Source organism: Microchirus variegatus, assembly GCF_963457635.1.
Source record: "Microchirus variegatus genome assembly, chromosome: 1".
NCBI classification, from domain to species: domain Eukaryota; kingdom Metazoa; phylum Chordata; class Actinopteri; order Pleuronectiformes; family Soleidae; genus Microchirus; species Microchirus variegatus.
In genome coordinates this window covers 31,723,747-31,795,835 of record NC_139802.1, presented here as the reverse complement: position 1 = coordinate 31,795,835, position 72,089 = coordinate 31,723,747, and the positions used below count along the sequence as shown (strand labels likewise).

The 72,089-nt window shown below is 41.5% G+C and overlaps 4 protein-coding genes across 5 annotated transcripts; all 4 read right to left on the bottom strand.

Moving 5' to 3' along the window:
* Nucleotides 1-14,600: 14,600 nt before the first annotated feature.
* anos1a (anosmin 1a) lies at nt 14,601-31,172 on the bottom strand (the record flags this gene model as incomplete). Its single annotated transcript, XM_083900415.1, has 14 exons — nt 14,601-14,653; nt 14,928-15,069; nt 15,766-16,001; nt 16,077-16,248; nt 16,319-16,407; nt 16,608-16,715; nt 17,262-17,388; nt 18,447-18,652; nt 19,281-19,410; nt 19,513-19,697; nt 20,241-20,463; nt 21,246-21,314; nt 28,521-28,568; nt 30,954-31,172. The coding sequence occupies 14 exons, from the start codon at nt 31,170-31,172 to the stop codon at nt 14,601-14,603; spliced, it is 2,007 nt and encodes a 668-aa protein (XP_083756541.1).
* Nucleotides 31,173-42,426: 11,254 nt separating this feature from the next.
* donson (DNA replication fork stabilization factor DONSON) lies at nt 42,427-46,732 on the bottom strand (the record flags this gene model as incomplete). The annotated part of the gene is made up of 12 exons (XM_083896050.1): nt 42,427-42,567; nt 43,328-43,458; nt 43,683-43,752; nt 43,839-44,037; nt 44,142-44,288; nt 44,375-44,471; nt 44,690-44,792; nt 44,893-44,968; nt 45,256-45,434; nt 45,527-45,727; nt 45,840-45,914; nt 46,301-46,732. The coding sequence occupies 12 exons, from the start codon at nt 46,730-46,732 to the stop codon at nt 42,427-42,429; spliced, it is 1,851 nt and encodes a 616-aa protein (XP_083752176.1).
* An 837-nt stretch (nt 46,733-47,569) lies between these two features.
* Nucleotides 47,570-51,498, bottom strand: cUnh19orf44 (chromosome Un C19orf44 homolog; the record flags this gene model as incomplete). Its single annotated transcript, XM_083900299.1, has 10 exons — nt 47,570-47,656; nt 47,806-47,972; nt 48,081-48,170; nt 48,266-48,698; nt 49,136-49,218; nt 49,373-49,688; nt 49,962-50,436; nt 50,546-50,694; nt 50,796-50,948; nt 51,373-51,498. The coding sequence occupies 10 exons, from the start codon at nt 51,496-51,498 to the stop codon at nt 47,570-47,572; spliced, it is 2,079 nt and encodes a 692-aa protein (XP_083756425.1).
* Nucleotides 51,499-53,410: 1,912 nt separating this feature from the next.
* Nucleotides 53,411-69,513, bottom strand: runx1 (RUNX family transcription factor 1). 2 transcript variants are annotated; one of them, XM_083900909.1, is made up of 8 exons: nt 69,035-69,513; nt 67,044-67,195; nt 66,850-66,960; nt 64,259-64,415; nt 60,335-60,439; nt 58,886-59,089; nt 55,542-55,688; nt 53,411-55,368 (listed from the first exon to the last, which is right to left on the bottom strand). In XM_083900909.1, the coding sequence occupies exons 1-8, from the start codon at nt 69,060-69,062 to the stop codon at nt 54,821-54,823; spliced, it is 1,452 nt and encodes a 483-aa protein (XP_083757035.1). In that variant the 5' UTR covers nt 69,063-69,513; the 3' UTR covers nt 53,411-54,820. The 2 variants fall into 2 exon arrangements, with proteins under 2 accessions (XP_083757035.1, XP_083757036.1); XM_083900910.1 differs by lacking the exon at nt 58,886-59,089.
* Nucleotides 69,514-72,089: the final 2,576 nt, after the last annotated feature.

Sequence of the window (72,089 nt, the reverse complement as noted above, 5' to 3'; positions counted from 1 at the left end):
CTGAATCATTTTTGGTTTATGGATAAAACAAAGACATTTAAGAATCATCATTTCTAGGTTTGAGAAACAATGATCAACATTTTTCAAACATTTTCTGGACCAAACAAAGAATATAATAACATGAACATTTCCTGGATTCTTTGTCTTTCTGTAACAAACAGAACTTTGTATGTGAAGACAAATGAAATGAAAGGTGTGTGTTTACTGTGGAGCAGTGACGTCACATTAACATTAACATTAGCATTAGCAGCAGCAGGTGTAATCTGAACACCTGTGATCGATCACTCAGGTCGGATATTAACAGCAGGTGTGAACAGAGCGTCAACAGAACATCTAAGAAACGTGTGGATCATTTTTAAGCAGCAGTTACCACATGTTTGTCCTCGCTGCTTCTCGTCCTCCTCCAGGGCCTCCTGCTCCTGGCGTGCATGGAACGTCCCACTGACAAACAGGAAGTGGATGATTCCAATTAGATTTATCAAGAGGGGAGGGTGCAGACCGTACTAACTCAGGAGGAGTCCACTTTTCCCCGTGTTTTGTGATTTGCAGTTGTGTTCACTCTGACTTTTGTTTGTTATTTGTTGGTGTTTTCTTCCTATTTGTGGTGTTGATTTGCACTTCAGGGCCACCTCATAAATGTGTATGTGGAACACTCCATAACAAATAAATATATGTAATTCGAACTAGTAATAAATAAATGGCAAAACCAACCACATTCTCAATTTAATGGTTTGTTTAATTGACGTTGCTATTAGTTTATATGTGTTGTTACAGGAATTATGTTGTTTTTTTGGACGCTTCTATTCACTGATATACTGTATGCTAATACTAAAAAATGGGATTGCACTTAGGGATTTTATATATTATTTTCCAAGAAAATAATGGCAACATTTAGTACTTTTATGATGACTAAAAAAACAATTCCATTGAATATTAACCATGTTTTTGGAGAGTTGGTTTACAAATTAAGCTAGCTGATCGTTATAATTACTATTATGGTTAATATAATGATCATAAAACCTACATCATATTAGAGGCATTATGGGAGTAACACTACTGAGCATGCTCTCAGGTGCCCACAACCTGAAAATAAACCAGGGAGTCAGAAACTTTTTTGGGTAAGAGTGAGCAGCTTCATAAGAATAAAGGGAGCCAAATGGACAATGCTCTATCCAGGTCTTATAATACATCCATGGCACTCCCACTGCTTTTTTTTTTTTTTTAACCTCAGTCCTGGGGAACACTGTCAGCATAGCGACAGCTCAACACTGAAGGCCTGCACTCATGGATCAGTGAGCTCCAGCAGATTCTGCTGCTCTCTGCTCAGTGACCGTAACCACCTCAGGCGAGGCTCAGAAAGAAAATCAACTGGTAAATAGGGAGCTTTTACCTTGTGGCTCACAGACATGTCACATTGTTGAGTGCAGTGTTTTACTGGATGAAGACCATACTGAATAGGATTTCTAAGAAAATGTCTGTCTCAAGTAGTACGTTTTTTTTTTTTTTTGTTTGTTTTTTTAAGTGACTTTGGGGTCCCTAAGGCAACGGAGACCCATGGGGCCCAACATCGAACTGAGGCAAGCTAGTGGCACTTGACCATCTTCCAAGTACATTCTCAGGATATTGTTATCACTGCAAACAGAAGCCTCCCTCGCGTGATTCTCAGCCCGATCATCGTGGCACGTCATTAGCAGTTGCTAAAAGGGCGACATCTTGCTGAAACTTTGATCCAAATGCGCAATTACTTCCAGGCACTCCAGCCAATCAGAGACCAGGATGGAAAAGAGAAATATAACACTGTGTTTACGTCGCCAGTCGCTCATTAACTGGCTTTAATGTAATCAGCCCTTTTCTGGAAAAAGTAAATGAGAATAATGTTCTATTAATTTCAAATTAATTCTGTCATGTCCCCCCCCCCCCCCCCCCCCCCAAGCAGCACTAAGTGACAAGTGTCTGTCTCTGTCAGATCATTCCTTGAATATGCACAAATCAATGTCCTAATCTCTATTAAGATTTGTGTCATGGAAAAGTCAAGTTTCTCTTTCCTGATGTGGAAACATGCGACTGAACAAAGCATTACTCTATATCTACAATGTTAACCCTTTAAAGGTGAAGTAAGTAGTTTATAGTGCCATCTAGAGGAGTGGCTGAAATTTACAACAAAGAACTGCTCCTCTGCTCACCCCCTCCCTTCCCTACGGTTTCCTCAGCTGGTCAAATGTCGTCCTCGTTGTCTTTCTCCGTGTCAGCAGATGAGGTTTGTGAGGCGAGGGAGAGGGCGAGCTACCGCGGCCGTAGCAGACGAAGCGGAGAGAGTGGTAAAGTAAAGAGACGCTTGATTTGTTCTCTCGTGTTTGTCCTTACAGGCTCCGGTAGAAACATGGCGTCTCGCTGCTAACAGTGACAATGCAACCGCGGCGATGTTATTTTACATGACTTTTTGAAACACTACGAAAATGAAACAAAAACTATTATACAGCGACTAGACAATGCAGGAGCACATAATATGTATAAAAAAGTGGATTTTGGGTTATATAAACCCATAAATACTACACATTGTCCCTTTAAGGTACGACTCAACCATTTGGTAGACCACATTTTAAGTCCCTATATCTCATTGAAGAATGCATCAAGCTGAACTCACTAACACTAAATTATTGTGACTTGTTCTGAATGTTGTACTTTATGAATTATGCAAAACCAGGTTTATTATGAACAGACGTCTCAACCGTTTGGTAGAGGCCTGTATCTGTAATACTGTAGGGTCTAATTTCACGTTACTGTTATCATAAGTAAATCAAATAATAAAAAATGATTTGTCTTTGTTTTTCTTGGTGATTACCTTAAAGGGTTAATAACATAAGTATATATTATATATAAGTAATGGTACCAGAAATTGATGTTTTTTTCTGTAAAACATGTCAGCAGAAAACAAATAAATTGAAAAATGTGTTTTTGACAGGGAGGATACAACCACATATAAAGAAAGAGATCTTCATTAGAAAACATGATTTTCCTTTGTTTGTTTTTAGGCTATAAATATAGAATGAAGCACATACCAGCTTATTTTGAGCGGGACTGTCCTTATAATTTGTTGGTCCATAATGGAGTCTGCTGGGGAAAGAACAGTGTGAGTGTATTTTATTGCTTGCTGAATTATTAATTTACTTTGCATCAAAATAATGATTTCTTCATTTATACATATATATATATATATATATATATATATATATATATTTGCTGACAGAATGCAGTAATGAATTTAAAGGGACAGTTCAGGCTTGTTACTGAGGCACTGACTCTCCTGCACCAAATTCCATAGAAAAAATCAGCGATTTCACATCATGGCACACAGGGGTCGTTGAGCCACCGCTGCCTCAATAAGTGAATTCAAATGTGTTATTTTGTGACGTGTGTTTGAAATCATTTGTTTGGATTAACCCAAGTCATAAAAACGTACAGAATAAAGCAGCAGTAGACCTTCAGCTCCCTTGTTCCCACATAATAAAAACAGTGGTTTTCTCTAGGGAATTTGGTGGTCGTTCATAAAGAGACCTTCAGCGAGTGGAGCTTAAGGTCCTGGGAGTGAAATATCAGGGTACTGCAGTGTCACCAGCAGGGAGCAGTGTTGTAAAGCAATACCAAATAGCATTTTGAGCCAGTGAAGACGTCAGGAAGTGTAGAAAAGAAGGACATTAGTACTTTAAATCTATGCCACTGCACTTTTCTCCATGTGTCCACTGTCACAAAATGATGTTTCAGCAGCCCAGTGCTGTTCAGAAGAACCTGCAGAAGTTCCATTAGCCGCGTCAAGCGGGATTTCAGGGTAAAAATGTGTTTACGAGATGTCGGACATTTCCATTTGTGGGAAATGTGGCCATAAAAACCTGCTGCTCGGAATATTTTTCACACAGCGTGAACATTATATAGTTTCAGTGAAGTGCCGGAGCGGGTAATTGTTTTCTGAACGTGAAAATCTAAATGAACCTTTTTATGCAAAAAATGAAGGGTCCAGTGGTTTTTACAATATCACACTGTATTCCTATCAAAGGCCATTTCAATTTTCATTACATCCTTCACAGGGCAAATTAAACAGAAACACTAACATCTTTCATGCAATGGCTGGAACTGCTACCTTTTTCCTGATGTCAGATGGTAATGATGATGATTCTCCCTGCAACACTGCTTTTAAAGGGATAGTCCATAGTTTTGTTTTTTTTAAACAGGCACTTTATGAGGCACACTGACACATAATTAGCACTGACTGCACCATGAACACCTCCTGTGCCAGGGAGCCAGCGTTGCTTTGTAAGCCCTGCCCCAAATTCCACAGAGAAAATCAATAATAGTCTCATCACAGGACTTGTTGATCCACTGCTGCTCCCATCACTGAGTCCAACTGTGTTTGTTTTTGAACTTCAGCGTTTGATATTTGTTGTTCAGAAGTGATACAAACTTACCAAATGAAGCAGCAGTGGACCAAAAACACTGATTTCTGTGAAAGTGAGCTATGGACCCCGTCCCAATACCTCCACTAACCCTACATTTTGCGCGTTCACATGAAGGGTAGCGCAGTCCTCAAAATTGAAAGATGAAATTACCCATGATGCTTTGCAAATTCAGCGAGCGGGCTGATATTTTTCAACAAAAATGGCGGCCACATCTGCCGAGGAACTATTTCGTTGTCATATATTTTGCAAATTAGCACGTTACGATGTCGAAATGTGTTGGAATAGGTTGGTTTGATATACATGCACAGGACCGTTGAGCTATGAACACTAATGTCGGAAAATAACTGACGATTTATGAAAGCAGCTAGTGGACTAGCTAGCTAGCCGCTATTTGCCGAGTGCTTCGAGAGCGTTCGCCCGGGCATACTCTCTCGAAGCACTCTGCAAATAGCCGCTAGCTCGCTCTGCTACATCTGGGTAGTTTTGTCATTGTTTTGGATTTGTGTTCACGTGAACACGGAGAAAAACAAACGTAGCTAGCGCAACAGGCAACACAGCAGCATTTTTCCTGAATGAAAATACTAGCACGCTCCACCGGTAGAATTGTCAACACGTGACGTTGGTTAGCACGTTCGTTACGTTCACAACGCTAATGTGCATGTAGTGGCTTCCCAATACCACTTTAATTGAATTTACGGTTGAGGTGCACTCAAAACCAAGTGGAAATTTTAAGGGGGAGGTATTGGGACGGAGCCATCATCACATACATTAAACCTGATGGATGCAGCCTTACTAACTAAGAGTCTACTGATTGGATTATGCTGATATAAGGTAAGGATTGTGGAGAGGAAGAGGCAAACAGCTTTTGGCCTCTGAGGCGCAGAGAGGAACGAACCGGAGAACCTCGCTTTTTAGCAGAGCAAAGGCCACAAATGCGATGCATGAACTTTGCACTGCAGTTGCGTGTGAACCACAGCAGATGGTCGAGGTTCTTTTGATTTCCCTCGCAGTGAAATCACTCTCACTCTCACTCTCATACACACAGACAAGGTCAGAGCCATGAAAGGCATCCTCAGCCTGCAGCAGTTTGGGAGAAGCGTGCTTTCACCCGACTCTGACAGCAGCAGAATTAGGGCAGAGTGTGCATGTGACAGTGGGGGTGCACTCGACAGGGCTGCAGCAACACATAAACAATACAAAGAATAAATAAGAGACATGATCAAAAAACCCGACGACCCTCTGGGTTTTTAGTCATGTGGAGTTTCAAAATATGTCTTGCGCACAAACTTCAGATTGATAAGACCAAAAATATCTTTCGACTGACTCAGAAATAGAGCAAATCCCCTCATCGGTTTTGCTTTTTTTTTTCAGATTGTGCTTATTTGCATTCAATTCAGTGTCATATCTGCGTGTGTGTGATGATTGCAAAGATCACAGGAGACAGCTAGAATCGCTGTAATTAGACGGCTCTTCGGTTATTTTGACAATAGCTCCTCATGCTGATTTCGTTTGGCATGTGCCGAGGACGTGCAAAGGTTTGGAGAGCTCGTTTAAACTCAGAGGCTTGGCTCGCCGAGGCCAGCGCTGATGGAGTTCAGTGTCTGCAATCAATTTGAACAATCTAACCCCCCGGCTTTACAGCCTGAGTGGTAATCCTGCAACACACATCACTTCCTGTGCAGTCAGCAGCAGCCGTTTTCAAAAAAAAAAAAAACTGCTCGATGAGCCAGTGATGGAGGGGCAGAGGGCCAAGAGAAATGTGTGCGAGTGGCATCACAGATGTGCTGTGGAAAGAGGCGACGTCATTGCGGCATTATAATGTCTGTTTACAGGAAGTGATACAGTAGTAATACAACAAATCCTTGCTTATAGTGAAACCGGTAAGTGGTGGAGGCTAAAAAACACTGCCAAAATGTTTTTAAGTATTTAGAAAAACTTTATTCTATTTAAAATTTTGGCTCATATATTAGGGCTGTCACTTTTTTATCTGTAAATTGGATAGCTCCAAAACTCCAAAAGACCCCGATTTAAGCCAATGACACCAGCTGATTATCACATGGTCCACGGCAGAAGGTGCAGCGAGTGCAGCTTGACCTTTGATCCACTTTGAATCCGTCAGAAGAATAACATGGTGATGCATTTTTGTGTTTGTGCAGGCGGGTATATCGGAATATCTTGGCGGGAAAGCTGTCGTCCAGATGTTGGCGCTACGTTCAGATTTTCAGGCTGAAGTGACTCGGCTGTTTTTTTCTGGGGTTACATGTATGGACACAGAAATGTCAAATTCCAAATTTCAAATCAGGTTTGTGTCACTATCGTACACTACCGTTCAAAAGTTTGGGGTCACCTATACAATTTTTGTTTTGTTTTTCATTAAAAGTCAGACTTTTATTCATCAAAAGAGTTGCAGAATGAATAGAAAATATAGTCAAGACATTGACTAGATCAGAAATAATGATTTGTACACAAAATAATAATTTTGCCCTTTCGTTTTCAGCTGTGCTGACATCATTGCTTAAGGGTTTTCAAGGGTTTTCTAATCATCCAATAGCCTTCTAACGCGATTAGCAAACACAATGTACCATTAGAACACTGGAGAGATGGGCCTCTATACACCTATGTACATATTCCATTAAAAACCAGACGTTTGCAGCTAGAATAGTCGTTTACCACATTAACAATGTATAGAGTGTATTTCTGATTCATTTAATGTTATATTCAATGAAAAAAAGTGCTTTTCCTTCAAAAATAAGGACATTTCTAAGTGACCCCAAACTTTTGAACGGTGTATGTGGACCTAGATCAGATATATATCCAATATGCCATCATGAGACATGAGTTAGAATAGTCACGTCATCGTCCGCCAAAAACAGCAGCAGTAACAAAACTACAAAAATGGAGGACAGTGTCATCCTCTCGTACTATCCAATTCACACACATATTATGCTGTTTTTAATATAAACTAGTTTGCAAAATGGTTTCAGTGTGCTCAGGTGCAAGACACTATCACTATCTATTCAGATCACAGATCATATTATGATCTGTGATCTGAATTGATTCGGATTTGAACAACACGGCTGCCCGTCGCCTACCGTTGTTAGCATTTAATTCTAAGGAGGATTCGGTGGACAACGACTTGTGTGGACAAAAGCAAATTCCCTGACACGTCCTCTGGAAAATGTCTGGGAAAAATTGCATCTGGACACTTTTCCGACGTTCGTGTCGAAAAACACTTTTTCCGTTCCCTCGTGATGAACGCAGTGGGAGGTTGTCTGGGTCAGACGTGTGTTCCCGCGTTCACAGAGGCAACTGGACGAGTCCAGAAATTTGATTACGGGGAGCTGGCGAGAGAACCTGTGTGGACTTTTGTGAATTTTTTTTTAGTGAAAACCTCACAATGACGGTCGCACAGGAACCCAGAATCATGCACACCACAGCAGTCCCTGAGGTGCTTCACAGAGTGCACTGCAGACAGTGGCTCTGCATGTTAATCAGACAAGCCACCTTCTTTTTTTTAGGATGTAAAATATATCTCACACCTCAGTGATCTGCCTTTTCCTGCATTAGCCTGAAGCATCTCTGGGAGAAAAAGTGGGATCTCAGCATTCAGACGCCCACTGGTCACCCTGCGTGTGCAGACTTGAAAATGTGTGTGTGACTAAAGCAGCCTGAGGAGTTGATAAGATCATATTAACACCTAATGGCAGGGGGAAAAAAAACGCCAAAAAAACAACACATTCATCATCACCCTCGAGAGGTGGGAGTGTGAATTGATGGCTTTGTCATTACGGCGCCGCCGCTTTGAATCACTCCACGCCAACTGTAAATAATTCATATTGCACATAATCATTATTATGACGCCACTGATTCCATCTCAAAGACTTTTTGAGTTTCGTTTGTTTGCTGTTGTTGTTGTTGTTTTTTAGCCATTAAGCCTTCAACAGCTCAGACAGCAGTGGCTGCAGGTGATGTCACACGGGTGTGTGAATGGATTTATGATGCATTGGCGAGCTGCTGTATCTATATATATATATACTGTGTACGGAGTGCGTGTACGAGCAGGGGATGCTAAGTAAATAGCCCTGTCTGTGCACATACATCTACACCTACTTGTTTCCAGGTTATTCTTTCCATTGACGTTAATCAAGTGACAGGGTGCAGAGAGGAGTGCGACTACTGTCTGACATTGGCAAATGTTGACATTGGTGTGACCACAGAGGACGGGCAGACGTGTGGTAAAAGCACGTCTATATACAGCTGTGGCAAAATGGTAAATAGTTTGTATTATAGCATGGACCAATTTGAGTACATGTGCAGTACATCCATATTTGTTAATGTGGACATATTATACCCTACTTCTACAAGTTAAAGGTGCATTATGTAATAAATCTAAAGCAACTGGCCATAAAATCCTCCTAATATGTCACAGAGACTCAGAAATAATGTTCATATAACAAACTGAACTCACCAACAACAACAGTACAGACAAAATATTTGCATTGAAAAAATTATTTTGCAGATGCAAATCATGTTTATGTTTTGAAATCATGTTTTGACATGTGGCGCCACCTACCGCCATCTACCAATCATTGCAGTCAGTAGAGTCTCAGCTGCCAAGCAACCACGGGTTGCCAGTTACATCAGAAAACGAAACCTAAAAGACCTCGGTATTTTGAATTTGAATGTAGTAACCGTTTTTTAACAGCAGAAAGTGATCATTTGCTCACTCTAGCCAGCACTGGACATGTAAATCCTCTGAGGCTGGAAGTTTGTGTAGAACTCTGTGCTGCACTGTGCAGCCAAGAATAGAACACTTTGCAGAATTCTGCAGAACTCTTCCGGATAGTATTGCCCTCGCCTGCACTCTCGCTTTTTTTAGCGACAAAACAGAGCTCCACGAGACAACAATTCCAGGAATTTATCAGTCTGACGTCAGCTTGAGTTCGGACGTCAACACTGCGTGTTTTATCCCCTGTACTTAGACTGAGGCGGATCAACATATCTGTGTCATATTTTTTCACACTTTGCCTACTCATAGGGCCTCCAGAGTCCCAAATATAAGCATTAAAATGATTAAAAAGTTGGTTTTGCATAATATGCTCAACCCATACAACTCTATCCTGTCTGGAAACTTAAGTTTGTAACTGCCAAAGAGAAAATACATTGCTAAAATAAAACGATGAACACCTACACCCCCACACACATTAGACTGTTCCTTTACTTGGGACTCCATGTAGAATGTCATAATCCCTGATAGGAACCCTAATGACTGTGTGGAAAGTCAACACAAAAATGCTAACATGTCACCATCATTTTTTCTCCCTTTAGGGGTCACCGCAGTGGATCATCTGCCTCCATCTCATCCTATCCCTTGTGTCCTCTTCTGTTACACCAACTGTGCTCATGTCCTCCTTCACAATCACAGCCACAGGGGCTGACTAACATTTAAAAAAAAACACAACAACAACAACACAACAACCCTGAACTATCACTTTCACAGGATGAGAGCACAGGCTCATTATTAAATTTGAACGTCTTCTCAAGGTCCTCACACTCATGAAGAGCCAAGAATTCATCATCGAACCTCTTTGTCCTGGTTTGTCCTTTGTTGAAGCGTTCACACCATGACAAAATAAGCGCCGAGTGCCTGAGTGCGTCTGTGTTGCACCACATTATCATTAATTACAGCATGCTTGTCTATATCATACTAAAAAGAAGGGATTCTTGCAGGGTGAGTGTCCCCAGCAGATGTGAGCAATCAGATTAGGTTTCGGTCATAACTTAAAAGAATTCATTCCTGACATAAAACATTTCCCAATGGTTCCACGCAGCAGCAGCAGGTCACCGTTTCATTCCAGTTTCTTTAAATGCACATTTCACACGCTCCATTTCAGGGAGAAAATAACACACCGTGTTTGATGTTTAACACATCAAGATTCCTCAGCTTTCTTCCTGAACGAAGTCGCGATGCAGGCCAACTACTCTGAGAGAGAGGACTGTGTGTGTGTGTGTGTGTGTGTGTGTGTGTGTGTGTGTGTGTGTGTGTGTGTGTGCGTGCGTGCGTGCGTGCGTGCGTGTGTGTGTGTAAATCTGAAGGCTCTGTGCTCACGCCATGCAGGAGTTGTGCAACGTCTCTGGTGCACAATCATTTAAGAACAAAGCAGAAAATCAAATGCACATTTTCCACATGTAAGTGACCCGGAACGTTATAACCACAGACACAGCGACGACACACCCACGAGTATCACAGCACCACACAGTCGTCCACTAATTCCTATCTGGAGGCCACGTCCTGAAGTCAGCCAACTGCCATTAGTCGTTAAGAAGGATTTTGAAAAGCTAATGAGAACACGATACTTGTGTTCACGAGTATGTGCTGATATCCACCTGGCCGTAAAGTGAATATTTGTACATTTTCACATATTATTGAAAGTGATAAAGTCCATTAGTAGACGTTTGGGGGTTCCAACACAATGTGAATTTTTAACATTAAAAAAAATGTAATGGTTCCATTAAAATCAATTCTATAGCCTTCTTCTTCTTCTTCTTCTTCTTTCAAAACATTGGGTAAAATGTTGGTTCTTTTTCTACATCTGGCTTCTCTTGCTGATAATTGATTCCAATTATAATTATAATTAAACGCTCGGTTCAGCCACGTGGGGGAAAAAAGAAGGCAAACTCAGGTCATAATTATGACTAATAATACTTATTATTACTAGATTATGACTTAGTATCTCGTAATTGTGATTTAACATCTAATAATTATGGCTTTGCGTCTCATTATTATGACTTAGTTATGCATTAAAGGTGCCATGTGTAAGAATGTTGCCAAAAACTTACTAACCTGTTACTACATTCAAAAAAAAATAAAAATACAGAGGTCTTTTAGGTTTCGTTTTCTGACGTAACTGGCAACCCGTGTTTGCTCGGCAGCTGAGACTCTACTGACTGCAATGATTGGTAGATGGCGGTAGGTAGCGCCACAAACATGATTTCAAAACATAAACATGATTTGCAGTCTGCAAAATATATTTTTAATGCAAATATTTTGTCTGTACTGTTGTTGTTGGTGAGTTAAGTTTGTTATATGAACATTATTCCTGAGTCTCTGTGACATATTAGGAGGATTTTATGGCCAGTTGCTTTAGATTTATTACATAATGCACCTTTAAGATGCAATTAGGAGATACAAAGTCGTAATAATGACTTCGTACCTCATTATTGTGACTTAACTATCACTACGTCATAAATCTGACTCAATAGCTCATAATTAAAGACTTAGTATCTCATTATTATGACTTAATATCTCATAATTAAGATTCCTAATAAGCAATAGTATCTCATTACTATGACTTAGTATCTCATAACCGTGACTTGGGTATGCATTTTTCTTTTTTTTCACATGGCAGAAACAGGCTCAGATATAATTATAACAACATAAATGTACAATGAAAGCTTATTTATCATAATCATAAGGAACACTAATCATAATAAGACCAGCGTTGTAATACTTCACGTATATCTGTACTTTACTTTGTCGTTTATATTTATAGCATAACATTTTACTCCACTACTTTTCCTCTTAACTATAGTTTTGTTATTCGTCCCTACCAAATAAAATATGAAGAAGAAGAGTTGGTAATGGTCTGTGTTTATATATCTGTCTATATATTTCTAGTCTTGATGAGCATGCTTTTCACTGCAGTTTTGCCATTCACTCATTCACACACTTCAACATGGAGTTAAGTCTTTTGCTCAAGGACACATATAGCAGAGTCTATATATATTAAAGGTGCATTATGTAATAGATCTAAAGCAACTGGCCATAAAATCCTCCTAATATGTCACAGAGACTCAGGAATAATGTTCATATAATAAACTGAACTCACCAACAACAACAGTTCAGCCAAAATATTTGCATAAAAAAAAATATTTTGCAGACTGCAAATCATGTTTATATTTTGAAATCATGTTTTGGCATGTGGCGCCACCTACCGCCATCTACCAATCATTGCAGTCAGTAGAGTCTCAGCTGTCGAGCAACCACGGGTTGCCAGTTACGTCATAAAAAGAAACCTAAAAGACCTTGGTATTTTGAATTTGAATGTAGTAACCGTTTTTGGCTACATTCTTACATATGGCACCTTTAAATACACTGAATGTCATATATTTTAAGACTAGTACTGAAGTAATATTATAAAACGTGGCTTCAACTTCTACCAAAGTCATTTTCTTAGTTCCCTGTTTAGGTTTTTTATACAAGACTCTCTGGGGCCCTGTTTGGTGGAATCATCCACAGCGTGTGCGTAAAAAGTGTGCAGGCGCTGATCTCAACACTGTCTGTCTTTCCTAAAGTGTCCCGAGGTCGTTTAGTATAAATGGTTCCCACCTGTTGCTCTTTAGAGGCTGCAGGTCTCACTGCTGCTGCTGTGCTTCTGTCTCTTCTCCACCTCCTGCTGTGAGACTGTGTCTCATCACCATCATCATCATCATCATCTTCTTATCTGTGAACCTGTTGATGAGTTTGTTTCTCATGTTCCTTCAGCATTTCCCTGTCTAATCCACTTTTCTGCTCCTGCTCTGTTTCCCGGTAAATCCGCCTCCACAGGAAGTCAACAAAACACAGCTGTGTTAATTGCGCCATATGTAAGAATGTGGCCAAAAACAGTTACTACATTCAAATTCAAAATACCAAGGTCTTTTAGGTTTCATTTTCTGACGTAACTGGCAACCCGTGGTTGCTCGGCCGCTGAGACTCTACGGACTGCAATGATTGATAGACGGCGGTAGGTGGCGCCACATGACAAAACATGTTGTTGTTGGTGAGTTCAGTTTGTTATATGAACATTATTCCTGAGTCTCTGTGACATTTTATGGCCTAACCCTGAACCCATCACTGGCATGAGCCAACCAATCAACTCGCACACCACAAGATACAATGCACATGATATATAACACAAGAAAAGCACAATTACAAAAAAAGCATATTTAAAAATGTAACTTTAGTCCACACACTTTAGTCCACACATATTGTGTCCTCGAGTCCAAGCGAACATAATTGTGCCAAATGTGAAAGTATTAAAATGGACGGATAGAAAACTTGAAAACTTAATCCCTCCAGTCACGGCTTTCACCTGGAAATCAACTCGCAAATCTTTGCATGTGACACTCTCATCATCAAAAAGGCCAATGCGTGTGTGGATATTCATAGAAATGTGCTGTGGCGCAATCACTGCTGCAGTTTCTCAGACGCGTGTTTGTGTGCAGCACATGTGTTTTGCAATCCCCCCAACTCAAGAATAACGGAGGGAGAATTAAAGTGCAGAGCTTTGTTTTCTCACGGCTTCACTCCACTCTCCTCCCGCAGGAATTACAGCCTCAGTAACGCCGTCATTTTTCATTCTCTCCGCGCATAATAAAGGTCACTGTTGGATACTGAATTTAAAAACAAAATGCTGATGAAGGAGCAAGTAATTAAAAACAGCACATGTGCAAAGTAGGTTGTACACATATCGACATGGAATTTTATCTTCAGTTTTAAAAAAACAACAACAACACAACAGCTTTGTACAGGAGGGGTCTCGTGAGGTTTACAAAAGGCTGAGCGCACACAAAGTACACACATGCATCGTGCTTTACAGGTTTCCAGACACAGAAACGACCACGACTAATAAATACTGACAGACAAGTATATACAGCATTTACAGATCACAGGGAGCTGGACAGAAAAGGAACAACACAGAGACGCTGACAACACTTACAGACATGGTGGTGGGGGCTTGCATGCAGTCCATAGGCTGTGTATAAAAAGTGGATGATCCTAGAGTCTAAGCAGGAAAGAAACTTATTATTGGATAGCCACCAGGGGGAGACTACACAGGTTGCAAAAAAAGTACACCAATTGATGGAAATGGGCTTTTACTTTCACTTGGTGTACATGTGTAAGGATTTTTCTATCGCTATTTGAAGATAAAGCACAAAAACTGACGACCAAATTGTGAGCAGATGGATGGATGGATGGAGGCAAAGTCCACTTTTATAACAGCTAGCGGGCGCAGCTGTAATAATAACAGTCGACGACAGATACTGCGGGCAGAGATGCTGCACTCGTCCTCTCGATCTGTGGAGTCCGCGTTTGGTTCGCTCCACTCAGTGTCTCTCTATGCTCGGCTGTTTGTGATGATGCTTCCTCAGCCTGGATCCTGGATGAGGGCAAATACAAACACATTTAAAAACAGTTGGAGATGTATTTCCGCGCTGTAAGTAATCACATTTAATTTTGCTTTTGTAACTATAAATGTCTGCATCTTGTCTTGTACAACCCTGACAGGAGATTTTCCAGTGGATTAGACTTCTGCTCAGATTTATGCAGGACTAATCTATTCTGGAAATCACGTAATCTAATAATGAATTAATATAAGCAGTGTAAGATATGAAATATTTTATTTCATTTGTTCCTATTTTGTATTTTCTTACTGTGCTTCGTGGCACTTTGGTATCCAGGAGTCTGGAAGTTTCTGCTGGTTGCAGGACTTTCACCCTCTGCTGTAATGGCGTGAACCTCCAGCCTGTACAAACTGGCACGTTTCAAGCCTGACGCCACCACGACTTTACTGTCCTGAACAAGAGGAGACAAAAAGAAAATGCGGTGATGGAGAAAGAGGAAAACGCAGCAGTTTAATGTTTAAAATGCTTAAGGGGTTTAAAGAATTGTTGGGGGTGCTGCAGACTAAACAGATTTTCAAGTTTTTGATGGCCCAGTGAACTGAGAGGGAAAATAGAAACCTCACCTAAACCTGCATAAAAGCAGAAAAAGCAAAGCTGAACTTGCATAAAACGGGAAAATTACAAATCTGGCTCTGCATAAAAGCTGGAAATTCAGATTCAAACGTGTAAAATTGGAATACACAGATCTAAACATGCATAAAGCTGAAAAATACAGATCTAAACCTGCATCCATTTGAAAATAGATAGTCTGAATGTGTATAAAACTGGAAAATATAGATCTAAACATGCATAGAGCTGCAAAATATGGATTTAAACATGCATAAAACTGGAAAATACTAATATGAATCTGCATAAACCTGGAACATACAGATCTAAACATGCCTAAAGCTGCAAAATATAGATTTAAACATGCATACAACTGGAAAATACAGATCTAAACATGCATAAAGCTGCAAAATATAGATTTAAACATGCATACAACTGGAAAATACAGATCTAAACATGCATAAAGCTGCAAAATATAGATTTAAACATGCATAAAACTGGAAAATACAGCTCTAAGCCTGTGTTAAAGTCTCGTACTGACCGGTGGCAGGATCTGGGACTGGGAGATGAGGCTGTGATGCAGCTTGTTGTTGTTGTTTTTGTTGTGGCGGTTCGTGGGGACAAGCTCCGCCCACGTCACCTGGTAACCCGTCAGCTGCTGGTGTGTCAGAGCCTCGGACGAGTCCCAGCTAAAGATGGCCGTCACGTTGTCTCCCTGCAGCTTGAAGGCTGCTGTCAGGTTAGCGGCCTTCACGAGGACCTTCTGAGGAGACACTGCTGAAGCAGAGAAAATGAACTTCATTAAACTGCACCTCATCAAGTTCCTAACACTTGAGCTTCCGGTTGTCTCACATGTCTCTCCAGCACAGGTGATAGGGTTTGGACTCTTGGCCTGGATGCTGGCACAGGAAGGAGTGAAGAAGCTGGTGCTTTCTGCCAGAGGACGACTCTTCCTGCTGAATGGCTGGAGAAGGACTTTATATTTGCAGGAGAAGAGGAGGCCGTGCACGCTGATGAAGTTCTCCTAGACAGAAAAAAAATATCACCTTTGACTCCAAACAAGGCCAGGGATGCACTTTTGCCTGGTGTCATACCTGTGTGCTGGCCTTCTCCATGGGTCTGGTCTGGTTGTGTCCACAGTATTCTGGTCCCCACTGGACTTTGTAGAAGTCAACAGAAGGATCTACACAAACAACAAACAACAACAGCTCATGGCACTGCTCTGGAAAGGCAGACTCTTTGTCTATTGGAGGAATGCGAAAGGGGAGTTGCCGGCCAGCAGAAGTCCTCTATTTCATTCTTCACCAGCAACAGAGAATTTCCACAACAACATTAATCAGCACTGACGTAGAATAAAAGACAATAGAATACAAACAAACATACCAGTGCTGCTCTGCCAGTAAATGTGAACTCGTAGCTGTCCGTCCTGGTAGAACGGTGTTCCCACGTCCAGGACGTCACCTGTGGGTTTGCTTGGAGCAGAACTGATTCCTTTAAAATAAAGAAAGAAGACAATGAGTGTGACATTTATAAATGTAATTAACTTGTTCATACAGTATTTTTTTATTTTTTTTAACCTTTTCATCTTGAACACTACCGGAAAACCATCTTTTTCTGTAAATGACTAATGCAAATCACCTCCATTATTCCATAATGATGCACCCACACAGACAATCATTACTGTAATTGTTGAGAACATTTTCTCTTTTCATCGTAATGTCATTTTGAGAGGGGACCGCCATGTTTTGAATCAAAAGTTCAAGGAGTTTTTTTTTTTTTTTTTCGCAAATTTAAATTACATATCAAGAAGCAGTCCTTTATATCTTTAACTTTCAAATGTCATTCATTCAAATGCCATCAGAAATTCAAAAGGAACTGCAGGGACTCTAATTCTACACGCTGCAATTTTAAAGATACTCCGAGGACCAAGAATTAATCCTCGCAGCAGAAGGGGAGATCTCTTTGAGACATTTTGGCGTGCACATGTTAATTGAATTAACCGATAGAGTTGTCAAGCTGAAGAGGAATAAGACATACTGCGCTGGGTGGTGAAGTGGAGGACGGCTCGACGTCCTTTGAGCTGAGTTTGTCCCCAGTAGGACACAGCCTGGACCTCCACCCTGTAGCTCCTATTAAGCTGCATGCTGTCCAGCTCCACCACGCACTGCACACACACACACACACACACACACACACACACACAATTTCACTGACATTTTCTCATGCCTTTTCCATCAGCTGCCAAAAACATTTGTTCATAAAGTGGAATAATCAACCCCGTGGCAGGAGAAAAAAATGATTTTATCCACTTCATGAAAGGCTCACCTCATGAAACCTCAGCCTACATGAGTCTAAAATATCTTAAGAAAAATGTTTTTTTTCCCTCACATACGGCTTTTACTTTCCGGAAATTGAAGTTACTCTCCCACACCAAAGTCCATTCAGAAAATCAACAATTTTAAATCAAGGCTACACTGAGGTCGTTGATCCTCTGCTGCCTTCATCACTAAGTTCAACTATGTTTATCTTACATCAGTGGTTGAAATACTTTATTTTAGATCGACCTCAGTGGCAGAAATGTACCGAACAAGGCAGCAGCAGACCAGAAACTTGTGTGACCTCATAAGCTAAAAATGCAGGGAAAATCGGCTAATTGCAAAGTTCGTTAACACTTTAGATTAGGGAACACATATTCACCATTAACTAGGTGCTTAATAACATCCATATAAGTACACTCTTAGAAATAAAAGTGCTAAGTAGAAACATAAAGTTCTTCGGCTTGTCATAGGAAAACCCTTTTTGGCAGGGTTCCACCAAGAACCCTTGAAAAACCCTTTATTCAGGAAAGGTTTTTCAGAAGCAAATGGTTCAAAGTAGAACCTCAGCCCTTGTAGAAGGACCCTTTTAGAACCCTTATTTCTAAGAGTGTAGCATACTAGTCCTTTATTAGTAAATATGAAGCATGTATTAACACCTTATGTAGGATAAATCTTAATTCATGTCATAATAGAGGTAGAATAAGGTTATGTAGAATAAGGTGTTAATACGTGCTTAATGATTACTAATAAAGGGTTAGTATGCCACTTATATATGATAGTTAGCACCTAGTTAATGGTGAATATGTGTTCTCTAATCTAAAGTGTTGACCAAAGTTAAATTTATCATAGACTCATGGTGGTTATTATTGTTTAAATGCAGCGTCATGCTAACATCCATCCTTACCCCTCTGACCGTCTTCCTCCTCTTGGTCGAGGATGACGCAGACAAGTGCCCCACGGCCGTCCAGCTCCAGCCGACCTTGTAGTGGTGGACGGGGACGTCGAGGTCAGCGGGCATGCTCCACTGGAGCCTGGCTGACACCATCCTGCTGGGGCCAAAGCTCATATTGGCCACTCTCAGTTCTGTGGGAGCAGCAGGACTGGAGGGGTCTGGAAGGGGAACATAAGGAAACATTATGATGCAGTTGTGATTGTTTAATTTGACCAGTTGTTTTTGTATTCTTTATGTTATTTTTTCAGCTCTTTGACTCATAAAACTTGACAGAAACACAACAAAGAGCAGTATAGGGCTTTTATTTTCTTTGAAGGAAGTGACTTTGAATCCCAACTTCCTCTGTTGTTGTGGGAATATGAGACGTGTTTTGGGTCAAGTGGCCCTTTAAGTGAATCAATCTTGATAAAATCTGGAAGCTATTTTAAGTTACATTATTCATCCAGCCAGAGATGAAAAAAAAGCATATCTATATGTATTTATCATAATTTAATGGTTATTTCAGCCATAAAACTTTCAAAAAGGTTAACAAATAAGCACCAATGTACATCTAAGTACAGTCACTTTAAGTTAAATTGATCAAAAATACATTTAAATATATGTTTTATTATAGAAGTAGGGGCAGAATAACGCTGTAAATAAATATGTTTGTAATTGACAAACAAAAGTTGAGCTTCAACACTCACTGTTATCAGGATATTTTTTGCTGCCTTTCACTTGCTTATTTCCTCATATTGACTCATATTGTGTCGTTTAATGTCTTCGTGCAGGACACGGCGCTCTGACCTCTGCTGGAGTGGATGTGCTTGCTGGGTGTCGTGAAACCTCTGGTGCCGTGAGTGTTGACAGCTGCCACTCTGAACTGGTACCAGCGTCCCGGTCGGATGTCGGTCAGCCTGACTCTCTGCTCCGTGGTCTGCGAGGGTTCAAAGAGAGACAATATGTTCACAAAACAGTCAAAACAAGAATCTAATGTTTTGTCACTGTCGAAGATATGTTTCTCGCGGAGTTAAGAAACCTGTGCAACCCCCTGCCAGGAGGTGGCGGTGTCCTCGCTGGGCTGGATGCCAAAGTTCCACCTCCTCTGCAGGACGTAGACCACCGGCTCAGCGGAGACGTTGAAGCGGGAAGACCAACGCACCTCCAGCTCTCTGGGCAGGAGTTCTCCAAAGCTCAGCTCTTTCCTCGGCTTCAGGGGAGAACCTGAAGGTACATGAAGGTACGTTCATTTCATTTCTGACATTGCGACAGCCATTTACGAACCGTTATTACCAATGTACATGGATCGGTCACGGCTGTGCCGCGTGTGTCTTTTTTCATGCGTAAGCTGCCTTTGTTATTGTCGTGTTATCACATGTATTAGGTTTATAGCAATGTTGGAGCGACATTAGACACATATATTTCACATCAACTTATAGAGGATTTTCCTTTGAGAACCAAAAGATGGGATTTTGAGGACAAGAGATGCTGAAAAGGAAACAGTTTCAGATGCGGCCCTCAGATCAGAGCCACGTGGCTGCCAAAATAATACGTTGTGGCTACTAAATAGGTATAACGTGCGCACACAAAATACTAATTAGTTCCCACAAAATAGGTGTATGTAATGTTATTGCATTATCATGATGGAATATCATGATATAATTCTATTTTTTTCATTTGACCGGCCTCTAATGACCAGACTAGATGCTCAGATTATTTGAGTTTGAGCCTCCAGATTGAGCGCTAATATAACGCTGCGTTACTGACCCTTGTAAAGGTCTTTCGGAGACTGGCAGGTGTGGCCACAGCCGTTGGAGCAGCACTTCCTCTGAGCCGAGCACTCGCCGTCGCGGTCGCAGCTCTCGACGCAGGCGGCGGCGAAACCGCGGGCTCTGTCTGGAGGCGGACAGGTGCCCTGCTTCACCGCCAACGCCGACTGGAGGAACTCGCAGCTGGTCACACACTCCCAGTGCCTCCTGGGAAACGCACGCTGGACAGGGTTGGAGGAGGGACACGGGTTATTATCACTGTGAATGTAGATCTTTATAGTGTTTAGAAAACATTCTCACTATTTATTACCTTAGGTTTTTACTATGTGCGCTGCTGTTTTGCTGCAAATATCCCTGACGTTGGACTAATACAGGCTGAATTCATCATATCTTATGTTGTTTATATCTTATCTTATATTTAGACAAAGCAAAGAATTTCATTTCAGGAAAACTGAACACAAATTCAGATCTGAATTTAGCAGACGTACTAAGTAATTCTGGTGGTTTGAAATATTAAAAAGTGCTTATCAAATCAATTATTGAAACACATATAAAGTCCGATTGAACATAGCTCAATCCGATGTATTCTAAATCACATTAAAGCATGAATAAAATTGTCTGGACAAGAGACATAAAAACTGGATTAATTTTCTTTTTACTCACTGAAGTCGATCAGTTTCTTGTCTGATTCTGTAATTCTCAGTCACTTCCACTCATACGTCATAAATAGAGACTCAAAAAGGCTATTTTGAAAAACCTTCGCAGACAGGAGCTCATCAGGATTGACTGTTCTGTTTATCCATCAATGCTGGGCTGTTTGTCGCGGCCACTGTTGCCTCCTCTTCCACCTCCGCTTTGTGAAAACAAGCTCACGTTTACTCGATCTTACATCAGATCGATAACGCCACTCACACAGAGCGTCTCCGCCCCGGGGTTGTTTTGTCGAAGTCTTCCCGCAAACAGAAAGCATGCAGTGTGACCAGTGTGTTGTGTTGCACTGTACCTCACAAAGGTCTCTGCAGTTACTCCTGTTCTTCTTCATCTGCCAGGAATCTTTGCAGGGCTCCAGGCACTGTGGACGTGAAGAAGAGTCACAGAAGAAGAAGAAGGTTGGAAGCTTTTTTTTCATGATTAAAAAAAGATTTCTGATTGTTTTAACATCTTAAATGTGTGTTTCTTTGCTCCACATGACAAATAAATCACAATTTTGTGGTTCGTGGACAAAACGAGGCATCGAGAACATCGTCATTTCCAGGTTTGACAAACGCTGATCAATGTTTTTTAAACATTTTATTGACCAAACGATTGATCTGTCAATTATTTTCTCGATATAAAAGTGCGAAGTAGAACCATATAAGGTTCTTCAACTTGTCTTCATAGAAGAACCCTTTTTCGAGGGTTCCACCTAGACCCCTTTTAAACCCCTTTAATCAGGAAAGGGGTTTTAAATGGTTCTCTGGATCAAAATGGTTCTAACTGGAACCATTAGTGTTACCAGTGTGTAGTGTTTTTCAGAAGAAAACAGTTCCAGGTAGAACCTCAGCCCTTGTAGAAGAAGGACCCTTTTGGAACCCTTATTACTAAGAGTGTACACTGCTTTAATGCACCATTTAACATCCTACCAGAAAACTTAGTGTCACCTTTGTAAACAGCTCTCTCTCCTGCACCAAAGTCCATTAAGGAAATCAGTGATTTTAGCTAGCAGGGACACAGAAGCTGCAGGTCTACACTCTTAGAAATAAGGGTTCCAAAAGGGTCCTTCTACAAGAGGCTGAGGTTCTACCTGGAACCATTTGCTTCTGAAAAACCCTTTCCAGAAGAAAGGTTCCACCTGGAGCCAAAAAGGGTTCTCCTACGAGGACAAGCCAAAGAACCTTATATGGTTCTTTGCACTGTGGTAAGTTTCTGTCATTAGAAGCTTCTGTAACACTTTAGATTAGAGAACACATATTCACCATTAACTAGGTGCTCACTAACATATATAAGTAACATACTGGCCCTTTATTAGTTATCATAAAGCACGTATCAACACCTTATTCTACATAATCTTATTCTACCTCAATTATGACAATTAATACATAACGTGTTAATACATGCTTCATATTTACTAATAAAGGGCCAGTATATGCATGTTAGAAAGCACCCGAAGTGTTCCTCAAAATCCCAAAGCATTTACCCAAAGATGTGACCTCAGTGTCCTCAGAGGAGGGGGGGAAAAAAACATTTCAACGTGGTCTTATCTTGCCAGTAAGAGAGTGTAAATGTAATGTTTGGTATAGCTGGTGTTCCAGTGTCTGTGAGGACAATGTGGCCTCTGTACAGTAAGCAGAGGCAGCGGAGGGGATGGAGCGTGCACTGGTGTAATTTCATGCTGTAGTGAGAAACAGTGGGGAGGTGAGCAAATGTTACAGAGGCAGCACAAGGACACGCGGAGAGTTGTTGGGAAAGTTTTAGACGAGCGCTGACCAAACCCTGAACACGACTTGTGTTTACGAAGATCTGCAGAGAAGATGTCGCAGGGGTTTGTTTGGATAATTTGATTCTCTTAGAGACGGAAAAAAGTGAGGCTCGACGAATGAGACCTACCTGTCTATTTATCTGGCAAGTTTGCAAACAGATCACTCTAAAACCACAAACCCTCTTGTTTCCAGACCACAACCCTTCCACCCTTCTGTCATGAGTCAGTTTAACATTACAATCTTCGTATGGCAAATCCCACATTTATATTAAATAGACGTGACGCCCGTATGACAGGAGTCCATTAGATCTGTCAGTCTGCGCCATTATTTCACAATAAAATTAACTGAGCCGATAGGAGGAGGCATTTTCTGTAATAGCGCACTGATTATTATTTAATTAAAATCACGATCCAGTTGAATGATAATGCTTAATATAGCCAAGACTGCCCTGTTGAGCGGCAATTATATTTTTACACCACATTTCTTTCTAGACCATTCAGGCAGATCCTCTAAAAGAAGATACTGTATAAACCATTGGTTCTCAAAGTGCGGCCCGCGAGCCAATGGCGGCCCACAGAAACATTTCTGGTGGCCCGCAATGAATTACAGTTGAGTTTTAATCCAGGAGCTACTAAGATTGTTAAATGTTTATTGGACATTACTGGATACAGACCAATAAGTGTAAACTGTAGAACTGCAATCTGGTCATTAAAATTATTATTATTATAATAATAACCCCTGGTATGAGCTGTGGAAAATATCTATAAATATCTACAATATCTATCTGTGAAGTTGCCTGTTCAGACTGGAAATGTTGTTGTTTATCAAAATAGATTTCGTTGCTTGTTCTTTTTCCGCACATTTCACTGCCTATTTATTTCAATAGCTCAGGCCTGCACTGCAATATTCTGAACAGATGAGCACATTTTCTTATTCTAGAGACATTTTGTGCCAATTCTCCTCATATAAGTTGCACTGCTGTTGTGACCCGTCATTACTTTACTGCTTTACTGTCATGTACTACATTTCCAGAGTCTACAGAGCCTCAGACCAGTGATGTCTGAAGAGGCTTACGTTCAAATGCACACAGATACTGTTGTGGAGAGCAACTATCGCCGCGGCGGCACAGTGAAGAAGGTCTTGAAGCATGTCTGATATTCCTGTGGCAGCGCTGCCATCTCTCTGCTCTCTCTCCCCTCCAGAGGACTCGTCACCTAATCCAAACTGACGTTCCCGCTATCGCGCCGTTCCCGTTGAACGCCGGCGTCAGTTTTCCACCCCATTTCGAGCTCAAATCAAGCATTCCTCTCCGCTAAACCGCAAATAAAGCTGACTGGGTCGGACTTTGTGATGTGATGCGGTTGAGAGATTTGAAAACAAACCTCAGTCCGTTATTTGTAGCAAGACAAGAGATTTTTTTTCTTCCACAAACTGAAATTTGTTCAGGGTCCGAGTTGATTTCTTAGGTCGGGTGTACAGGACTTGTGTTTATTTAGTAGCGGTGTGTGTGTGTGTGTGTGTGTGTGTGTGTGTGTGTGTGTGTGTGTTTTGGCAGCAGTTGTGCACCACTCCTCCATGAGCAACAAGAGATAATGTAGGGGACATCTTCTCTGCTGACCATGTGAAATGCTGTTTTTTGCTGCTCGACCTTTTTTGTCTCGCTGCCCAGACAAAGCCCTCGGAGAGGAAATAAACCCTGTAGTGTTTGTCTGCTGCTTCTTGTTTTTCGCAACTTGCATTGTCTTTGTAAAAAGTATATGGTTTAAAAATGTGACTGTGAGTAGAAGACAGACAGAAAGGAAAGAAAAAAATGCCTGGCGTTGAGTCAAACATCACAGGGAGGCCGCTCAGGGAGTATTGAAGTCCACTAATGACTGCTGACCGCTCGTTACACAACGCTCAATGCCAATTGTCGAGGTTGCAAGCTGAGACACCAGCGTCCCTCCGTGTCCCTCCGTGGTTCTCATGCTACAGCGGTGCCATCTTAAACTCTTTTTAAAGAGCTGAAATGAAGTGGACTGTGTGGGAGCCGTGTTGCTAATCAACACTGGCACTCGCAAAAATGGCCGTCTGCCTGGAGAAGATAGCGACAGAAGGATTAACAAGCTCTCGTTACCGCAAGGGGTCCACGAGGAAGACAGTGGGGGGGGGGGGGGGGGGGGGGCAAATGGTCACGAGCCAAAAGCGATGCGTAACAACAAGCTACGACAAGCTTCTCATCAGGCTCGTCTGAACTGAGGAGCTGGACGGCCATGAATCGATATCGTCGCACTGGTGTCTGCAGAAAGGCACCAGGAATATCTTTGGGAAACTTCATTTGTCGGAGTGAGAAAGTAAATCTTTATCACATTAAAAGTTACAAAGTGCACACAATGAAAATCACCCTCTGCAATATCTCAAGAATATGTTTGTCACTTCATCTTGTCACTACATCAACATCCTTTTGTAACTGGAAACTGAAAGTGTGTAATACTCCCACTCTACTCTCACACCAAAGTCCATTGAGGAAATTGTCATTTTTTAGCTCACAGGGACACAGGAGCTGCTGGTCTACTGTCAACTCGCTTGCTGCTCGCCAAAGTTCGTATCACTGCGAATAATCTGAACAAAGGATTTCAAAGACCGACGCCACAAAATAAAATATTTGAAATTGAACCCTCTGAAGGCAAGAGTCGATCAACAACTCCTGTGTGCGCGGTCGAGTAAAATCACTGATTTTAAGTGGTTTACAACATGACACAAAGTTCAGTTTTCAGTCAGAAAAGGTGTGTGAAAGTGTGAAAAAGTGGCAAACATATGCTTAGAACATCGTACATCTATCGACCAGACCCCAATCTGGCAACCAGAGACTGGCAACCCAATATTGTTATGCTATAGCTTACATATCAAGTCTTTAAAAATAACCTTATATAATATATTATACAGATAATTTAAGTTGCACGCTGAAACCAACATGGGGGTATTACGGTAATTATGCCGTAATAACCCCTCTTTGTCTCAATTAAAAATATACCGTAATAAACCCATGTTGGCTTTGATGTGCAACTTGTCAGCTTTCAGAAACTGCTGGATTTTTTTCCGATAGCACAACTGCTGCAGAATTACGGTAACCGAAAATGCACTTGCGGAAACGTGACGTCTGCGATACGATCTCTGTGATAAAGGGTTAAAAAACGAAATCTTAGTCTATGAAATCTCTAATATCTGCTTGTTTTACAGCCTTTTTCTAATAGCAAATTGAAGTTGAAACTTCCTCTGTATCCATAATGTATTTTAGAGCAATTTTAATTTTCACAATAATATCATGAATTAAATTGGAAATTCTTATATTGTCCCATGTCTGATCAAGCTTGCCAAACATGTACCACGTTTATTCACGTCTGGGGAAACCACTATATGATGTATAGCGTGTCTGACAGTAAAGGGCCAAGTCTGGTGATGAATGATAAGAGCTGAGAAATAAGTAATAACCACCAGTGTCCCCCGCATGCATCGGCGCGTACACACATCTACATGTGCGCACACATACAAAGCACGGTGATTTATTACAGGAACAAACACACACGCAAACACGGACATGTTTGCCTGCAGACAGAAGCAGGTACACGTCCACACACCATATGCACGGTGGAGGCAGAGTGATTTATCACAGGCCCACGCTTTTCCCTGTCTTTATTCTGATCAGCTAAATGAAACATTTATAAATGCACAGATGATGTGAAGGGCATGTATAAGTGAAGAGAGACGCTGTAGTGTCTGGGAGGACAAAGTGAGCGATGGGGAACCCCTGCGGTGCTTTAAAGCGCGGCATTTATTTCCATTTTATGACTGAAACCGTTTGTGCGTTTCTTCTTGCTACATTTTCATATTCAGAGTTCAAACATTAAAATGTAGAAATAAGGATCCACAGGAGGGTCACACTGGGGGGGAAGCTGTGCCAATCTCAGCTGACATAGGGCGATAGGCTGGGTACACCCTGGACAGATCGTCAGTCCATTGCAGGGTCACATATAGAGACAAACAACCATTCACTCTCACAGTCAATTTAGAGTGTCCAATTTACCTCATCCCCATATTGCATGTTTTTGGACTGTGGGAGGAAGCCGGAGAACTCGGAGAAAACCCACGCACACACAGGGAGAACATGCAAACTCCATGCAGAAAAACCCTTGTTCCAACCAGGGCTCGAACCCTTTGTAAACCGTTCACTCCCTGTACCAAAGTCCATAGAGGAACTCTCAGATTTTACACAAGCGTGGCTGATTTCATTTTGTGAAATTAGTGTTTGAAATCACTCCATTTCTGGATCTTCAAAAGTGAAGCCCAATTTATACTTCTGCGTAAAGTGCTTTTCATAGGTTACGCAGAGTCCTCTGCGTCGACGCAGAACCTGTTGTAGAGTCTCTGCGTCGTCTCCGGCTGCAGGGAATATTTTGTGTCCGTCACTCTGTCAAGGGACAACAGAGACGGCAAGAGCTGCGATTGGTCCTCAGGACAGGCCGAGCGAAGCTGCTCTGTGCCGGCTCTCAGTGCGCACCGGGCGTCCTGACAGAGGCGGAGCTGAGCACCGCCGACTTCGTCGCTGCCGAACTATAAATACGTCATATCTTTACACACACAGCACATGTTTAGACTCTAAATGGCCAATTTCTCGCCTCAAATTATCTTAAAACTGCGTTCCGGGACACAGAAAATTGACAAACGGCCACTGTTTCAACAACAACAAGTCTTTCTCCCTCGGACGCCATTGCTCACTGTAGCCAAAAGCACAACAACCTTGCGCAGCGACCCCTACTGGGAAATTGCAGCGCATATCCGTCACCACGACGCAGAAGTATAAAGGCTCGAGCGGTCTACGTGGTGACGCAGACGGATAACGCATTACGCAGTCGGAGAAGTATAATGTGGCCTTGACGCCAACTTAACAAATGTGGCAGCAGTCGACCAGCAGCTAATGTTGCAGCTAAAACACAAAGTGAGTCGTTCATAATGACCATTTTGTTCAGAAATGGCCGAGAACATAATCAAAACATACAAAAACAGACTTAGTTATCGATAGATATTAAGGTGTGCAGGTATGTGACTATGTCTAAAGTCTCTTTTCCATTAGTGCGTCACGCCTCGACTCAACTCGCCTCGCATGGTACGTTTATTTTGCCTTTCCATAAGCGATAGTACCTGGCACCTGGTGCTTTTTTTTAAGTACCTGATACTATGCGTGATGTCGTCAGACTTCCGGCCAACGATTGGTCAGAGTGCCGTCACAGGAATGAGGCATGAGCAAGACGTCCGGCACAAGAATCAAACCGAACAATGCCGTTAAATGCAGTTAAAAAGACTTAACATTCCTAAAAAATGTGTGTTAATCTCCAACAATTTCCAAGTTAATGTCTAAAATCTCATCATTTAACAGAGGAGCCTGGTGTGTTTAGTGACAGCCCTGCTGAAAGCCTGCGATTTCAACCACAATCACAAACCCTGCTCCTGTATTTGCCTCTGTGCTCTGGTCATGGAGGACTTACTGAACAAATCTTTTTCAATAACTGATTCTAATGATTCAGTTACACTGAGAACAACTGCTTTGCAAGTCACTCGTCACTTGTTTGTGTGTCGCGTGTAAAACGAAGTCACTGCAGTTTCATGCACCTGAGGCGAGGCGAGCTGGGACCACGTCGTGGAAAAATGACACTGACCTCATAAAAATCACCCTTCAAAAAAACTTGAACTGTCCCTTTAAGCATTAAGTCAGCGACAGGCTATTGCGACCTGAAGCCGAAACAGTTGTTTTGGACATTTTCGAAAGGTGAGAAGTGACTTACCTTTGCACACTGCTTATGATTCTGACACCAGCCCAAGGATCCATTATTCTACAGAGGAGGAGATGAAACAAAAGAGAGAAGCACACATTAACACATTTGTTTGTTGTTGATTTTATGTACGTGGAAATAAGCACATTTCAACCGCTTCATTATGGTTTGCTCGGATGTAGCAGCTCAGAGCAGAGCAGGTGGTGTGATAGTGGTTCACACTTTGAATTGCATAAGTGCGATGTTCTGTATCAGGACAACAAGAGACTTTTTTATTCTTTTCTTTTCATTCATTACTGCTGCTGTTAATATCGTCTCTTCATTATTCTGTCTATTATTCCCTGCTGCAGTAACAGAAGTCCAAATTGTGCCTTATTCATTTGTTTATTTTTCATTAATAAAGTTGTAGTGATTTCCCATTATTTAATGATTCATAATTCCACATTAAGAAGATATTGGAAGAGCAAACAACACAGTGACTGTTGTACAGGCGGTGGTGACTGGAGATGAGAGCATGCGACCTTTCAGACACTGACATTTTGTTCCGTCAATAAATAAATAGAGCGTGATCGATGGAGAGCCGAGTGTATATCTCGTCTCCTCGGGGGCTGCAGATTAGTGTGAGTGAAGGTCTCGCTTCCTCGACTTCTTCAGGACTATAACTGAGCACAAAGTCTCAGCAGTGATGACATGTAAGGACGCTGGGAGCAGTTTGGTATGAGCTCACAATCTGAGGACTGAACCATCATCGTCTGGGATTATCATTGGTCTAAGTGACGGAAGAAGGCTGTGCCATTACTCAGAGGACACAGTGTGTAAACTATGATCTACACCATGATGATGAGAACAAGCCACATCATTTGCTGTGGAACTATTCCACAAATTGTCATAAAACTAATTCATATTCCTTTTTTTTAAGATAGTATTAAATTAAACTTTTTTGGTGTTATCTTCTAAAAATCTTGTAGACTTATTCATGACAGGCATCATCATGCTGTGCATAACTTCATATTTTTCCCCCATACTGTTATATAAGTTATGAAAAACGTCCAGTACAGTAAAATTACCAATACAGTGTAACATAAAAATCAGACGACAGCATTGTGATATCGGGATAATCAGAAATACAAAAAGCATTAATATGCAACTTGGAAGAGCTGCCTTGTGCCACTAGTGCAGGGGTGTCAAACTTATTTTCACTGTGGGCCACATCAGCATAACTGTTATCCCCAAAGGGCCAGATGTAACTGTCATATATATAGAACAAATATAACTAAATGTAACCAAATATAATGTAAAATAAAGGTAACTACTCCGTAACATATTGCTAAATAACTTCCTGTATTTTATTACTTATTCAATTTCACTCGTCGCATGATGCATATACAATGATACACTGCGATTTAGTGGCGGGATGCCGTCACTTTGCGGGTAACGCAATCGCCATGCATTGTGGGAAATGTAGTTTATGGTCAACACACGCCTTAAAGCAGCATAGACCTATTTTAACACAGATTTTTTAAGACCAATTAATCACTCCAGGGCCACATATAATGATGTGGTGGGCCACATCTGGTCCCTGGGCCTTGAGTTTGACACATGCGATTTACACCATGATGATGAGAACAAGCAGTATCATTTACTGTGGAACTATTACACAAATTGTCATCTTCTTTTTTTTTTTTAGACAGTATTAAACTAATTTTTTTGGTGTTATCTTAGCATTTTAAAAATGATTTCATGACAGGCATCATCATGCTGTGCATAACTTCATATTTTTCCCACTCTGTAAAGTTATGAAAATAGTCCAGGGAGGTCACATGACGACTCTCGGTTAACATCGCACCTGCTTTAACTGTACTTAAAATAAGAATGACCAATACTGTGCAACATAAAAATGAGACGACGTGATATCGTGATAATCAGAAATACAAAATGTATTAATATGCGACATGGAAAAGCTGCCTTGTGCCACTAGGGGGAGCCTGCATCCATCGAAAACATTCACATCATGATTATATAAGAGTCTAATTTAAGCTCCTCACTAAAGTGATTTCAGTGTGTTTTAGTGAGCTTTTAAGCGTTTAAAGTACGTTATTCCACTTTTTAAAATAATAGCATGAATCACATTGAATGTGGTGATTGTGCTGTGTAAACAGATACAAACAAAAAGCACAACCAATCATGCAAAGCAGGTGTGAAAACTCTCTCTGAGTTGATTTGGCCCTTTAAAACTCTGCCTGAATTCATTTGAGTTCACAGATTTATTATGATTCTATTTAACGGCTTTTAAAAAATGAGCTACAAAGCATCACAAATGCTTGGGCACAACAATCACTAAATCTCTGTGGCTACAGCTGCGCGTGATTGCCCTGCAGTGACAAAGCGCTGCATAAGCCGTGCGCGCCGTGCGCACCGCGCCGGTGCCATGATCCACGTCCTTACCTGCAGCGATGTGGAGAGCGCAGCGACGCTGTGCAGACTCAGACACCGGGACGCACACCTCGCCCTGGACACACTCTCCGGCCAGGACTCACCGTCATCATCCTCATCATCATCAGCCAGCTTTGCGTGCTGCTGCTGCTGCTGCTGATGCTGCTGCTGCTTCCTGGCGCACACGCTGGAGCTGAGGAGGAAAATAATCCACAGAGACGACGCCAGCATCCTCTTCTTATTATGTTTTGCAAGGCTGTGTGAAACAAGAGGATTCAGTGAGGGAGTAATCTGATGGAAGTCCAGCTTAACTAGAAACTATATAGACAAGGGAGGAGCTATAAGAGCAAGGCGTTCACAGTGAGGGTCAGGATGCTGCTGCTGCTGCTGCTGCTGCATGGATGAATCCCACCTTCAAGCGCTCAGGTCACAACAGATGTCATGCATCCACAAGTTCACAGTTGTTTGCGCAGTGTCATAACAATCAACTAAAACTGTCTGAAGAGAAATTATAAAGTACATGCAGGGCCAAAGGACCTTTATGGAGCTGAATTACCGATAAAGGCACTTAAAAAGTTTAATTTTTGGGATCACTTGGTTATTTCTGGATATTTAATAGCTATGTCCAGATCAATTTCTTCCTGGCACCAGGTGGATGAGGTACGAACCAAGAAACAAACATATTAATGTCAGAGTTCTCTTTCTCTCTCTAATCTAAGTCTTTAAAACCAGATACTTGTCGATCTCGGACAACAGATTTTATTCACTTACCTCACCTAAGGTGCCATATGTAAGAATGTGGCCAAAAACGGTTACTACATTCAAATTCAAAATACTTCTCTTGTAGATCTTGTAGAACCTAAATCTTTTAGGTTTGTTTAGGGTGTTTCGTTTTCTGACATAACTGGCAACCCGTGGTTGCTCAGCAGCTGAGACTCTACTGACTGCAATGATTGGTAGACGGCGGTAGGTGGCGCCACATGCCAAAACATGATTTCAAAACATAAACATGATTTGCAGTCTGCAAAATATTTTTTTTAATGCAAATATTTTGTCTGTACTGTTGTTGTTGGTGAGTTCATTTTGTTATATGAACATTATTCCTGAGTCTCTGTGACATATTAGGAGGATTTTATGGCCAGTTGCTTTAGATTTATTACATAATGCACCTTTAAGAATATGGTTGCTATACTTTATCTCAGCCTTTTCTGACTGGAAACTTTAATTCCTTTCTTTGCTCACTGTCCTAACACCAAAGCCCATAAGACAAAATCAGCTATTTTACATCACAGCACACGATGTGTTATTCTTTTGTTATTTAAATCATTGTTACGGATTAAACAATGATATAAATTCACCAAATAAGGCAACCAGAGCTCCTGAGCCTCTGTGAGCTATCCATAGCCCAAAACATGCATCCCATAGCCCAAAACAATATGTCAGATTATCGGCCCAGGGTGTCAGATGAGATCGCCTCCACAACTCCTCCTACACTTCTGAACTGATCTGAACTCTTGTCCAAAAAAAAAATCAATAGAAACCCAACAATAGACCTGAACTCATCATCACGGGCCACTGAGGAGCGACGACAGCTACAGCATTAGCATCATATGGATTTATTTATCGGAGTGCTGCCGCAACATTAGCAAAACTCACTCCGTTACAATACTTCACATGCTTTATGGCACATTTCCACTGCTTTTATATCATAGTAGGACCAGATGTTGCAGCACAAGGGAAACTATCTCACACCTCTCGCTGTTATATTAATGCAGAGGAAGCGTTTATGTTGGTAAATCTGTGATTTTAGACACACACACACACAGGTGGAAAACATTTTCCAGAAACGTGCGAGCATATTCTTCTCTTTCAGGGAATCCCAGTTGTAATCTTCACTGGTAGCGTCAAAAACGGCAGCATTTTTATGGACTCTTCCATTAAGAGCAACCACAAACATATCTCTCATAAGCAGCAGCTGGTTTCCTCGCCCGCAGGGGGAAGAAAGAAAACATGACGTTTTGGAAACTGTGAAAAAAGAACCCCTCCTTGGTGGTTGCTGGTTCTCTCACGCCTGGCACATGGGGGCCCCCGCTCGCGCTGCAGGAGAATCCCGCAGTGTTAACGAGACGCCTCTATTTCCCAGACATTTACAAACACACGTATGCCGTGGTGGTGGTGCTCTCTCTCTCTCTCTGAGGTTTTATAGTAGTTTGTCTTTTACGAGCTAAATGAGCCTTTGCAGAGGAGAGTTTTTACCTCTCCAAATCATAGCGAGTGAGGTTCATTACACCAACATTTGTGACATCTCATAGACCAGAAAGGCTGCAATGCTGAATACACTTCTTGTGTTGACTGTCGGCCAGATGTTTTCCTGAAATAAGGTGTTGATGAAATTAGTGCGTCCAGACCTGGTGGTCCAGCCACAACAGGAAGAGGAAAATCCCTCTGAGCCTCCTGTCTGACGTGATCGTCCACTCACAAATAAAACAACACACGATGACGACATAATTGCCTCATTGTGTGTGTTTAACGTTGCATACCAATTTGCTCTTGGGGCAAATACTGACCCTAGTTTTCCCCAAAAATTTCAAAAATGTCAAGACGACACCAGTTAAAGTTACTCTACGTAGGATTTTGTTAGTGTCGCTGATCGATCATTTCATAATAATCTTGATCTGTCATGTAAATAAAATACTCTAGGCTCTATTTTACCTCACAACTACATCATGGGACCAATTACGGGGTATTCACTTCTCCTAATCTGTATACTATGTATTTTAAGCACTACTAAAAGGCTCACCGACTAAAATCTATGTCTGCTTAAAGCTAGGTTTATGGTCGCCGTAGTGTGCCGGGTGCGTGCCAAAAATTACGTCATACCCTGTGTCGCGCCAACCGTGTGAGCTCCAAAAGGTGGCTCGGTGCTAGGGCGAGCACCTCTGAAGTTTTCTCACTTTGGCGGCTGCGGCGCAACACTAACTCTTCATTTTCAATGGAAGGCTGGCCGAGCAGGTCCGCTTTTACAAGCACTCTTCTGACTCTTCTGTCCGAGAGCAGATCGCTTTGTGAAGGGCAAAAGTCAAGCCCATAGAAAGAGTGGTGACTCAGGGGGAAAAGCTCTTTCTGTGATTCTGGTGGAGCTGGGATGGCTGTCCCAATACGTAAAACACAGAGAGAGTCATTTTGAGACCAATGTAAGCAATATTCGGAAAGTTGTTTACTACTGTTGCTAGGCAGCTGACGTTTATCCGGCAACACAAGTTGAATATTTTGGTTGTACGCCCCCTGCCGCTGTGGCAAATACTGCAAAGGACAACTCGCTGAGCATAAACGCATCTGTTCGTGTGCGAGTATTAAAAAAAATGCTCTGATGTCTTTGATATCTTAGGAATATGTTTACCCCATTTTCTCAGCACTGGGACACCTTTTCTGTCTGGTTTCCGCTTGCTCGGTAAACCACTCACTTTCTACACCAAAGTCCATTGAGGAAATCAGCGATTTCACGTCATTGCACGCAGACGTTGTTGAATCCACTGCTGCCTCCATCAATAAGTCCAACTGGGTCATAATGTGACTTTGGTGTTTAGTAAGTATGCGTCACTTGGCTCACTCCAAACAAAGGAGTTCTAACAAGGCAGCCGGAGACCAGAAACTCCTGATTCCCTGAGGGCTTAAAATGCTGATTTTCTCTATGGACTTTGGTGTGGTAGAGTGAGTGGGAGCTGCTGTTCTGTTCTGGTAACGTTTTTTTAAAAATTTTTTATCATTTCTGCCCAAGTATGTTCGTGTGCGTGTTTTGCGGAATCCCAGTTTTTAGTGTTTTAGTATTTCAATCCTGCTCTCAGGCACTTTTTTTTACTGAAGGGAAACCCCCACTTAATGGGGTACACCTCATAAAGAGCAAGGCAGTTGTTTTACTGGTGGGGAGGATGGAGGATGGAGCCCCCCCCCCCCTCCCTCATTCAGTCCACATGGAAGCTTGTGTGCCCGTTACCAAGGTTATACATGAAAAAATAGCTTCAGGTATTTATTTAATATGAGTGAGAAATTGTTCAAAGACGTTTTTGGTCCTCGCTGTCTCGCTGAGGTAGTATTACTGCCTCTAAAACAACATCCACACCACAGTATAAATGTGCTCCAACAAAAGTAAATGTTGTCTTGAAAATGCTTCCAGACATCTTCATACCTTCTGTTTTTTTTATTTTTCTTGCGGTCAAAGTGGCAGCAAACAAAACAAGCTCAGTCCAGATGTGAAATCTCCTCCAGTGGACTTCCCTCCATCTGCTCCTGGTGGATCTTGAGACATTCAGAGGTCAGATGGGAGATGTATTCCCTGCAGCTCTGCCCTGGGTCTTCTGCCCACTGGACGTGTGCTGAGTAGCAGCAGCAGCAGAGATAGAGAGCGAGAGAGAGAGGACTTCACGTGATGACATGTCTGAATCACAGCAGCAGGCGCTGATCTGTGGGCCCTCTGCACAGCAGCCATTTTGGCAGGTCACAGTTGGAAAAGCACAGGTGTAGATAATCGAGCGAACGAAGGCCAAGTCTGCTTCGCTTCCTCAGTTTCTAAACACAGCCGTCATTAAAGTGATCCTGTCATCCTGTGCAAACGCCCCCCCTTTAAAACTTCTCAGCTCTAGTTCTAGATAATGATGATAACATGTCGATTGAGGGGAGGGATTACACGGGTCACTAACTCTTCACTGTAACATGCGTTAGTTCAGTTGAAGTGTGCTTGTATGGCAACTGACACAGTCAGCGCACACTGTGTCACCATTTTGCATTAAAAAAATCTTTTGCAGACTGCAAGTCATGTTTATGTTTTGAAACCATGTTTTGGCATATGGCGCCACCTACCGCTGTCTAACAATCATTGCAGTCAGTAGAGTCTCAGCTGCCGAGCAACCACGGGTTGCCGGTTACGTCAGAAAACAAAACCTAAAAGACCTCGGTATTTTGAATTTGAATGTAGTAATCATTTTTGGCCACATTCTTACATATGGCACCTTTAACTTATTGAGACATATAATGTTGTTTGAATTGAAAAAGTGTAAAAAAAAATATTTTGTTTTTGCAGCCTTAGAATAACTTTAGATAAGAGCCACCATCAGAACAGTCAAACTATCCAGAGCATGAGTTTTGCATTTGAAGCCGAAATAAATACTATATGAAGGCCGCCATAGTTCCCTGTTTTGGAGAGAGAGGAAACTTCTATTTGTAACGCTCTACAACCTCAACATTAGATGTCACTAGTCACGTAGACGAGCAATTCTGGGGGACAGTTCTCGGAACAGGAGGCACTTACTGTGTGTCAGAACCTCATACATCCTAAACTAAACTATTACTTCAAGCTTTTGTCTCCGTTATTAACTGCGCTCGGCAACAGTGTAAGGCCTTTTCTGGCGCTAAATCGCTCTGTCAAGTGACAAACCAAAACCCGAGCTGTCTGCTCATAACGCATGCAAGAGGAGAGCCGCGGAGGAGAGCACATTTATCTCTATTTCCGCTGATCTTTGCTCATGACTGGAGAAAATGTATTGCATTAGCATACATTCTGCACACACACACACACACACACAAAAATCCTTCATTAAACTGCAGGTGAAATGATTTGACTTAAATAATTGATAAACCTAGCGACGCGTCAGTTAAATTTCGGCGTGGAGAAGGGACAGCACCGAAATGTCACTAAGTGTCATTATTTGTCTTATTAATAATGCCCTTAACACCCCCTACCCTCCCATTCTCTCACACACACACCCACACACACAAAGGCAGTGATGGATGCTCATCCGGCGGCACAGTGCTTTACTGCCATCTAGTATCACCAAGCAGTACTGATCCGGAATCCTTAAAAATCCAAAATAAATAAATAAATAACTGTGACCAAAGGATAAAAATCGATATAAAAATAGAACTACTTTTGGTCAATAAAGATAACACATGATATAATGACTGTGTGCAAACACCATTCATCTTCTATGAAGACAAATCAGACAGATATTGGTGCAGAAGAAGAAGAAGAGCACAATCAGTGGAAGAGCAAAAAAATGTGTCTTCAAGTCTCAGTTGCCACAGAAAAGGTTGCTTTTCAAAATAAGTGTGAACAGGAAAACTTCTTTTAAAAAGTAAGGAACATATATGCAAACACCATTTTACTTCATCGGTTGTTCCAAGTCATCGGTTAAATGACCTCATCCTTGTGTGGGAGTGGTCACTTTTGTTCAAATTTGTGTCAAAAAACAACAAAATAAAAACAAAATATTTATAAATATATATGTATACATACATACGTATATACACATTTTGAAGTGCATATATATGTATACATATATACACATATATAAGTAAATATATTCATATATATGTATATATATATGTGTATATATATATATATATACACATATATAAGTCTTCACTCTTCACTCTCCTATCACTTTAATGAGTGGACTATATATGTAAACATACATACATACATATATAAGTGTATATTTTCATATATGTATACATATATGTGTATATATATATATATACACATATATACACACATACATATATATATATATATACATATATATATACATATATAAGTCTTCACTCTGATTTATCACTTTAATGAGCGGACTTGTGTCAAAATCCTTGGGTGAAGAAACATTTTGCGTTGCCGCTTCTTACTCCATCGACACAAATGTGCTGTTCCTCTTTGGAGCAGTTTAATGTTTGAGCAGAGGTGACGCAATATGGTTTCAGAAGTTAACACTAACGCAAAAAAAAAAGAGTTGGCTTCAATAAATGATAAACCTCAACATGTATCATTTAAAATCCATCGTGAAGAAGGACGGCACCAAAATGTCACTCGGTTCCATTATTTGTCTTATTAATAATGCTTCTCTCTCCCACACACACACACACACACAAATGAATCTACACAGTGCTTTACTGCCATCTAATGTCACCATGCAGTTCTGATCCTCAAATTAAAACCTCAAAAATCCTGTCCACACACAATGAATAATGATAAAATGTTGAACAACAATAAAGATAGACGTGATAATGACTGCGTGACACACACACCATTCGTCTTTTATTAGGACAAATCACACAGATCCAGTGAAATTACAAAATGAAGCCGTACAGGAAGGCGGAGGAGCAGAACAAAAAGGTGTCTGAAGAAACGAGGCTCAGTTGCAGAGGTCGCTGCTGCAGCATGAGGCGATGATGCCCGGTGTCTGGATGTAGCCCTGACACACCGCCATGTTTATGCATGAACGGAAAGAAGAATCTGGAATAATGAAACAGAACGGACATGTTAATGAGACACACGGTCAAAACTAACTCGGATACAGGAGCTACCGTCTCCTGTATCTGAGCAGGCACAGATTTCATGCCTGTGTATTTAAAGAATATATCTATTCCATAAAAAGGGATGATTTAAGGGTTTAAAACCAGCTAAAGGGTCATTTGCTCTCACTCACGCAACGGAGCTTGAAGTATGACAGCGCCACAGGCATCCTGTCTTGGATTACATGTCTGAGTGGTGGTCGCGGTACAGAGAGTGGTCGACCTCGAATAACAGAAGTTACACGTCAGGGCCTCACCTGCACGGGAGCACAAGAGACGCACAACTTTTTACGCGTGTTGCATATTTACAAAAAGACAAAGATGCCCCATGAAGAAAGGATAATAAAGAAAAGTTAACTTTTCAAAATATATGGAAAAAAGGTCAAAGGTCTTACCTTGATGCAGGAGAGCCAGCAAGAGCACGACAGCACACACGGCAGCTCTCATTTTAAGTCTAGAAGTCGAAGAACACACTTTTTTTTAAAAGAAAATAATATAGTTATAGTAGTATAGTGTAGTATTCACATACTATCAAGATCTTTTCCATGTACAGATAACGCATCACACAAGTCAGAAGGTTCCATGAATACATCAGCATTGACACCATAAAGCAATAACGACACAAGACAGAGGGTTCTTACCTTGTCCTCAGATGCTGATGTCTGATTATTCTTCTGCAATTCCACTCGCTCTTCTCTCTTAACTGCAAACCACAACAACTTGTTCCCCTCTCTGTTTCGCATGTGATTGGTTAAAGCGTAAAGGAACTTCTGCAGCCGATCACATGACCCGAACGATTTCAGTGTTGTGATAACAGCCACATCTGCTGTAACTGTGATTCTCCTCAGGATTGAGGTCAAATTCACTGATAGTGAGTGTGGATTTTAAGAGTAATATGCAGTGATTCAATCCAGTGTTGCTGTCAAATAATCTTAATTGCAATATATGGAGCCAGGTTTTTTTAGTTTTTTTTAACTAATTTGAACTCATCTCAACCATCAAAAATCCTTCAGTGAAGAAACATTCTGTGTTGCTGCTTCTTACTCAATCGACATCTGCTGTTCTTCTCTGGAGCAGTTTAATGTTTCAACAGAGGTTTACACTCAGAGATAAAGGTGCTTAGAAACCCCATGGGGCTTTTTCTAATGTACCATTTGTTGATTCAACTTTTTTTTAATAGACTTAAAGGTGCCATATGTAAGAATGTGGCCAAAAACGGTTACGACATTCAAATTCAAAATACCAAAGTATTTTAGGTTTTGTTTTCCGATGTAACTGGCAACCCGTGGTTGCTCGGCAGCTGATACTCTACTGACTGCAATGATTGGTCAATGGCGGTAGGTGGCGCCACATGCCAAAACATGATTTCAAAACATAAACAGGATTTGCAGTCTGCAAAACATATATTTTTAATGCAAATATGTTGTTGTTGGTGAGTTCAGTTTGTTATATGAACATTATTCCTGAGTCTCTGTGACATATTAGGAGGATTTTATGGCCAGTTGCTTTAGATTTATTACATAATGCACCTTTAAAAAGAAAAAAAAGGAAAGATTTCCAGTGTTTTCATGGACACATTTTCTTTTAACGACACTTTTTAAAGTGCAAAACGAAGCCAACAAAACAGGCAGAATTGGCTCAGTTGCAGAGGTCAGTGTAGCAGCACGTGCCAATCTTGCTGAAGGCCCGACAGGCTATTTTATTCATGCACGTACGGATCGAAGATCCTGGAAATGACAAAACAACAGGGTGTTAGTTATCACACAAAAATAGTTTGGATGTGAAATTATGTCTGTGATATCTATTCTGTGCTTTATTTTGTTGGCACAGGAAAAGCTACTTGAAAGCTCACCGTTCACTCTCCCACACCAAAGTCCATAGAGAAAAACAGCTAGATTTAGCTAAATTGGAAAAACACACAGATTAACAACTGTGCACTATGGGGTAAAATTGCCCATTTTTTTTATGGACTTTGGCACAGGGAAGTGAGTACTTCCCAGCTTCCAGTTGGGTGCATTAAGGTGAAATAAAGCAGGGAGTTGTATTTCCTTGAGTCCTCTCCGGCAGCCATGTTTACAGTTGGTTGACTGGCTCTCAGCACAGGGGAACTCAGACTACGTCCTAGTATAATCAACTTACTTATTCGACCTGGATACGCGACAGCCATACAGGCACCGAATCGCGAACAGCTCTTTGTTGCGGTCGGAGCACAGAGACCACTCCCCCTCGACTTGCAGTAGTTGCACGTCAGGGCCTCGCCTGGAACACACAGAATTTAATGAGTATTCGTTTTTTTAACACGGTAGAAAATGATAAAAATGCAGCTGTGGAGAAAATAGAACTGTGAAGAAAAGAGGGGACTTTTGGGTTGGGGGGGGGGCAAAGGCCTTGACATAATTAATACCTTGATGTAATAGAGCCAGCAAGAGCAGGATGGCACACATGGCAACTCTCATTTTTAGTCTGGAATTTAAAAAATACACAGTGTATGTATTGGTTGACACAAGTATTATCTGTTAAATTAGCTCATTGTTGAGTCGTTGTAGATGTAATAGTTGTCACAATTAACACAAATAGATAAACATAACAGCATAAACGTATTTATGGAGGACATAAAGAATGGTTGTTACCTTGCTCTCGGATGATCCGTCTTAATCTGGATTTACACAATCCAGTCTTTCTTCACAGCAAACCACGACGCCCCGTGATTGGCCGGAACTGAAAGGAAACGGAACAGGCTTCACATCGGGTCACGTCAAGTCTAAACGTGGGTTTATTTCAGTGTTGAAATGTGTAAGAATAAGCGTAAATAAGTGCATAATAATAAGTTTCTATATGATGTCACTGTAAATACGAGATGGAAGATCATTCATATTTGCCTTCAGTCAACTGCTGAAACGTCTGTTCCTGTTTTCTTCAACAGCGTGCAGCGGTTGGACATGCTTCGTGTTGTTCGGTTCACGTTGCAGCAGAGGTGATGTAAGATTGCTTCAGAGGGTCCTCAAAACCAAGGCGCAGGAAAGGTTTCCACACCAGCAACGACACAAAATTGGTCCGTTACACCTCGTACTAATTGCAAAAGGCCGCTGAGTTGACACCAGGTCATTGTTTTGCAAGTTTTTATACTGTATATAAATATTATATAAATGTGAAGGTTGATGTAGGAAAGTGACACAAAGCCCATAAAGAAAATCACTGATCTGAGGAGTTCTGCCTCCATCACTTCAATAATTCTGTAAAATGTGGAGGAAGAAACTTGTTCAGCTTTATTAGACATTTCAAAACCAGAACTCAAAAGCTTCCAGCGCACGGACAGAAATTATCATCACCTTTGTTGTTTTTACACAGTCACTGGTCAGAGATGTTGCGACATCAACGACTTTTCACCAGTGAAGCAGGACAGGAGTTTCCCCTGTCACCTGACATCACTGCTGCGGGAGCCTTTTGTTGAGAAACTCGTAAATCTTTACAATGTTGTGTCTGTTATTTTAACGCAGCTGTTTTTCATTAAAAAAGACTTCATACAGGCCCAGTCTCCCTTTTTCCAATAACTATATAACTCCATGACTCACACTTTCAAGGAAAAGACCATATTACCGCTAACATGCCGTGTCGATTATTGTTGATATTATGATGATACAGACGCCAGCTCTGCCTGCAATACTCAAGATATGAACAATAGAGAGTGAGTGAATAAATTATTAATAATAATAATAATAATAATAATAATAATAATAACTAAATGTCATTAGTTCCACGAACTATGCCTCTAACACATTTCATAGAGAATGACTTTATTACCGAAGCGATCAAGTCCAGAACACACCTCAAGACGTCACTCCACACCAACATACATTTGATCAATTCTTGGATTGATGGGGAAAAGAAATTTACTCAAAATTAAAAACAAATAAAACTCCCTAAAAAAAAGAAAAAAAACAAGCTGCTTAAACTGTACATTCATCTACATTCAGCCTGAGAAATATATCAAGCAATAAAATCCGTTTTAAAAGACATTGTAAAATGGAAACAGACTGAGGTTGACCATTGGCCCCATTCGCTGATCTGAACACAAACAAGTCTGCTAACAAATTATTAGCAGCAGGAAAGTCGTGTGTTACACACCCGCCCACTCCGGCTCGCTTCAGTTCTTCCATGTGTAGCTGTAGTTGTTCATGTTGATGTGTGTCAGCGCACTCTTACCCAGGCTGGACGGCTGCTGCAGCTGCTGGACAGAAGCAGGATGGAGGCCGCAACCAGACAAGTCCACTGATCCCCCAGTACACTGCAAAAACACACATAAAATACACTGAGTGGCCATATCATATGTATACATGTATACATATATATACACATTTAGGTATACAAATAAATACACATTTATACATATATGTATATACATTTATGTATACGCATATATATATATATATATATATATATATACACACACACATTTATACATATACGTATATACATTTATGTATACATATATATATATATACACATTTATACATATACGTATATACAGATTTAGGTATACATATATATATACATATTAATACATATATACACACATACACACATATACATAATATACATACACATACATATAAATATATACATACACATACCCTCTGGTGGAGGAAAAAGCGGTAGATAATGGATGGATGGATATATACATATACACATATAGAAATATAAACATATACACACACATATATATATGTACACATACATACATATATAAAAGCTATAAGCTCCCAGGGGACACAGGAGTTGCTGGTCTGCTGCTAGCTGCTAGCAATACAAAAGACATTTTTTCACACTAATATTAAACATTTGAATAACATTATAACCAACCTTCATAATGTAGGATTCATTGTCCATTATAAATAAGGGCAAATGCCTGACTTCATCAATCCTACATGCTATTGCAGCTGTCAGTGAGGGGGACATACAGTATGTAATGCGTCACTGCTCCACTAAAGAGGGCAGCACATAGAATTAGCACATAAAGAATTTACTCCTATCATCTCAAGTCCTACCTGCTGCTTGCTGGTAGGCGCGTTCATGACAGCAGTAGGCGCGTGTGTGTAAAGCGTAGCAGAGAAGTTTCCTTTCTGTGAGGGTCGAAGAAGGGTCGTGATGGTGTGTAGAGAGGAGGGGAGGATCGGTCCTGCACCACACAAAGAATAAACACAGGACGTTTAATGAAGATACACAAAAAATGCTTAACGTTAATATGACATTCAGTATAGATAATGCTTTGAACAGCTCATCAAAACACTCAACCATGTCAAACACATTAACTCAGAAATAAAGCCTGTAAATCCCGAGAGAGCAAATGTGTGTGTCCACTTTTTAAGATGAGAGTGATGAGTTCCTGAAGCTGCAGTGTACCTGTGATCTCCAGACTGCTGATGTTCTGGAAGCTAGAACCAACCTGGGTCTTCACATTCACACTGCGTGCCTGTAAAAGACACCAAACACTCGGATTAAGACTTGATTGCAGCTCTCTGTGCACGTGTGTGTGTGTGTGTTTGAGCGTGCTCCTACCTTCAGTGTTTGCACCGTCGCTCCCCTGAAAGCGACAGGAGCCAGCAGCGTTGGTGGTAACCCAGCCTGGGAACCTGCCACAGCTACAAGACTCTTACAGTTAATGAGGAAGTTGATGAGGGTGAAAGTGTGAGGTCCCTCCACACACACCACAGACTCTGGTTTATGGTCCAGAGACACAGTGTGTCCCTCTTTGCGACTGAAGGCGTGGGTCAAAGGCTGTGACTCTCACAATGGTATGACACACGTACAGTAGAGGTGTAAACACAGGAGACAGGAGTCGGCATCAAAGCAGAAGGATACAGTTGTATGATGATGTTGTCGTGCTTCTTGATTTTGTCCTGGATTCCCATTTCCTTCAACCAGGAGAAGCTGCTGTCTTCATCGTTGTCTGCGTCATTTTCCCCATCGTCACCCGGACAGTCGGCACCTTCTGTCAGCTCAGAACACCTGGGAAATTAAAAAAATCAACATTACAACATCATCAGCTTGTGTTAAGACTAAATATACACATAAGGAAGGGGGAAAAAACTCACTCCTTCAACTCCTGCTCCTCTCCTTGCTGTTCAGCCACGTTGTGCTGGCTCTTGCTCCTCCTTCTCTCCTCCACTAGAGGGAGACTGAACTCTATACCTGAACAGCAAAGTAGTTGGTTAAACACATGAGGAAATAACATCTTTTAAAGACGTTTAAAGGTCCAAAAACATAGCTGCCAGCTGTAGCAGCTAAAGTAGTAAACATATTCTATCAACTTAAGCTGAAGTCGATCCTTTTATTAAATGGTATTTATCTGTTTTCTCTGAAACCACATTTCAAGGATCCTGATGTATGTGGAAATAGGATTTGCTCACCTTCAGCCTTCATCGCCTCCCTGATACCTCGAGTTGTCGGAGAAATCAGCGCCGTGATGGCGTTCGAACCACCGAGACCTGCTGCTCTGAACGAAACTGTGAACTGACATCACAGATAAAAAAAGCACAGGGAGTCATGTTACGCCTTTAGTGGCTGCCTGGATATCAATTTAAAAAAGGAATCAATACAGAAAAAGAGCTACCTGATAGGAGCAGAGGTAGAAATAAGGACACAGTCTGGCCTTCAGGAGACCGTAGAGAGACGACAGACTGACTGACCTGTGCAGGAGATGGACACAGAGAACAATAAGTATGACCTAATACAATATTCAGTATCAGTATAAGTCCAAAACTGCTGTATGAATACTTAATACTTAGTTGCAGCTTTAAACACAGTAAAGTGGCTTTTGATGGTGCAAGCTAAAATGGCGTTGCAGAGTCAGACACACCCCACTCAGTAAATCAATTCCTTGCGAGTGCTTAAATACTGGGACAAGGACAATGGTCCAATTAACTGATGTAGTTAAGCTCGACCTAACTGACCATGGAAACTACTGACTACTCACCATTCACTCATTAGACTCTGCTGCATTGACACGTCTTGTGCCCAGGGGGTGCTCTTCCCCGCGAAGCTCCTCTCGGCATTGATCCTGGGGAACAGAGAGATCCAGGGCAGAGACGGGTGCTGCCAGTACACCAGACTCTGCTGGAAGGCGCAGCGAAGGTCTGGGCAGGACCTGGGATCCTGCAAAACAGAGAGATGAGATCCAGTGTAGGACTTGTAGACAAGAGGATGCTCACTGTGATGTCACATGTAATAAAGGCACAAAAACCTACCTGTAGACTGTGAGGCAGGGAAATAAACTGCGCTCTGCAGTGCTGGCTGAGCCCCAGGGCGTCCTCCTGCGCTTTCGGCTGCTCAGCCCATGACAAGGTGAGGGGAGACGTGAAGAGGAGGCGGGTCTTCAGGCTCCAGTCTGCAGGAAACTCTGTACACACGGGAGGAGCAATAGAAGCTGGAGCGATGGCCTGGGGACTCTGACAAAGAGAGGACAGGGTGGTTATGTACTGTGTATCCTGAAAAGACGCAGTGAGACAGCAGCACACAAAACTGTCTCAATATTACAAATCAGAGTGAAAACACACCAACCTTCAAAAGTGGACTTTTAGCATTTTCCTCCTCTTCTTCAAACAGAGAGTCATCCTCAGAGAAAGTGAGACATTTCTACAGCACAGGGTGGAAACGAGAATGTGAGAATACATATAAAAGTCCTCTTTCTACAGACAGAGACCTTCTTCAGACCTGGTATTAAACGGATAGTATATTAAAGTTTATCTATATGCTGTACAGACAGCATATAGATATCAGAATGTTAATTTTTGTAGTATTAAAGAATAAAAGTTCACACGAGAGAGAATTGAGAGTAAATAGTCCTGTGGAAAAAGATTCAGCACATCCTACACCTTTAGTTTAGTTAACCACATGTGAATGAACAGAGTCAACAAACTCTCGCGTTGTTTTAAAGTGAGATTTGTGTCAATGCATTAAGCAAAGTTACTGGCTGACAGCACAGTAGCACATTATATTATTAGTTCATTATTATAACCAACCTTGCTGGAAATCTGTCCCCGCTCCTGCTTCTCGGTCTCGGTCAGACTGGAGCTGAAAGAAAACACTCCCTGACAGTCCGTCTTTGTTGACATGTCTTCCTCGTTGTCTCTCCGTGTGTTTAAAGCCTCGACATTCCCGTCATCGTTATGAATTATAAACTTCTTTTTGGGACTGTACGTGTTTTCGATATTCGCGAACGGGTTTCTGCGTTTTGTCCCGCCTCCGGAGCGGTTCTGGTTGTTGAAGAGCGGCCCCGGAGAGAAAGGCCGAACACTGTCCGGGGAGGAGCTGCTTTGTCCCGGACTGTCTGTAGAGCCCTGGCCGCTCGGGCTGGGGGAGACACCGGCGATGCTTCGGGATTTTTTCCTCCTCATTCGCATGATTTCCGAGGGTCGCTTGAAGCTGGGTGAATAACCTGCTTGCTGAGACATACTGAGGACCACAATCTCCAACAAAAGTGTTTAAAATTAACAGATAAAAACGATTTAAAAGACACTGGTGTTCGGCTTCGTTGCGCCTTCCACTAGATATGAATTTGGCGCGTAGCGTGATGACGTACATACAGCCGCGACGCGCGCTATGGTGCATTTATGTTCGTAGGACATTTGAAATTTACCCAATTATAACATTTTAAACGCTTAAATGTAATGTGTAGGCTGTTTGGAGCCATTAACCCTGACCAAACACAAAAAAGGCTTAGCAATTTCAATAAATTTTTTGAAAATATGTATGTGTATATACAGTGTAAAAGCGAGTTAAATCTTCTCATAAGGATTTTATTGGGTGGCAGTTTTATTAGCGGGCCATTGTTTATTATTAATTAATGACATTTACAGGTGAGACTGCAGATTGTAACAATTATTTACCATGACATTGTAAAATAGCCTCACTCATATAAACAGTGTACTTGTACTGTGTCATAAAAAAATTTCCATTCATTTATATTGCGCTATAAAAATATCCTTGAATACACTCATTCATGCATCTATAAAATACACAGCATTAAAAAAGAACTCATTATTTTCAAGAGCAATCTTTAAAAAAAATAACTTTAATCCATTGATATATACTTCAAGAAACACCTACATAACTGTGATGCTGTGTAAATCCTGTTCATACACACATACTCACATAACATGAATCAATGATGAGACCTTAGACTGCATTTTACGGAAGTATTAGTTCAACTCTTCACTGCTCGTGCTCTGACTGCTCTCTTCCTCTGCACATAGGTGGATCAGTAATTCAGTTACACTCTGCATCAGCGTTCATGTACAATTTCCCCTCATTTCCTGTTGCACCTTCTCTAAAGCTTTCTCCATCGTGAGCTTTGGAGGTCTGAGATTCCGGATGCGCTGTGGAAAGAATGAAGGAACACAACTTTGTGTGAATTAAATGCATGCAGAATAGTTGTGCATTTCCTACCATGCAGAGAGATACAGGTGTTTAGAAATGTGTCACAGCTCTGCACATTAGATATTGAGTTCGGCGTAGTAGCCTTTACCTCTTTGGTGTCTTCCAGCGTGGTGTATCTGTAGTTTGGTGGCTCCAGACTCTGCACTAGGCTGGCGTGAATGCGTTGGCTGCTCTCGATGAAGCGCCTCGTCATGGCGAGCTGCTGTTTCAGCATTTCATTGAGTGCAAATACAGCTGGACTGAAGGTGCTGAGAGCTGAGGAAGGCGACACGACACACACATGAGAAAAAGTGTGTTTCACGACTTTTCACGTATCCAGTGACCAAAGTCGCACGAGTAATGTAACGCAAAGAAACCTCTTACCTTCCACTCTATCTGCACTGAGAGTATAAGCAGCCAGTGGTGCGTAAGTCATGAAGGTCGTGGCTGACGGAGGATTAAATGTAGCCGTTCCTGCAAACAGAGATTGGAAACAGACATTTGTTGTTGTTGTTGTTGCGGGTTAAGTCAAACGTTGTGGATTTAAATATAATGCTGAGCAGACTGACCAGTTGACCATGAGTACGCCACAGTGTCAGGCTGTGTCTGCACTGCTACATCTTTAACATTCTTTCCCTCTGAAGAAGCCGATCTCCTCCTCTGTTGACGTGACGTGCGTCTTCGGCGTGACACAGATCTGGAGCTTCTGCTGCTGCTGTACGACTCTGACGTCCGACTGCAGCCCGAGGTCTGTGAATCTGTGTCTGAGAAACAGCTGGAGTAATCGTTTTTCATCCTCTCGCTGGACGCGTCTGAACTCCAAGCCTGCTTCCTGACCTCGGACACCGCATCCGTCTCGTCTCCTTGCAAGTCCTCTTCAACATCTCTGGCACTGTGATCCATCTCTGTCCTGATCTCACTCTCAAAGTCACTTTGATAATCCGCCACTTCCTCCTCATCCTCCTCCACCTTCAGTCTTGGCAGCCGATGATCTCTGATGATCTAAAGCAGGAAAATCCAGCACAACCATGAGTCTTTCATAGTACTGATGCAATGGTTTATCGGCTGAGCATGCATAAGTTGATATTCAGCTTGTTGAGATTTTCTGGGCTGTTTATACTGGAAAAAGTCATTGAATAATGGGGTGCTCACACCAAAACATACACAGACTTTTCATCTATTGAAATTACATGCTATCTCTGAGTATCTACTCATTTATCATGACTTTAATCAATAGTTGTTGTTCTCAATGTGAAAGTGGCAGAAATCACAGACAGCTCAGTAGTTCACATGGGGTTTTGTAATCACACGTGGTTTCGAGACGGAACAAAAATTGTGGGGGCATCTTCAGGTGGAATCACAAAACACGGAGTTGTAAAGTGTGGAATACATAGTGATTTTACAACTATAAAAGTGATGTTGTATGAATTTGGCTTTACCTTTTCCTTTCTTGCCGTTCCATCTGTGATTTCAAAGGCAGCGGGGACGAGATCATCTATTGTCATCAAGTTCATCTTGAAATCTGCAACAGCACAAGATCCCAAAAAGAAATTTGTAAGAAATGACAGAGCACAGAGGTTGGTTATTGGATCACTCCTGAACCTGAACCATTACTTTAATGGCATATACATTAAATTCATACTGGTATAAAAGATACAGGAACACACTTCTCTCACTTTCAGAGGCAACTGAGCTCAAGTCGCTGTGGGGATCTTCACAGCGACGCCCTCCGGGGAAGAGCTCCTCCAAAGAGAGCACATCCTTGTGGCCAGACATGGAGGAGAGGGAGCGCTGGAGAGACGGGGGAGATTTTTGTCTCCTTGACAGAGAGGGGGGGATGTGAGGAGGAGAAGGGGACGGAGAGAGAGCAGAGGGGCTGAACTGGGCCCGAACATGGCCAGTAAATCTAAAAGGAGAACTATGGGAGGAGGGGGAGGCAGGGGAGCGAGGTGGCGCCGGGTCAGCAGCTGGAGGCGATCTGGACTTGATTTCCTGTAAGAAAGGAGAGCATAGTGTTGGTTACACACCGTGTAACACCGAATAATACAAATGTTTGCTGTGCTGAAAACGTTTACACACATTCACAATCAAAAACGGAGTACCAACAATCATTCAGATTTCAGTGCATTTTAGAAAACATAAGAGAGTTTTTTTTGGGCATCATAATAAAACTTGCAATTGTTTTAGTCTGTGAGCACAATTATATTGTGCCATTTTCAACCCTTTAACTGAAAACTAAGCATAGGATTTTAAGTTGAAAGAGACCTTGTTTGCTGTTCTCACAGAGAGAGTTCTCCCTGGTCCAAACAAGCTTCCGTCTGTTGAATCCACAGAGTCTCCGATCAGTTTCTTCATGTCCTCTTCATCACTCTCCAGACTCACACCACTCACTACTCTCAACGACCTCTTCTCCAAACCAACCAAAGAGTGCGCAGCACCAGCAGCTCTGGACCTGAACCCAACACCAGGACCCGAGCCTTCAGGAGACCCCGAGGCAGCAGCAGCATTTCTATTGTCAGCAGCCACAGCAGCCTTGGTCTTGAGGAAGCGTTTCCCCTTCAGACTCTGTTCACTGCTGGACTGTGACGACACGGGCCTTCTCTCTGCTTCTGGTGATGGTGACGGAATTCCCCGTGCGACCTGCTCCTGGTTCTGCTTAAATCTGGTGAAGCGGTTTTCAATTTGAGCCAGTCTACTAATCACAGCAGTCTGGGAACTATGCTGGGATGATGACACATGCCTGACAAGATGAAATGAGAGGGATGCATTAAAGGGGTGGTTCCAGGTTTCTACAGCATGTTAAAGGAAACAAAATGATCTATTTACACTCTTTTTAGATCTAACTATACCTTGGTTCAGACATTGGCTGCGCTCGGCTCGTCCTCACAGGTGACTGGCTGTTGCTGGTTGAAGGTGGGGGAGCCTTTTTCAAAAACCTGCTTCCACCTCCTTGTCCTACCTCTGCTCCTACTTCCAGAGAGCTTTGAGGTCTGAGGGCCTGACAGGAGATCACAAGACAGACTCAGACACCTTCACGAGAAATTGTACTCTTTCCTGAGCAACATAGGATTAAATACCATATCTTCTGAAGCTGTTTACCTTGGTGGGGACCCCCTCATGTACTGGAATCTTTTCAGGAACGAGAGTGTCAGCTCCATTCTCTGGAGAAGAGCTGACTGATGACAAATCTGAGAGTAAGATGTTGGGATTTGGAGGAGCAGATGTGGTCTTCATAGACATGTCCACAGCACCCTAAGGGAAGGAATCAGGAGTGACATTCAATGGGTCTGCTTTTAAAGAAAGCCTGGGAGCAGTAATGGAAAACAGTGGAAAATGATCACACCCACCACATAAGTTTGATGTACATAGTGTGATGCTTTAGTGCAAATAAACCCCCTGTTACACACATTAAATGCATCATTATGTTTTGTTTGTTTTGTGTGGTTGTATGAGGTACTGACATCCCTAACTGTTGCAGCCACCTCATTGGCTGTTTGAGTTGAGTCACTTCTCTAACTTTGACTTGGGCTGTAAATAACCATTATTTCCAGAAACAATGAATCTGTAGACTATATCAAATACATGTATTAAAAATATTTCCACTAATGTGTGTGACGTCTCCTGTGCATTTATTAATATACTAAATACATACTAAAATAAAGCCACTGAGACTCACAGCATGTTCCCTGGTTGTGTCTGTGTCCCTCTGTGTGGACTCCGAGGCTCCTGTGCTGCTCCTCTTTGCGGACAGCAGAGCCTCTGCTCGGACCAAGGCAGAGCTTCGACCTCCTCGTTTCCACATCTTCCTCTTAATTTCTGGTTCTTTCTTTTTCAGCTCAAGCCCACTGTCCTCACGTTTGTTTTAACGGCAGCATGCATTACAGGCAGCAGTGTTAGCTACCTGATGCTAAAAACACGTTAGCTAGCTAAGTATACACGGCGCCCTTTGATATCAAAGGCTCCATTACACATTATCCCCAATGCCATTGTGAATATTTAGATTTAAAATGCAAATTGTACATTATTAAAACACTAGTTGTACCAACTTAGCTGATACACAGTGGCTACTCTAGCGTCCCTTGTTGCCACGGAAGCGCTTTCTCGTCTTCTTAATGGCTTTCGATAAACAGCTTGTAGGTGCATTACCGCCACCTACCGGACTGGAGTATAGAACAGAACAAAAAACCCTGATTATGTTTCTGATTATTATCGTTATTATTATATGATACATAGTAGTATTATCATTATTTGAAAAAATCAGATTGGTACATTTGTTTTTACATTTTATTTACTCAAATTACTTACTATAAAAAATAGATATATTTAAGCATTTACTTACAAGACCACTCCACGTTCCTTCGACACCCTGATTTACAACACATCTGTACACAAAGTCTTAGGTTGTATTATAAATAGGTAATCTCTTGTCTGACATGTCCCCCTCCTTTGCCATCACCACCTCTGTCCCTCTGTCACAGTGATTAATAGGACATTATGTAAATTCTGGGTTCCTGGTAATTTCCTCCACATTTTGTCATTACTGTGGGTCATCAATCACAGCTGAAGCTCAGCCAAGCGCCAAGTGACGGCCACTGTTAGGAAATCAATTCCCCGCCTCTGTTTGTTGGCAAGAGCGAGAAAACGAGAATTCTTTTCTGAGCTTCAAAAACAAAGACAAGTTTGATCTGCAAATGACTTAAAATGAAAAATGTTTGACCCCTTACATGGACACAAAGAGAATATAAATCCAGGATCGGGCGTCAGTATAAATCATATCAATGTAGGTGAATGAATGTGGCAAAGTTTGGCATTGTTGATAAATAAAAAACTTTAGTTTCAAAGTCTTCCAGAACTGAATCAAATCACCGAGATGTAATGACGCATCTTGACCAGTAGATGACAGTGTTGTCTAACCCTGCTGCTGCAGGACACCTTCCTTTTCAAACAACCCAACAAGTGTCAAGAACAATTGTTTTCTCACATCTGAAATCGAGCTTGTGTGGAGCCTGTTTTCAGACAACCACATTAAAATGAGTCTGCAGTCCCTTAAAGGCCCAATCCAGTGGTTACTATCTGATCTTTACCAGCCTCATTTTGTCTGACTCATACATGTAATTGTTTTTCCAGGCAACCAAGAAAACCCCCCATGTGACTTGTTCTTTCTCAAGCACTGCTGCAGTTCCTTTCAGAGCGACAACAGTGCATTTAAATTAAAAATCATACCTAAGAACCATAGTCTCAAACTTCCCCAAAATGAAAGGTATAGTTTGTAATATTTAAATCGGTGTATGAAGTACTTACAGTGTATTTTTGTCAGTGGACTCTAAGGTGGTGTCTAACAGCAAGATCAACATATTCCTAAGATGTTATATGGTTAATCAAATGCAGATTTATGAGGCAAGATTTTTATTAAGTAGTAAAAATGTACTTTTGTTCCTCTTTGTTGCCCTTTTAGGACCTTTTCTGGTAAATTCACTGGACCAGTCGTCCTCATGGAGACCAAAACCGGGTCCTGATGAGACAGAACCTAATTTCTCTGGAGCTGGTTAAGTTTAAGGCAAAATATTATTTCAATTATATTAACGTTATGGTTAAAGGTTCAGGTTTGTTGATGCAGAAGTGTCCAAAGTGTGCAGTAACCACAACAACAGTTATATTTTCCTCACAAGAATATTTATAGAAATCACAAACAAATATGAACTGTCAATAGTTTTAAAATAAAAAAAAGTAAAGTGTGTGCATGAGCGCGTGAGAGACAGAGAACATGGAGAAAGACAAAAAGACAATGAGCAAAAGAGAAAGAAAGAGGAGAAGGGATGACGAAACGATGTTGAAAATGCAGTATCATTTACAGCCATGGCTATATACAGCACAAATTACTGTGAATCACTGTGAGTCGCACACAAGCACACACACGCACACATGCACGCACACACACAATGCTACCAAAAATGGTATTGTGGGAATAAATTAACACATTACAAAATGACTTACTGTAATGATTTCTCAGTGCAGTGAACTCATGAGTCATTGGTTTGGAAGCCAGAATCTTGAAGTGTAGCTGACTACGTGTCAGCACCTGACACAACCACATTTTTAAAAAAGTACCTCGACATTTCTCCTGATTTACAGGTGTTTGGAAAGACAAGCATCTACCTTAAAGTGTCATGATTTTACTCAAAAGTTGACTTTGACGGTGAAAATGGTTCTTGGAGCAAAGGTAAATAAACAAACAGGTCACAATATGATGAGGAGATCGTCTTTTTTTACAACACCGACAACATTTATGAGGAAAAAAATTCCCCTTTGTGTACAAAGGAGGCTGAATTGGGATCAGTCCAATGCCGCTGCATGCACTGTGTCAGTGTTAAACCCAAACATTAACCCTTGCTTCTCTCACGTCCGTGTCCATTCACGTTTACGTCGTCCATTTATATTTACTCCCTCAACTGTGTGCCGCAGTGACAATGACTCGGTCTGTTCTTCGGCGCCACTGTCCCGTGCACCTGTCAGTCATTCTGCTCGCCTTTTTTTTCCAGTGGCCAACATTGTGTTTTACAGAGGCTGCGTTTGGCACCTGGTCATGTGATGACATTTTAAAATAGTTTACCTGTTGTCTAATGATGGAGGATTCACATGTGCATGTCCAGGCTTATTTTTACAGACACAAGAGTGTGGTTGTAGTTAAGAGATTACAAGAGTCTTTGGCTTAATGCATAATGAATGCAGATGAAATGAAAAATCAATAGATGCATTTAGGGTCAATTTGTTGCGTGATTGGTCAACATAGAAAGAGAAGTCAAGAGGCTTATACTGCTTTTTATATTTATGTATAATATCAGAGTGTCATTAAACTGACAGTGGATCATTATTCTTTTAATAGAACACTGACTTCTGTCAGTGTATCTCCTCCTGTATTCTGAATGTTGTTTGTGTGAGTTCAGTCAATGCCATCACATGACCAGGTTTTAATATCACAGATATAGTTATACCGTAATCTATTAAGTCAATGTTGCTGCCATATTGATCCAAACAAGACCAGAACATGATCAAGTATGGCTGTAATGTTGCCAGAGCAGTCCACATATATGTTTATGGTTGATATCCGCGGCCATGTTGGCTGTTCAGTAAGGTCTCCACACGGCCTCAGCAGCCGCCATGTTTGTCGGGGAGCTACTGTGGCTGGACTCCACCTCAACGCCCACTCCTTCATTCTGATTGGGCAAGGAGGGGTGCAGGAGGGCGGAGCCTGTTGAAGCATTGGTGCATGGTGGCAGGATCCTGGGAGGGGAGCGCGAGTCACTGCTGCCTCCGCCTCCGGCCATCATGGAGAACTGGTACGATCCGGCAGCGGTGGAGTAGTACAGGTGGTATGGTGAGGACGTGGACTGGAAAGGTCCATTCTGAGTCTGGTGCGGGGTGTTCGCAGGATAGGGAGGAGGCAGGTAGGTGTGGTACCTCCCCGCCGGCGTGGTCGCCATGGCTGTCGCCATCGTGATGCCAAGGGCGCCGTTGGAGACTGGGTTGTGAGAGGGAGTGTAGGTGAAGGCGGCCGCTGTGGGAGGGTAGTGGACGCGAGGGTCGGAGAAGCGCGAGTCGGGCAATGAGGGAAGAGAGGAGAAGGATCGTTCTAAGGTCATTCTGGGGTCACCGAAGGCCGTGAGGTCAGGACCTGAGAGAGGGAAAAGGTCAAGGGTTAAAATACATGTTTTTAGTCACACTGTTCACTGTATGTGTGGGCGTGTAAATGGAGAATTAGATGGGTCCCACATTTGAACCCTGTGTAACACCACATCATTATTTACAGATAATACAAAGCGACCTGTGTGTGTGTGTGTGTGTTACCTGTGAGACGTGAGGACAAGTCGCTGAGAGAGGAGCGGCCAGGCGATAGGGGGTTGGCTGTGTGGATGGTGGGAGTGGTTATTTGGCCAAGGTAGGGATATGATTGGTCGTAGGACCAAGACGGAGACGACTGCATCTGTCTTGAATCTGAGCGAGAGAACGAGAGACACAACTCAATCAGTGACAACATTCAGAGCCTTCAATCAAGCGGCCATCTTGATTCAGGATGATGGCTGAATGATACTGCAATTCCATTAATGACATAATACATATCCTGAGCTGGATTCCACAATACACACAAAGGCTGCAAATATTCGTAAAAAGACGTTCTCTGATTTCAGCTTCTTTAAATGTGAATATGTTCTGGTTTCTTTTCTCCTCTATTAAACGACAGTTGAATATCTTTGGTTCGAGCACGTCATCGTTTTGAGGTTTGGGAAACACTCATTGCAGAGCAAATATCTTGGATTTGGGAAAATTCGACTGCGTCATTTGTGGAGGGAGAGCTGCTTAAATACAGGCTGATTTACGCGAACTTGGTCTCGAAACATTAGCGTTTGATGGTGAAAGAAACAGAAGAAAGAGTGATGGAGGAGAGGAAGCAATTAACTTTGTGTGTGGGTGTGGATGGAAGAAGGGGGAGCTGTGTGTGTGTGTTCTTTTATTTAATCCAGCCTTTTCCCCACAGTCTAATAAATGGCACTGATCATCCACAGACTTGCAGACAGAAGTGTACGTATGTGTGTGTGTGTGTGTTTCTGTGTATGTATGCGCCGATAGACGAGGAAGTAAATTGTACACAGCAGCTAAGACGCCAATGGAGACTTTTCAAGTCTTGCCAAGAGCACTGACGTGTGTGTCTGTGTGTGTGTGTGCGCGTGCGTGTGTGTGTGTGTGTGTGTGTGTGTGTGTGTGTGTGCGTGCATGTGTGCGTGCGTGCGTGCGTGTGTGTGTGTGTGTTGTGTGGAGGTTGTGGGTGGAGAAGGCCAGGCCTTGTGCCAAGCCCCCTCCTCTCCTGGCTGCTTCTCCCCAGGCAGAGAGCACTAATGTGGGCCAGAAGTCATGCAGTCAATGGCTGGCTGTTTGGAAATAGAAGCGGAATATAGTAGTGGTGTATGGCTTAATATAATCACAAACATCTGTTTCATAACATATACATACATATATATATATATATATATATATATATAAATAAGATATACTTTACAGGATTAGCTGTGTCGGCCAATACCGAATTGTCTGAAACATGTATTGTTTGGTAAATGTTGGAGAGTGAGACAGAAACAGAAAGTCTTACAAATGCAGTTCCTTCCCACAGGGTTGCACAAAGCTTAATACAGAATATATAACCACCATTAAACCACCAGCATCTTGAGGGGCCCCATTAACTCCACATCTCTAACCTTTTATGAGGGTTGTGTGTAGAGAGGGAAATATAAACTGTAAACGGATAACACTAGGCAGTGATTGCACCATCAGTACGAATAGTTGAATTATTTACAATAACGCATAGAAAGCAATCAGACATCGTGGTTGTTGTACATTTGCATCGCATTTGGTGTTTTTTTTCATCAGAGCACTTCCAACCAGCTGACTCTCATTTCCTCCTTGATGCCGATCTTGCTTCCTCACTTACACACACACACAAGACCTACCCACATAAGAAAACTCGCAGTTTCTAAAGGCTGCACACACACACACGCACAAACCCGCATCCCCTCAATGTCACTAGCACTAAAGGCCGAAAAAAGGGAACAGATACTATCTTCTTGTGCCATGTAGAGTATCCACGACAACACACACACACACAGAGACCACAGCAGACCTCAGTAAAACCACAGGGAGGAACAAGTTTTGATGCAAGCTGAACGAACATTTACACACACTCACACACACACACAGTTTTTTGTTTTTATTTGTTAAAGGGATAGTTCAGGAGGTCAGTCTGCCTGATGCCTCTGTGCTGAGAATTAGCCTTGAGACACTGAGGCTCAACTAAGGCCCACACTAATCCACCCCAATACAATGTAATGTGCTCAGATAAAAGGAAGTACTACAGAGCACGATCCCGCGCATCTGCAGCTCCTGCAAATGTTTCACAGTAAGAGCTGTGGTTAACTTGTTACTTGTGACATATTCGACAGATATCGAAACCATGGTGAAGCGTAATTGTCGCTGTGTGTGAACCATCTTATCGAGAAAAGAAACGAGCTCAGTCATCCATGGCCCGTGACTAGAGTCCTTAATATGAGGTCACAGGTAAATCTTTTCAGGGGAGACAAAGACAGAAGTTCCTCATTTCAGGAGAACACAGCAAAACCCTGCCTTTTTAAATGATGGTAGAGATTCAATCCATTGTTGTGCAACTTAATGTATACCTTAATCCTCATCAGCTCACTAACCTGTCTTATGCAACTTTTCTCTTTCAACACCATGTACAGTCATGCATAGACTACAGTGGCACATATCAGCAGCAAAGGTGTGTCATAGTAAATAGAGCAACAACAGCACGACTAACATCTATTCGCTTCCGTGACGTCCCGTGACTTTCCTGTCCACATGATTGCCTCACCGGCTTGTTGTTTGAGCTCATTGAGAAACTGCCCGAAGAGTAGTTTCTCAATCTCAAAGCTCCGGCTTGTAGCTTGAAGTGACAACATGTTTTCCTTAAGCAAGACACCAAACCCAAACTGGTGTTTGTGTGTGAAAACTGCTTTGGTTTAAAATACCTCTCTGAAGGATAATAAAGAATGGAAATCAACATCTACAACAACTAAACATATATTCTTAAATACATAAAAAACGTTCAAACACAATTTTCTGGCTGGGAATGTATTTTTGTCTATAATATACCAAACTCCATGGAGAAAATCTGTGATTTTAGCTCACATGGAAATTGAGCAGCTGGTTTAGTTCTGCTTTGTTCATGAGTTTGCGTCACTAAGGTAAATCTGAATGACACCAGAGTCACAAAACAACACATCTGAACTGACTGGTGGAGTCAGCAGTGGATCAACAAACACTGATTATCTCTTCCTTTGGTGTGGGAGTGAGTGGTTTATAAAGTGGACAAATGTTAAAGCAGAAACAAAATATTCTTTGAGATCCTTTTGGTGAGATGTTGTAGATTTAAGTAGGTGTCAGTTTTTGTCAGATGAGCCTTTTTTTGGTTCTTTCTTGTCTCCGCCGACAGACGTGCTATCGGTGAAAATGAGTCTCCACGTCTCAGACTGGTTCTCGGTACAGTCGCTCAGTAAACTTCTACAACCACACCTAAACTACCACTTGTAGTTACGAAATGTAACCATTGTTTTTTTGTTGTTGTTGTTTTTTTTGCCTCTTACCAGCAGTTATCTGAGAGTGTGTGGGACTGGAGAATGTGGCGGAGTTGAGTGCTGCAGATTGCCGGGCGTTGACCGAGGTTTGATGGTGATGATGGTGAGGAGGTGTCACCCTCATCGAGCTCCGTCTCAGCTGCTCCAGCTCTGTTAGCCTCTCAGAGAACGCCAGAGAGCCCGGTTTGACCTCGTCCATCTTTTGACGATGACCTGGGACGAAATTGTCACGATCCCTTGTGAATCTTTCACGTTCTGCAACTTTTCAACTCTCTCAGTTTACAGATCGTGTTTTGTGTGTCAGACTGTGCAACACAAAGTAATGCAGAGATGTTTTTTTTTTTTTTTGGTGTTGTTGGCAGATTACCTCACGCTTGTAATCTGATTACATAATCCAGGGATTACAGTAACAGTTACAAGGCAAAACAGACTAAAACAATGTCCAGACTGTGGCTGTGAATGTGGTGATGGGCGCCGCGCAGGCACACATGTGCATGTGTGTGTGTGTGGTGGTCTGTCATGCTGTCTGTGGTGTTGGCTGCACTTCAAAGCTCTGAGACTGAGCTCCAGTTACAGGCACTTCCTCCCAATGGGGGAAGTGTGCGCGAATGTGTATTTATACTGTGTGTGTGTGTGTGTGTGTGGGCGACGCAGAGACGAGTGATGGTTATTAACAGCTGAGCAGAACTGGCAGGAGTCTTCTTCTCTTTCTGTCACCTCACATCTCTCAGTCTGCTGACCAGTGACTCTCAGTTCAGCTCGTCTCCATCTGAGATGAACGACGACTATTTTCGATGACTATCTTTTTTGTAATTTTCTCATCCAGCATTAAAATTAAACAGGTTTCATCACACACTGACTGGGAGAGGAACTTGAGTGTTGCATCAGTTTCCTGACTGACTCACTTAACTAAGAATTAGCCTGACTTTATTTATATTATACCTAATAACAGGAAAAAGCATTTATGTCAGTTGAGAAGTAAAATCCATCTTAAAATATGCACCATAATGCCGGCTCACACACTCACGTATGTGTCACTTTAAACGCTTTTGACCATGGACGTACTTGATGCTTTCGATCACGCTTGGAGAATAATGTTGACGTGCATTCAGAGCACATTTTTGTCAGATTCTCTTTCTCTTGTGTTCTCAGCTCAAGGTCGGAGCTGTGATGGACAACAGCAACGGGCACAAAGTCGTAGCACTTGACTCAGGCAGCCAATCGAATCAAGATTCTAGGTAGTTCGTGGGTATGAGAATTCATGTACATTGGGAATTGGATGGGACTCACAACTGAACCCTGTGGGACTCCACAATTCAATGTGTGTGTGTGTGTGTTTGCGTCGGTGTGTGTGTGTGTGTGTGTGTGTGTGTGTGTGTGTGTGTGTGTGTGTGTGTGTGTGTGTGTGTGTGTGTGTGTGTGTGTGTGTGTGTGCGTGTGTGTGTGTGTGAAACTCACGCCGTGGCTCTCTCGGACCGTCCACTGTAATTTTAATCGCTCTTTGGTATGTGGCCACTTGAGGAGGGTTGGTGAAGACGGTGATGGTCAGAGTGAAACTCTTCCCTGAGAGACAAGAGGTGAGCAGGGAAAAGAGTGATAGTGAAGGAGAAGACAGATAGAGATAGAATAGAAGAAAAGAGGCAAGGAAAATGTTTGTTAATTGTCTGATTGTGTGTTTTACCACAACATATCTCCCCATTATCTCCCAGTGTGCTTCCTAAATTTACCTTAGCTCTGCATAATGCATTAAATCACCTACTTTATGTACTGGTCATTCTCCATGTCAGGAAACCCACATTTAAAAGTGTAATGCACACACTCTTCGAAAATAAGGGTTCCAAAAGGGTTCTTCTACAAGGGCTGAGGTTCTACCTGGAACAATTTGCTTCTGAAAAACCCTTTGCTGAAGAAAGGTTTCAAGGTTTCAAGGGTTCTTGGTAACACTAATGGTTCCAGTAAGAACCATTTTATAAAAAGGATCTACCTGGAGCCAAAAAGGCTTCTCCTATGAGGACAAGCCGAAGAACCTTATATGGTTCTAATTAGCACTTTTATTTCTAAGAGTGCACTGTTCAAAAAGCAAAGAATCGCTTGTCACGTCAAACTTCTAAACGACCAAGGTTTTTTTGAGCAGGAGAGTTCAGTCATTTAGAATTCTTTTTCTGAGAACCTTTTTTGACTCCAGGTTCTCTGGATCAAAATGGTTCTTACTGGAACCATTAGTGTTACCAAGAACCCTTTCCTGAAGAAAGGGTTTTTCAGAAGCAAATGGATCCAGGTAGAACCTCAGCCCTTGTAGAAGAACCCTTTTAGAACCCTTATTTATAAGAGTGTAGAGTGGCTATGGTTGTGATAACATTTTATGAACACATTTATGAGTCGATTCACAGATTCCAAACATAAAATCCCAATCGCCTTAAGAACTCCTCATCTTGTCTCTGGAAACAGTGGAGCAAATGTCTGTACATGCGATAATGACTATTGTTTATCTCACTACCAACATGGATATGGACGTATGTGAAGTTGATGAAAATGTGTGCATCTGTGGTTGTGGGGTAGGGGGTGGTAACACCGGCAGCCGCAGTTCTGGAAGTAGCACTCACTCAACACTGCACTTGCTGTACACACACACACACATGTGCAGACCACCACTGTCGTCTGCCAGGACTGAAGTTACCACATGCAGACACATAATATGTGGGTGATGCCAGGTGTTCCTCTCTGACTTCTCTCGAACAGTGCTTCTCTCTCTGATGCCGTGGCTAGTACACAGGCCGGAGTGTGAGGATTGTGTAGTACTTCGGAGGGAGGGGGGGGGGAGATGTTGTGTGTTCTGTGCAGGTTGTTTACACAAAGAGTTTACAGTAAGAGATTTTTGGCGGATAGAGGGGAACAGCTGAAGTCTGTGTGTCTGTTGTGTCTATCGCGCAGAATCAGAATCACCCCTATGTCTCACTCTGTCTATAGAGTCAGAGTGGGTTTGAGGTGACATGTGTGTGTGTCGTAGTCTATGAGGACAAATTTGTATGGACAAATTTGAATGGACATTTTGACCTTGGGAAGCCACTGTGGTTTACTACAAATCTAAAAGGCTTTTTGAGGATTAGCATTAGTTAGAATAAGGTTTAGATTAGGGTTACGTTAAAGGTTGGGGTTGGGTGTGTGTGCGCATGTGTGTACATGTCAGTGCTTGCTGAGTTTGGGAAGTTTCCTCCTCGCAATCAGATATCGTCAACAAAGTGACGTGTGTGTTCTCTTGGTTGGTGTTTGTGCATTTGTTTGTATGCGTGTGTATGTGTGTGATGCAAAAGGTATCATCATCATGCCCATGTTGCTCTGTATGTACAGTAGAGGCAACAAACTGAACTGCATATGGAGAACAAACAAGCAGATGTGAAAAATGATGTCACCTCAGCTGTGCTTCTGCCATTTCTTTACAGGGCTGATGTACTTAGTCTCTCTCAGTTGTTTGCCTGTGCCTCATATGACCTCCGATCACCTCCGATAACCTGTTCTCATCCAGTTTAGTCTTAACATTTAGGAGTAATGAGTTATGCAGGTTTCTAATAAATGAGTATTGACAAAGAAAAACCTCTCAACTGTAAATCAGAGTGAAAAGGAGTTAAGTTGTGTGAGGCACTGACACATAGTGCTGAATGTGAAACTTGAAACTGGGTTCCTCTGTGCAGGTGTACACCACCAACACTCAAAAACAAACCCGAACTATCCCTTTAACTCTGTAAATCATTAAACTGATGGAGGATCTCGCTTCTCACTGCTTGTCATATGCAAATCCATCTACACGGATGAAAACGGTGCGCGAGGCGACGGCGCGCGAGAGCGGAAACTAGGTTCTTCTGCAAAATAGGGAGAGCTGAATGAGTCGGACTTTGTCTCCTCACACACACACACACACACACACACACACACACACACACACACACACACACACACACACACACACACACACACACACACACACACACACACACAGAAAAACCACCAGTCAAACCACTAAACCACTCATTGGTGTCAGCAGTGAAACTAACCACTTCCCACATGGACAGTTGATGACAGTTGGAGGTTTTTAAATGGAGAATCTCTGCCGGGCCTGTTGACTGATGTGGCCTATTATCACTTAACATCTAAAAAAAACAAAAAAAAAAACTTCAAATATCAACAGTTTCCATCAGAATTCTGAGAGAAACACAGGAACCTCTAATGTAACTTATAGCAGACGATTTACAGTAATTTATGCCCCTATACTGAGAGTAATATTGCCATAAATTATTAATAATTGCACACAGTAATCAAATGCTATAGTATATATACACACAATGCATTTTGTGTGTGAGAAATCATTATTATTTGTATGGTAAATGCATAGCCACTGAGCAAAAAGCTCAGCAACTAAAATCTACATCAGCTTAAATGTAAGAAATATGTTCGCTGTTTTGCTTTAGTCTATTCGAATCATAACATGTAGTTTGTTCTGCTTCGTAAACTCCTCCCCGCCCTCGCAATTAGGTCCACAGCACAAGATGCCGGGCTGCAGCGTAGCTGTTTTCAGATAATCTCCAGAGACTCGGTCCAGACATTGTCTGGAGTTTGCTGTTCAGTTTCATTTGCTTGCTTCTGTTCAGTCTGATGTGGGTCCCTTTAGCTCTGCATCTTACTTAAAGATCTGCAAGCACTCACACGCGTTGAACAGAACTCTCATCCCCCTCTTTAGCCCACCTCTTTTAGGATTTGTTCCAGGATTCCTGAATTCGACGCTTAATTTTCACGCATTAACCCAGAGGATCGCTTCATAGCTTTAAATACTCCAGCGATAGGGTGATTCTGGGAAGGCCATTGTACTCTGTGCTGGTTCATTTGCATAAAAACAAATTTTTCCACTCCTCAACTTTCATGATTTGAATTCTACTGCACATGAATTATTAATATGCTCATTTGTCAACAGCAGGACTGTGGAATCTGTCATATTATTGACAGTTATTCCTACATGACATTTAGCTGGGGAGCACTTAGGTAGTCATATCTTCTGTGTGTGTGTGTGTGTGTATGTGTGTGTGTGTGTGTTAGCAGAATTTGTGTACACAGGACTGCTGTTTTAAATAGATAAGTTGGAGCATTTGCCTGCAACCGATTTAGAGTAACTGTGGTATAGTGTGTCCGTTGGGGGGTGGAGGGTGAATGGGTTGATACGAGGAAGCTGCGCGAACACTGGAATACTGTTTTTATTCACGTGTACTTCCCCTAATTTGACTGCACTTTCACCAAACACACCTATTGTATTTCAGACAGTGTGAGACATTTATGGACAGTGTTGCTCTACATTGTGGCCTACACAACAAATGTTTTGGTTTGCTTAACGTGTACCTCTTCCGCTGCGGCCGACAAAGCGCAGGTCGTTGAATCGGGCCACTTGGTTCTTGATGGCAGCCGTGGCGTTGCGGAGCTCTGCCGAGTAATTCTCGTCGTTGCCCGCCATAATTGTTACCAGGGTGCCGTCGGGGATGTCGCCCAGGGCGACCACCTGTCGGGAAGAAAGAGAGGAGATGGAGTCATTTTCACTGGTGATCTGGAGACATGTTCTGCCTTACTTTTACGGCTGATTAACCCTTAACCCTGATTTTTTCCTTTACTATGTTAAAACGTACAGTATATACAGAGGTTATAAGAATGTGCAATATAGGGATACCTCATTTTCATCCTTCATTTTCACCAATGATATAAACACACCTGAGCAAAAAGTACTCACAATGTACAATGAACGAATCTTTGTAAAAAAAAATTTAAGTCTGAATAGTGACCTATAAACACCCAGGATGTCCATATAAGGAGTTGTGTATTATTTCGACAGCATTTTACTATGGGTTTTATTTTGTGTTTTTAGTGTTTTGAGTGACTGTGTCCCTATAGGCTAAAAACGTGGATTTTTCCCAATGGACTGTTGTTGTAGAGTGATTAGTTTACAAACTTGCTTTCAGCCAATAAAAAGGCCGTGCAACTGCGAGAAAAACAGTGGCAAACATTTTATTTGTGTATCATATTCTTAAGCGAGTGCATATTTAATCAGGGCAGCCTTTTGTTAAGTGGCTAAAATCTGATTTTCCTTGTGTCTCCAGACTGTGTCATAGTGCAGTCAGCGCTCGTAACTCATATAACCACACTTAAGAACACGTAGATGTCAAAGATGGAAATAAAATATCAAGCTAAAAAAAAAGGTACCTAATCAAATGCAAAATGAAAATGTTTTTATGCTTAGCGTACTAGAGAGCACATTCTCCCACACATACGCAAATCCAGAGCCAGGCAGGATGATTTTCATATTAACGCTTATCACACTGCACCATCAGTGTGCAAATGACCGTGCCGTGGATTAGATCTCTGTTTAACCCTGAGCTCTGGTAGTGAGTAACCGCAGCTAATAATCGTCAAAATGTGACAACACACATATAATAATACTCCAAGTCTTTGGAGGAGTACTCACTTCACATATTGGTCTTTAACCCTTTAACACCTAAGCCTGAAAATGTCCATCTGGACTTTTGTTTTGCTTATTTTTCCAGAAAATGGAAACTATGCACAGGCGTTTTTCAAACTCTCTCCTTTCAAAGTCACTGATTTGTCATCTTCCTGCAACTTCTCAGCTTTCAGAAACCGCCAGAATTTTTCAGATGGCACAAACCGCCGTAATGCAAACATGCCGCCTGCGATACGCCTGGCATTATATGATGTTAATGCCAGGACTGAGTCATAAATATGACGGAATATGATTGGATTAGCGTTAACATTTGTTTTAGTAATAATAAACCATGCTACAGTATGAGTCAAAGTGTAAATAAATGCTACATATATATATATATATAAAGTTCACAAAGCAGTAGAGCATAAAGCCCAACAGAACAAACAGGATAAAGGAAACAATTATAAAGCTCTCAATTCAAGACCAATGTGTGTGAGTGTGTTTATGTTCATCTATAGCACTTGTGCACAGGCATTTTTAAATTAAATAGTATTTGTGTGTGCATGGGTGCATATTTGTGTGTATTGTCAAGGATGTGCACTTCAAGAAAAGTCTAGCTGTGTATCCATTTGTGTGTGTGTACGTGTGTGCGTGCACATCATAACAGTCATCCATTATCAGTAAGAGGCAGTGACATCCGCTCATGACACTCCATAATAATGCATAATGCAGCAAACTAACACACACACGCACGCACACACACACACACAAGCATGGGCCAACACTAATGCATAAAATTCAATAAATCAATCAATCGCCTGTGTGTTTTTGCAGCTAAAAGCTGCTTTTCCACAAATGCATTTCGTCTCAAAGTGCAGCAGAGCAGCTCTCATACACACATCGATATGAAGGAAGACACAGCAACAAAAATGCATTGTACCGTATACGCGTTATTATTATTATTATAATTACTTTTCATTATCATTACACTGTTAATATAATAAAATTGTGTTTCAGTGTGTTTTATTGCATTACACAGCATCTAATGCTTGTTATGTAGGACAAACTATTCCAAATGTCACTGAATTATATCATTAATGTTCGGTTTGAGTCGACAGGAGGACTTTTTTTCTGACTGGAAATTTGAAGTTTGTAAATTCTCCTGCACCAAAGTACATAGAGAAAATCATAATTTTTAGTTTGTGGGACAGAGGAGCTGCTGGTCCACTGCTGTTTCATTCGATATGTTTGTGTCACAGAGTTAAATCAGAAAGACCAATTTTAAACACACAAGTCACTGTATAACACAGTAGAACTTACTGATGGAGGCAGCAGTGGATCAAAAACCCCTGAGTGCTCTGAGGTAAAATCAGCAATTTTTTCTATGGACTTTGGTGTGGGGGAGAGAGCGCTATACAAAGCAACAAAAACATACATTTCCAGTCAAAAAAGGTCAGATGCTGGATAACAAGTAACGTATATACGCATGGGATGTACGCACCTTAAAAGCAATGGGCAGAGTCTTGTTACACCTCCAGTGTGTCGGCAGCACAGAGCAGAGGAAGTTGGGACTGTCCGTCTTCACCAGCTCGCCTGGATGATCTGAGATCACCTGCAGAAGCAATCGCAGAGACATTTTAGATCAGTTGTCTGCTTAGTTTAGGGGGGAAAACATCAAAATAAAGTTCCATGTACCTCGACCATGCCGCGGTCTGCCATGCGCAACTTGCTCAGCAGAGACGCTCCACCTCCAGCCTCCTGGGCCCCGAGAGGCAGGGCCTCTGCCATCTTCCCCCCAGAGGCGAGCGTGGTGGAGGGGGGAGTGTAACGCCGGCCAGGGGCTGGGTCTGAGGGAAACACAGAGGGAAACACGTTCAGTTTAAAAATAATAAAAATGAATACTGATGGAAGAATTATGGATTTTGAAAACAGAAAATTTGGGACAAAAAAAAAAAGAGGATGTGTAAAATAAGACATAACAGAGCACACAGCTGTAACTAAACCCACACACACACTTATATACAGCACATGATGACACACAACATGGTCACACTGACTTGAATGCCAGAGTGTGTAGTCATGAAACTAAAGAGAGCAGCAACAGCAACAGCACAGTTTAAATGGACACTGGTGAGAGCAGTCGGGGCTAAAACTGAAAAAAACATGTGACACGGAGCATTTTCTGCAAAGTCAGTCAACTTTAACTGATATTTTCGGACAAGATTAGAAGTTTTTATTGTCGTTTGAGCAGTGGAGGGGGAAAATGAGCGTCCAATGAAAGTCCTGCATACTTGTAAACACATACAGTATGTGAATAAATAAGTAAAAATGTACATTAAAATGTATTTGTTGTTTAAGTTTACACTGTTAAGAGACAAACCCGCGTCTGTCTGTCTGTCTCTGTCTGTATCCATGGCTCTGTTTCGTTGTCACTCAGCCAGAACCACAGTTGAAGCCACAGTTGAAGCCACATGCTGGTGGTTTGCAGTGTAGTTTACAGTCTGCAGTGGTTTTTTAGCGGCGCGGAGCCGCGGAAGAGTTGGATTTCACCCTATTTAGATGTGCATGTGAATCCGTATCGAGCTATATTGACAATGACGAAAGACTTCAGACTCGTCCTGAGAATTTTCACCACCATATCGTATCAAATTTAAATCTATTCGCGGTAATGATTTGAAAATCTGACAGGAGCTGTGTGCAGGTCAGATTTAAAAAGTGAAACCAGGCAGAGGATCCAAAGGTTGCTTCAGAAGTCAGTTACTAGGGAAGGAAACAGACTTTTTTTGTTGTTTTACTTTGCAAAGTGATTTTTTGTCTTGTTCTGGGATAAGGTCACTTTGACTCACACTGCAACCTGATGGTTTAGAGCAAATCTGACTCATTTTAATTCTAGAAAACGGTGTAAAAAAAAAAAGAGAAAAAGAAAATACAATTGTTAAATAAAATGTGTTCAAATAAGTGTTTGAATATCGTAATATTTAACCATTCAAAATAATGATCTTTAATACATTGTGAGGCATCTGAGCGGCAGCATCATCACATTATACAACTTTAAGGATTTAATATGACATATTATTTGTGTAATTGCTAGGGTAAATTAAGTTGTGGATATTTTACCCTTAACACCGTGTTCAATTTCATGTTTTTCAAAGGACAACTAGAAATGTAAAAAAATAAAAAAACATGTTTAAAAGCCATGTTAATAAAAATATGAATGTTATATGTAAGAGACCAAAATGAGAGAATAGCAGGAACCAATTGTATGCACAAGTAAAAAGAAACTTGTACATGACTAAATATTTGTTACACTGTATAAAACATTTTGTGTATCCAATATATTTTTAAATAATGCATGATACTGCAGTTTATTTGCTTTTTAAAAGAAAGGGAACATAGCGTGTGTGTACTTTGTTTATATAAAGGGGGAAGTTACACAGAGCAAGAAGAAAATATTTCTCTAATACCAGCAGCAATTTACTTTTTTTCTTTCTTTCTGATCAAAGGAACCACGCAGATGACGACTGCGATGAACACCGGAACCGACGCGTAATAACAGAGAGGATGGAATTCATCAGCGGGTGTGTTTGCAGAAACGCTGCTCTCTTCGCCGAAGCCTGTTCTTATTCCGAAGAATATCACAAATAATACAACAAACATCACAACTTATAGAGAGAAATAACTTGTACCGTATTTTGCGTCCCACAGAAACACCATTTGTGCGTCCTCGGATTTCCAACTTCACTCTTCTTGTCTTCACTTGTCTTAATTTACACAGAAAGCAGCTTTTCTGTATGTTTGTGTTGCAGATTCTTACGCTGTCTTTTTATCTGTCCATCAAAGAAAAAAAAAAACGTCGCTCAGTTCCTGCGCTTTATCCAAACACGATCGGTCCTTGTGCGTAAAAGCTCGGCGTGACGCGCTAACAAAAACAGATTTCCACCGGTTTGCGCGTGTTCTCCTCCTCCATGCGGAGTCAAAAGTGACTTTGTGATGTCTTGTGAAAAGTCTTCAGAGCTCCTCGTGTGTTTTCGCTGCTGACATTACGCGTCCACGCGTTTGGCATTCAAAGGAAACTCACATTTAAATCAAATGTCCTTGTTTTTCCGACTCCAACACAACTCTCTAAACTCTTTCTCTCTTTCACTCTCAGTTCTTCACCTATGTCTCTCGCATCTAGATGAATGGACATCGCTTCGTGCATCCGCAGCCTTTTACTGGCACCACACTGGATTTGCGTCTCATCCGCGCTGGCCTCAGCCAATAGAAAGGCTCGCCGCTGGGTGTCACTGACCAATCAGAGCTCCGTCCGTGCGAGAGGAGGCGGGGTTTAGTGAAGGGGGGGGGGAAGAGAAAGGAGGGAGAGGCTGCACTTCCTCCTGCGCTGACTGCACCTCCACGAATCCAGCAACGTGAAGCCTCATGTATTAAAGTGAAACACGTGAAACTGATAACGTGTCACTGTCCCTTTATGCGAGGAAATCATTTCCAAATGTGCTTCTGTTCATCCAGATGTTGCTGTTTCATCTGCAAACACCACAGACTGTGGCACACTTCTTCAAACATCACTCACTGCTGACGATCAAAAACCAGTGCGTCCAGACTCGGATGCAATTACCAGCTATAGACAACAGGGGGCAGTACGTGATCTAAATCCCCCCCAAACAATGAACAACAACTAAACTGGATTAAAAGTATTTCATTTTAAATATAATCCACTAAAAGCTGTTTGATTGAACCAAATATACGTAAAATGGATCAATTTAATTATCATTATTGTTGCACAGTGTGTGTTCTTTTTCAATCATATTCTCAGTGTAATTCAGAAGCTTTTACTCTTTATTTTATAATAAACCTATACTAAATGTATTAGTAAACATATTTAGTTTTTTACACATTTACAGATAATTACTTTCAGAAATTCAGTTTGTTGTTATTTCACACCGTTTCAATTCGATTTAAATCAGTGTTATATGTGCTAAATTGTGTGAGTGGCAAAATGCTTCCAAGATGACAGACACAAAGTTTACAATACTGCTAAAAGAAATTAATAAAAGAACAGGTGAATATATTTTATTTTAAATATATAATACTAATACTAATAATAATTTGACATTAGAATGACACCGTCCTCATTTCAAAGCAACATGTCAGTTTGTTGGAATTTAATTGCTCTATTTCACGCCAATAAGAGCAATAATTACATACTGCTTAGTCAGTGGTTAAAGGTCAAATGCACAGCGTTAACTAAGCACCTGCCGGATGCGTTGCGGTTAAATGAACCCTGCTGTCCGAGGAGTTTTAGGGAAATGCCAGTCTGCGTCTGCTTGTGTTTGACTTGTCGCCAAACGGCGATGATAAAATAAATATAAACTTTTTTTTCACTTCTTTGTCAAGGGGCCTATTTATCCTTTCTCTAATCTGACGACCATGAGGTCACACTGAATGCAGTCCCTGATTATTCAATCACACAAAGAGCCTGTTACGAGATGAACAATGAAACCGCACCTTTCTAAATACAATATATTTACTTACTCCACTTTTTAATGGAAAAACAACTCCTAAAACCCCAAAACATGAAACCTGCAGCTAAGAATAAAAGTAAAAGTGCAGTTTCATGAAGGTGAGCGTCATTAGATCTGACACTGAGCATTTATTCCGACTCTAACCATGATAAATTATTCAAATAGTGACGGATGCTTTGAAACGATATATCTGAACATTTCTGGAACAATTGAAGTGAAATTTTGGTTTGAAACTAACACTAATAATAATAATAATAATAATAATGATAATTATAATAATAATAATAATAATAAATAATGTTATTTTCAGAGGGAGAAACAGTAAAGACTCGAACAATTGCACTGATAGAGGGAGGAAAAGGGAAAGAAAACGACTAAGGGAGAGGAGTTGGATTTCGCTCGGCGAGCATTTCCCACCGACCCACTCGTAACACGAGCCGCTCTGTGTCCTCTGATCCATAATCAATACCCAGTCCCAATCAACTATCAAAGTTATTGATAACAGCGTTATTTCTGTGTCATTAGAAGCGCAGTTAAGTTAATATCTGAGATTCATCCTAAATCTGTAAAGGCACACAATTTAAGGATGAATAAATGCAACGTTTGCTTTCGATTTGCACCAGCAGTCTTTTTTAAATACAGAGGAATATCTCATTTTAGTTTGTGTGGGGAAATAAAAACATAACAGGATCACCAATCAATCATCAGGCTTCTTCATATTTCACTTGGCACTAGTGATTCCCCAGATATTTCACATTTACCACTAAATATATAATTTAATCAATAAAAATACGAGGTAAAAACCTGACCATTATCAAAATGACTGCTGATTAACTGAACACATTACAGCTTACTATTAAAGATTTAAAATAGCTTCAGAAAACTCACCAATGAAGTTCTGGATCGGCACACAGAACCACATAAAGAGGAAGAAATTAAGCACCCAGTTTGAAATCATTTCAATATAGTAACTGTGAATTAACTGCAAATAGTTTCAACGATGAAGCCAAAAACACAGCTAAATTTTTATAAATGTGACAAAGCAACGAGAAGGATGATTCGTCTAAATCTCATTTTTAGACTTCTGACAGTGATTTAAATAGAGTCACAGAAATAATAAGGAATTATGGGACGTTCGTGGTCGAGAAGTAAAATTTTCTCCACTCAAATGTGACAAAAAACATAGAAGTTCAGTGCAATTAAAACCACAAGTGAAAAC

Coding starts and splice junctions, on each gene's coding strand:
- runx1 (XM_083900909.1), bottom strand. CDS start 69,062: ATGGTGTTTCTGTGGGACGCAAAATACG. Junction 67,196..69,034: donor TCTGTGGGACGCAAAATACG/GTACAAGTTATT, acceptor TGTTTCCCTCAG/ACCCAGCCCCTGGCCGGCGT. Junction 55,369..55,541: donor CTTGTCCTCACGTCTCACAG/GTAACACACACA, acceptor TCCCTCTCTCAG/GTCCTGACCTCACGGCCTTC.